The sequence below is a fragment of the Cydia amplana genome, chromosome 9 (genome assembly GCF_948474715.1).
Source record: "Cydia amplana chromosome 9, ilCydAmpl1.1, whole genome shotgun sequence".
Taxonomy (NCBI): domain Eukaryota; kingdom Metazoa; phylum Arthropoda; class Insecta; order Lepidoptera; family Tortricidae; genus Cydia; species Cydia amplana.
In genome coordinates this window covers 958,304-1,016,285 of record NC_086077.1, presented here as the reverse complement: position 1 = coordinate 1,016,285, position 57,982 = coordinate 958,304, and the positions used below count along the sequence as shown (strand labels likewise).

General features: G+C 41.7%; 3 protein-coding genes across 3 annotated transcripts; 2 read left to right on the top strand and 1 right to left on the bottom strand.

Annotated features, from left to right (window-relative positions):
* Nucleotides 1–2,860: 2,860 nt before the first annotated feature.
* LOC134650797 (uncharacterized) lies at nt 2,861–7,975 on the bottom strand. The gene is made up of 4 exons (XM_063505730.1): nt 7,699–7,975; nt 6,767–6,946; nt 3,299–3,466; nt 2,861–2,868 (listed from the first exon to the last, which is right to left on the bottom strand). The coding sequence occupies exons 1-4, from the start codon at nt 7,973–7,975 to the stop codon at nt 2,861–2,863; spliced, it is 633 nt and encodes a 210-aa protein (XP_063361800.1).
* A 7,446-nt stretch (nt 7,976–15,421) lies between these two features.
* LOC134650931 (WD repeat-containing protein 81) lies at nt 15,422–45,104 on the top strand. Its single transcript, XM_063505886.1, has 20 exons — nt 15,422–15,709; nt 15,787–16,666; nt 17,414–17,570; nt 18,937–19,096; nt 19,593–19,717; nt 20,513–20,679; nt 22,080–22,254; nt 22,719–24,934; nt 25,957–26,132; nt 26,925–27,112; nt 28,558–28,633; nt 29,829–29,984; nt 32,770–32,936; nt 34,961–35,101; nt 36,498–36,590; nt 37,055–37,262; nt 40,464–40,754; nt 41,897–42,040; nt 43,662–43,768; nt 44,873–45,104. Exons 1-20 carry the CDS (start codon nt 15,503–15,505, stop codon nt 45,102–45,104), a joined length of 6,066 nt encoding a protein of 2,021 aa, XP_063361956.1. The 5' UTR covers nt 15,422–15,502.
* A 6,417-nt stretch (nt 45,105–51,521) lies between these two features.
* LOC134650641 (sodium/potassium-transporting ATPase subunit alpha-4-like) lies at nt 51,522–55,392 on the top strand. Its single transcript, XM_063505574.1, has 2 exons — nt 51,522–51,688; nt 52,494–55,392. The coding sequence occupies exons 1-2, from the start codon at nt 51,542–51,544 to the stop codon at nt 55,383–55,385; spliced, it is 3,039 nt and encodes a 1,012-aa protein (XP_063361644.1). The 5' UTR covers nt 51,522–51,541; the 3' UTR covers nt 55,386–55,392.
* The last annotated feature ends 2,590 nt before the right edge of the window (nt 55,393–57,982 follow it).

The window sequence follows — 57,982 nt, the reverse complement described above, 5'->3', positions numbered from 1 at the left end:
ACCAAGGCCACGCGGTCTGAGAGGCTTGTCGGCGACCGTGTAGCAAGGGCTTTACAGGTAAAATCTATGCTGACGCCATCTGTAAAACACTTCAACCGGCCAATCTTTTTAGGTGACAATAATGTTGACCAGACCAGACTACATTGGACCAGATTAACAATCTATACAAAATAATATGTTATAGATAAAAAAATATTTGTTGATCATATTTTAAACATGTTAAATGTTTGCTGTGATAATAGTTCCTTCAGATTTGGTGCTATTTGTTGCCATTAATCAATACATTTCAATGTATACATTCCTACATTTTTAACAGTACATATGTGTACATTGATTCTAAGATTAAGTAAATTTTGGATAGTATGAGTAGTTCTATTATAAAAATAAATAGTGTATCTATTATTTGTGTATTATTGTTTGAAACCATTTAAGAATAGCCTCTCCTATACAGTCAACAACAGAAGTTCCCTCCCTTTTCCACACTTGCCTCCCTGTCACACTTACGTACGAATTTACAAGTGCGACAAAGAGTCCGCGGTAGGCCCTCAGGTCCAATTACAGCAGGGCATAATGCTCTTCAGGTGCTGATTGAGCTACACTTTCGGAGGTTAGGTTAATCATACATATAACATTAAAACAAACTTGAAATAATACTTATTTTAATTGAAAATGCCTTATTTTCTCATTAAATTCGTTCCTCCTTCTCATTTCCTCAATCTCCATTTCTCTAAGCTTTTCATTGTGTATATACTTTTGTTTTGCATCTTCCATCTCCATTACTCTCAGCACATGGTTATGCTCCGCTCTCTCTCGCTCCTCCTGCAGCTGAGTTTTGACCAATTCCTTCTGAAGCTCCAGTAACTCCATTTTGATCTGTTTAGTTTCAGTTTCCGGTTTCCGTTTACCTAAAAGAAATTTAATAAATATTATAGGATAAAATGAAACTATTAAAACGGATTATATTGCGTATAATGAATTTATATTACATCCCGACGTTTCGAACCCTTTACAGCGTTCGTGGTCAACGGTCACCCATTAACCACGACTCCCACGAGTGAAGAGGTGAGTGTCACCCGTTGAGGGGTTCGAAACGTGGGGATGTAGTATAAATTCAATATACACGATATATTTTAGTTAGTTTAGTTTGTTTATTTCATAATGATAAATTACAGTATAAATTATTCTTGCGCTAATCTATATGAATTTACATTATGGTCGTCAATAATGTAGCATGCAAACGTATAATTATAAAATGTCAACAATAATAATCAAAAAACAATACAAATTATTAACACTAACAATTTATAATCCGTTTTAATAGTTTTATTTAATATTTCATGAGTAACTATCAATCTATTATACAATTTTACCTACAATAAGCTTAGGGCTTGTGTTGTGAGTACTAGACAACAATATGTATAATAAATAGGTCAACACTTATACGCATAAAATACATCCATAACTTAGGAACAAATATTTGTCACAAGCACTTAAAAATCCTGCTTTATAGGCAGGCGCAGACTACCAACTAGACTAAGCCGTTAATTTAAATATTAATAATATTACTACTAGAGTGTTATAGTTGTACATGCCATCCATCATACTATCCATAATTTATTACTAAACAATTATTCTTAGTGACATGTTAAGTCTACAGGTACAAGCTATATTATAAAATAATTATATAGACAAACAACACTCACGAATCAATAAATGGTGTAGCCTTTTCTTTGTATTTGCTCTGTTGTTACTGTTATTATAAAAATATGTCTCGTTGTCCTGGCTATGAGCATGATCTTGGCTATCCAGTATTGTAGAATCTGAAATATCATTATAGAAATGGTATGTAAATTCCTTTTAAAACTAAAACCTAGTAATTTTTAGGGTTCCGTACCCAAGGGTAAAAACGGGACCCTATTACTAAGACTCCGCTGTCCGTCCATCTGTCACCAGGCTGTATCTGACGAACCGTGATAGCTAGACAGTTGAAATTTTCACAGATGATGTATTTCTGTTGCCGCTATAACAACAAATACTAAAAACAGAATAAAATAAAGATTTAAGTAGGGCTCCCATACAACAAACGTGATTTTTGACCAAAGTTAAGCAACGTCGGGCGAGGTCAGTACTTGGATGGGTGACCGTTTTTAGGGTTCCGTAGCCAAATGGCAAAAAACGGAACCCTTATAGATTCGTCATGTCTGTCTGTCTGTCCGTCTGTCCGTCTGTCCGTCCGTATGTCACAGCCACTTTTCTCCGAAACTATAAGAACTATACTGTTGAAACTTGGTAAGTAGATGTATTCTGTGAACCGCATTAAGATTTTCACACAAAAATAGAAAAAAAACAATAAATTTTTGGGGTTCCCCATACTTCGAACTGAAACTCAAAAATTTTTTTTTCATCAAACCCATACGTGTGGGGTATCTATGGATAGGTCTTCAAAAATGATATTGAGGTTTCTAATATCATTTTTTTCTAAACTGAATAGTTTGCGCGAGAGACACTTCCAAAGTGGTAAAATGTGTGTCCCCCCCCTGTAACTTCTAAAATAAGAGAATGATAAAACTAAAAAAAATATATGATGTACATTACCATGTAAACTTCCACCGAAAATTGGTTTGAACGAGATCTAGTAAGTAGTTTTTTTTTTATACGTCATAAATCGCCTAAATACGGAACCCTTCATGGGCGAGTCCGACTCGCACTTGGCCGCTTTTTTGCTTGTTTTGCTCTATTTTTTGTTGATGGTGCGGAACCCTCCGTGCGCGAGTCCGACTCGCACTTGGCCGGTTTTTAAGATAATGGTATTACAAAAAAATGGCATAAATTAAATAAATGTGGCAGGTTTATTTGGTGATCACTGTGCTGATAGTTATTTCAGCAAATATCTCATAGACATCTTAAGATACTCTCAGAGGTTGTAGTATGTATGTATATAAATATAAACACTTTATTGTACATAAGACAGATTACAAACACAACAAAAACAAATATATACAATGTACGAAGGCGAACTTATCCCTATAAGGGATCTCTTCCAGTCAACCTTGTAGTTGGGTCAGATGCAGAAAGCGGTACTCATGGACACGGGGCACGCTTAGTCCGGATATTCCTCTCTATGTATTGGTTTTTTTATTTTTTATTTAATAAAAAATGTAAAATACCTAAAGCCCCGTCTCCATATCGCGCGGCAAGCTATCGAACATTGGCTCGTGCGGCTGCCGTGCGAGCCAATGTTCGATAGTTTGCCGCGCGATATGGAGACGGGGCTTTAGAGAAATAAATAAAATTTTACCTGATCCGATATTATGATTACGAAGTTCTAATGGTGGTATATTTTGGGATGCAATGAGACTGCTATCTCCATCATATATTGTGTGAACACCATTCATAACGGGTCCAGTAAGAGCTTTTACTTTCTCCAATACTGGATCTTTGTCAACGTTAGGCGGTGTCACTCCTCCTGGTACAGAATTAATGCGTTATTCATAAATGTCTGCTAAGTTAATCAGCTGATGATCATCGTTTGTCCCTCTCTATGGCATAACGACAGATAGGGACAAACAACGATCATCAACTGATTAAGTTAGCAGCCGATTATGAATAATCCCTTTTATTAACGACTGTATAATAATAGGCACTGGTAAGGAGAAAACAAAATGTATTCTGACAAATAAAAATAGACAAAAAAGTATCAAAACCATAAACATAATAAAAAAGGTAAATTTATACAAAAAGGTTGTGCTATCTTGCACATTCTCCCCTTTTTTTAAGTAGAGACAAGGACTTTCGCGAGCTTCTTTAGGGGTCGACGTAAGATTCCAGCGGCGGTAGCAACATCCGCCACTCTAACGATCCCGTCTCTGCCGGGGTATACGGCGGTCACGCGACCCTTGGGCCACGAGCCTCTAGGAAGGTTGCAATCACAAATGATCACAACATCACCCACTGCAACATTAGGCGGTGACCCTCCTCCTACACGTGGTGACAAGCAGGGCAGGTATTCCTTGACCCAGCGCTGCCAGAAATGGTCAGCTAGCCTGACTGCTCTGCGCCACTGGTTTCGACTAAGAAGATCGGCCTCGGTGAGGGTAGCGGGAAATGGGCGCCCAGATGGAGATGTAAGTATAAAATGGGCCGGTGTTAGAGCCTCATCAGCGTCGGCATCGAGTGACACATGGGTTAGTGGTCTTGTGTTCACTAGGGCTTCAGCCTCCGCCAACAGTGTTCTTAAAACTTCGTCTGAAGGAGCCTGTTCTCTAAGGGTCACTTTTAAAGCTTCTTTAACGCTGCGAACTAACCGCTCCCACGCTCCACCCATAAAAGGTGCTGCGGGAGGAATGAAACGCCAATTGATAGATTCGTTGGCGGCAAAATCTTCAACAGAGTCGCCGTAAAGAGCTCGTAACTCCCTGTTTGCCCCAACAAAGGCTGTTCCGTGGTCTGACCAGATCTCTTGTGGTGTTCCTCGACGAGAAATAAAACGGCGTAGACACATTATGGCCGCATCCGTCGATAAACTGTGTACCACTTCAAGATGTACGGCGCGGATGACGAGGCACGTAAATAGGGCAACGTAGCGCTTCTCCCTTCTTCGACCGACCGAAACAAGTATGGGTCCAAAGTAGTCCAGGCCGACGAAAGAGAACGGCCTCTGATGATGAGCCAAGCGAGACTCCGGTAGATCTCCCATCGGTGGTTGAAACGTTCTGGCACGGTGAAGTTTGCAAAACTGGCAGGCATGGGCCACTACACGGACAGCATTTCTAAGGCCTAAAATCCAAAATCTTTGGTGTAGCTCGTTCAAGACCTTTTCTTTGTTAGCATGGCCAGCTTTTTGATGATATCTGGCTATTAGGAGGCGTACTGCTGGATGTTTTCCGTCTAAAATCAGCGGTCGTCTAACTTCGTCATGGACGCCTGTTGCTGCAACTATACGACTGCACATTCGAAGTTGATCTTTGTCATCTATGAAGGGGGACAGTTTGAAAAGGCGGCTGCTTCGTGGCAACGGGTCTCGGTTCTTTATCCGCAAAATATCCTCTTTGAAGGAATCCAGTTGGCTTTGCCGCAAAATATGGCACTCGGCTAGACGTAAATCAGTCGCGGTTATTCTTGGTGGGATATGAGGGGGGTTAGAGGTACCAGGAGAGGATGTGCAAGTTGGGTGGAAGGTACATAAGAGTCCTTCAAGACGAGGAAGGTCGAAGTTTACGCCTCGTCTGCTCATACTACGCATTCGCAATAATGATATGAATTGATGCGCCTTTGCCGTTGCTCGCACCATTCTCAGCCATGAGCTGAATCGACTTGGATCCGCAGAGATTGGTGCGGGCAGATCAGTCTCGGTGATAAGATGAATGATGTTTTTATACTCTTCGCGGCCCAATCCGCTGACATCAATTTGCGGTTCAGCGGGCCAGTCCGAGGAAAGGAGAAAGGTAGGCCCAGAGATCCAGCGAGATTCTGGAGAGAGCACAAAACGTTTGGCACGTGTAGCATCATCGGCTACATTTAGGTCGCTCGGTATCCAATGCCACTCGCTGATGTTGGTAAGCTCCAGTATCTCGCCAACTCTATGAGATACAAAGGGTTTAAGGGTGCGCGCATCACTACGAAGCCAACCCAGTGCAGTCATTGAGTCGCACCAGAAAACGCGTCTCATTGGCTTCAGTCGATGAGCTTCGCATATCGATGTGGCAAGGCGCGCGGCCATTAGAGCACCCTGAAGTTCTAAACGAGGAATAGAGACAGGTCTAATTGGAGACACGCGGACTTTACTGCAGATAAGGGAGAGCCTTACATCACCATTCACATATAGAAAGCGCCAATAGGCCACAGCAGCAAAGGCGGACTCACTAGCATCCGAAAACACATGTAATTCGCACTCTACTACCTCGAGACCGCTCAAGTTATAGCGGCGTGGTATCTGTAAACTGGAAGTGGAGATCAAGTCTTGAAACCATAACTTCCACGCGGCGCTGTCACATTGAGAGAGCTCTTGGTCCCAGTTCAAACCCTTGCGCCAAGCGTCTTGAAACATAATACGACCACGAACGACGATTGGTGCAAGGATTCCAAGCGGATCATAAATTCTCATTACGTGCACTAGAACCTCTCGCTTTGTTAGCTTCTCCGGCAACACGGTATCATTCCTAATGCCAGTATTAAAACCAATCAGGTCGTTAGCGGGTTGCCAGATAAGACCTAGCGTGCGAGAGGTTCTAGTCCAAAATTAAGTCAACCAATTTTATTAACGACTGTATAATAATAGGCACTGGTAAGGAGAAAACAAAATGTATTCTGACAAATAAAAATAGACAAAAAAGTATCAAAACCATAAACATAATAAAAAAGGTAAATTTATACAAAAAGGTTGTGCTATCTTGCACAATCCCATTAGACATTAATAATATCAACCATAAGAAAATAATATTGTAATAGATGCCGGCCAACTTCTTGAACATGTGACCTTTAAGTTCGTTAAAATTATTTGTGCGACAAAGATGGAAATACAGTACATCAGTGTAAGTCATAACTCATAAACAAATGTCGGAGACCCCCACGACCAGGGAGTTATAGGCCCATGAAATCCAAGACCGCATACAAAGCCATGGTGGATAACTCTATTGACAGCTATTAAAGTACAAATTTCAATATATATTTTTTATTACATGCAGTAACGGGTTAAGCAACATGTGGTGAATGAGAAGTGATCTCACTAGTATTTGCCACTTGCCACGAAACTGTTTTCACAAATTACCTGTATCCATAATAGTTGTTTTCAAAATCGTGTTGCTTGTGTCTGCTTCCTTATTTAACGCTGCAAACATTTCTTTGCATGTTTCCTCTAATGCACCCGTATTTATAGCATCTTCTCCCCAGTCACAGTTCTGGGAAGATGTGCCACACTTTTCTATGTTGAGCACCAAACTAGGATCCACTGTAAAGGCAAATACCAATTATATATAGGTGAACAATATAAAACGTCGTGTAATCGTGATGCGATCCATTTTGAGTTATTTTGTAAGTATATTGTACTAATAATACTTAGCAAATACGTTTAAATATACTGGGTCAACCAAATCTTGTCAGTAAATAGGAACAAAAAAAACTATACCCATCTTTTTCTTTTGGGTGCTAGTACTTGTGTTAGACAAAGATGGTATGATTCTCTCTGTCTATGTTTGAAATCAAACAGACCTTTAACACACTATAGCTGGCATAATTCGATTTTTTTTAATAATTCGATTTTTTTTATACCACATCGGTAGCAAACAAGCATACGGGCCGCCTGATGGTAAGCAGTCACCGTAGCCTATGGACGCTTGCAACTCCAGAGGTGTTACATGCGCGTTGCCGACCTTTTTACCCTCACCCACTCTCGTTGAGCTCTGGCAACCTTATTCACTAGCAGGAACACAACACAAGAGTAGGGTCTAGTGTTATTTGGCTGCGGTTTTCTGTAAGGTGGAGGTACTTCCCCAGTTGGGCTCTGCTCTAGATCTGGAATAACATCCGCTGTGCTGTGCCCTACCACACAAAGCGAGATGACACTCACAGTGCCCATACCTCTCTTTTGGACGTAGTTTAAGGACATACCCGGGTCCAAAGGACATACTCGGGTCCAATACCGGGACATACCGGGATTTTATTAAAGAATGAATTGATTGAAAGAGAAATTAAAGTTCATACCTGGAATATCCATCTTGTCATCAGACGCATTCTTTTTGGCTCTTTTCTTTAGATTTTTGTATGTTTGCTGCAAGCTTTCTGCAGTACGAGAGTAACCTGTGGTGGATGAATTGTATTCCTCCGCCACCTCAAGCCAAGCCTTCTGTTTTTGCAGGAGGTTCGCTCCGTCCGTTTTTTTATTTTCAATTATATGTATGTACTTCCTGACTATGTCACACAAAAGTAAATTATCACTTTGAGTGAAATTTGGAGCACGTAAACGAGGTTTCTTTTCCATTTTTTCGTCGCACAAACAAACTCACTACAAACAAAACACAGCACAGAAGCCACAGACCAGTGTTGCCAGATGGGTTTTACGTTCCGTTACGCGCACCTCTTAAAAATAGTACGCAAATTCAAGTTTGAGTACGCAGTATAAAATTTACTGTAAAATAGTTATTTGTGCAACTGGTGCATATGAGAGGCCTTAAAATTCGAAAGTGGTTTTATGAAACGAGAATTATAGCTGTTCAAGCAAATCTTGTCAGTAAAAAAAGGCGCGAAATTCAAATTCACTATGAGACGATATCCCTTCGCGCCTACATTTTTCAAATTTGCCGCCTTTTTCTACTGACAAGATCTGCTTAACCAGCTATATGTACAGTTGCATACAATTCCTTATATACACACATATTAAAAGTACTTACTCTAGAGCCCCCTCCAGACCATGTGCGTGAATCGCGGCGCGAAGTTCGAAAATCGATTCCACACTCGCGTTCGCGCTTCGCGCCGCGATTCGCGCGCGAGTGTGGAGGGGCTTAAAATAAGTTCAGTAAACTAGCTTTGGTAAATATCGTCTGGACACGGCTTTATCATTTCGTCAGCTGACAACAGTGACAACCAAAACTCACTAGTTATTGTTAAGGCCCCATGGGCCATCGCCGGCCACTCCAAGGGACGCATTTATGCGTTAGAGGGAGCAAGTGATATTGCTATCTCATTCTACCGCATGGCTGAAAAAGGCGGCAAATTTGAAAAATGTAGGCGCGAAGGGATATTATTATCATCCCATACAAAATTTGAATTTCGCGCCTTGTTTTACTGACAAGATTTGCTTGAAGAAATACAGTAAAACTTCGTTTTCTGTAGGGTGAAAAGAGGTATGAAACCAAGTTACAGGTACAATTGGTACAAATGTAAAATGGAGTATTACGCGGAAAATTGTATTATCGTTTTAAACTGTATGTATTATGTCTATAATTCACCTGTTAACATATGGTTAACATCCAATCCAATTAAAGAAAAGAATGTATAGTAATACTAACTCACAATTTGATCCTTTTTTGATCGATATAACAACTATTATAAACAACAAACATGAAAATATTGAATATTAAACCGCCAAAGAAAACTTAGAAAACGACAAACCAAAGCGCCAACACAACAGCAGAGCATAGCGCAAACCAAATTAACCAAAACAAAACATACAGCCAAAACGCGTTTCGAAAAACGATATCACTAACGAATCGATAAAAAATGTATGGGACAGAATGACATGACCCGTTGATGAGTTAAACTAAATCAAACTGTAATGCACAGGTAACATGTTCGATTTTGCCTTGACTATGATGTTGATGGTGCTAATGTCATTAGTTTGACCATTGGCAGTGTCTCTTGCTTGTCGTGCGTGCGACAGACACAGATAATCTATAGAAGTATGTTTGAGAAGTAAAAAATTTTTGGGTGCGTTCCTAAATAATATTAATCGGAAAACCTAACAAATATTTATTCTGTTCAAGTGGAGTAACAGGCTGTCAGGTGATAAAATATAAAAATAGTACGCAAATCGCCGGATGAGTACGCGAGTACGCAGACCATAAAATAGTACGCAAGGCGTACTATGGCGTACCCATCTGGCAACGCTGCCACAGACAGAAAAACGGCGAGCGAACCGAGCGAATCAAGCGAATGACAGCAGAAAATACGCTTAAACCAAATGTCACGTCATGTTGCTTTAGAGGAAGAAAGTCTTATACCCCACATTGCAGTGTAAGAGAGATAGGCATACATTCCATTCATCGTTCGTGCTTTCTTATTTGGCTGGTTTATAGAACGGAATGGAATGTAATAATGTTGCCTGTTTACAATTTAAAACTAGGGCCTACCGCAATTTTTTTTTTTTTTTTTTTTGGATTTTATGGCCTGGTTACGAGACCTTTAAGCCAAGTCTTCATTTTATTACACTGCACTATATATTAAAGTTTTAACACTGTGTTTTTAATGTATTTGTAAATTGGTTGGTACGTTTGAATGTCTTTTAGTAGATTATTAAGCGGCGGCGGGCGGGAGGAAAAATCACTATCATTTTTACACACTTCACTTAATTCACTGGCAAGCACTAATCTGTCAATAAGGAACTTTTGACATTTAAATAAAAGGTGGTTAACGGTTCCTTCTTCAGCTTCACAGAAAGTACAGATATTGTTTTGTATTATTCCTAGTCTGGCAAGGTGTGAGGGTGCAGTATTGTGTCCATAGCGCAACCGGTTTATAGTAGTGATAAAATCTCGACTGGCTTTTTGCAGGTTATTATACCATGGTTTGGTAGGCAGACTTTCCTGAATGCTTCCGTACCATCTTCCTTTTCCTTGGTCTTGATCTTTGCTCCACATTTGTTCCCATAAATTGTTTACAGATATATTTATACATGACAAGTAATCAGACATAGGAATGTACATAGCCTCGCTAACATCAAGGGCGTTTATACCCCTGAAGGCAACACTATCCGCTGTTTCATTGCCTGTGATTCCTTTGTGAGAAGGAACCCACATAAATGAAACATCTACTCCTTTAAGATGATACTTAAATAACAATTCTTTAATAGCATATAAAATGAAATTAGTTTTAAAATGAATTTTCAAATGTTCTAAACCTTGAAGCAAACTTAAAGAATCACTTATTATTAGAAAATATTTACAATTATTTACATTACCAATTCGCAGAAGGGCCTGATAGACTGCATATGCCTCTGCAGTAAATATGGTACATACTTTCTGCAGAAGAAAGCTCTGAGTAAATTTACATTGAGGATCATAAATTGCACTACGCACATAATCCAGACCTTTGCTACCATCAGTATAAATAGTGTAGTAATTATTATCAGAGAGGAATTGTAACATATCTACATTACTATTAACAGAATCAAGTATTTTAATTGGTTGCATAATGCTTTTGTAATAGGAGGAATAACATGGCCAAGGATGCTGCTTTCTAATTTTAGTACAATTATTTTCAATTTCCAGAAAAATGTGAAACAACATTGGAGAGTTGCCAAGAAGGAGACCCTCTCCAGTTGCCAAAGGACCAGACACATTAACTCGGTGAGGTAAAATCTTGTTAATAATGTTTGTGTTATTAGAATATAATAACTTGAGGCAATATCTTTCAGCAAGAATTAGGCGTCTTAAGATAAGTGGCATGATATGTGTCTCAACTTCCATGGCCCTTATAGGAGTTGAGCACATTGCTCCAGATATAATTCTCAGAGCCCTGTTCTGCAGAATATCCAATTTTTTTGCATGTGGACTATTTATATATGCCATAGCACTATAATCAAAATGGCTCCTAACTATAGCTTTATATAAAACAGATAGAATCTTGGGATCAGCACCCCAAGAGACACCAGCTAGACATCTTAATATATTTATACCTTTCAAACTGTTCTTAGAAATATATTTTACATGTTCTTCAAAAGTCAGCTTTTGATCAATGATGACACCCAAGAATTTTTTGGATCTTACTCTATCAATAGACTCCCCACTGTACATAATATTGCAAGTTGGATCATCATCACCAAAAATCATTAAGCTGCTTTTTGTGGCATTTATCTTTAAATTTAGTCTATTGCTATAATACATACCTAATTGATCTAAGGCTCTATTTAGGTTATTTATGGCAATCTGCAAATTATGGTTACTACTGTACAAAACAATGTCATCAGCGAATTGGAGAATATTTACATTACTAGTATCTACATATTTACAAATTTCACAAGTGTACAAGTTGTACAGTAATGGTGAAAGTGTGGCACCTTGCATAGTGCCTTTAGAAGTTGTTCGAGGCCCATGTAAAATATTATTGTATTTAACAAATAAGGTTCTATTGGTTAAAAAATTATATATCCACTGGCATAGTCGGCCAGGTATACCAACATCAGACATAATATTGACTAGGATAGCTGGGTCAACATTATCAAACGCTCCTTGAACATCAAGGAAAACACAAACAGTGTGTGACTTTAAATTATTTGACATTTTCAGGTCGGAGACGAGTGAAATGAAACTATCAGCGCAACTTCGCCCTCGACGAAAGCCGTACTGCAAATATGGAATGATACCATTAGCCTCCACAAACCAATCTAAACGGACTTTGATCATGTTTTCAAATAATTTACCAAGGCAAGACGACAAGGAAATTGGACGATAGGAACTAGCCTGTTCTGGAGATTTATCTGGTTTAAGTATTGGAATAACACACTGTGATTTCCACGATTCAGGAATAATTAAATTAAGCCATAATAGATTAAGAACGTCAAGAAACAACTTCTGGGCAGATACATGAAGCTCTTTGATTACAATATAAGGAAAATTATCTAAACCTGGACTCGTGTTACGTCGGGAGCGTAGACTTGTAATGAATTCGTTCCAAGTGAATGGTTCCATTAAAAACTTTGAATTGCTATTGTTATTATTGCTGTTAAAGTAGCTAGGTAGAGTACTAGAATCTTTTAAATTACTGTCATCTGATAACTTATCTAAAAATGGAGAAATGAATTCGTCCTTGTATGATCTAATATTGGTCTTGACACCTTTAAACATTTTAACCATATTCCAAATCTTGCTTATAGGGGTAGTTCTGTTAAAAGAATGACATAAGTTATTCCAACCAATTTTCTTTTGTTCTGAAATAGTTCTTTTTTTCAGTGCATCTAACTTTTTATAATTTATGTAATTTTCTATGGTTGGATCACTTCTGTACAATTTCAAAGCATTATAGGATGCTATAACATTCTGCTCACAGATCTCATTCCACCAAGGTGTAGGAGGTCTGCTAGCAAAATGAGCAGATTTCGTAAACTTTGGGATACTTTTATGCATAAGGGCATCAAGACGATTGCAAAATTTAGTATAAGTGGCAAGTGGATCATTAACATTTACTGAAAAATCTTCAAACATGCACTTAGAAAGTTCATTATACTTACGCCAATCAGTTCTTTTGTACACAAATTTTTCAACAGGAGCATTAAATTGATACTTTATAGCAATCAAAGATATAACGGTTATGGTGGGGTAGTGGTAACTACCCATACAATCATCATGTACAGACCATTCACACAAAGGTGCCAAGGAATCACTAGTAAGGCTGACGTCAATGGCTGAAGGGTTAGTTCTAGGGCGGTTCACTGTAGTAAAACTACCATCATTTAGGATACACAATTCACACTCATCAATAACGTCGTATAGATCTTTACCCCGACCTTTTGTTGATAAGCAACCAAATGCAATATGGTGAGCGTTAAAATCTCCTCCAATAAAGATAGGTTTAGGGAGGTCTCTGATAATATTGCGCAGCCTCTTTAACCTAATGTGCCCATTAGATGGAGGACAGTAGACGCATAAAACAGTTAAATTACCGCGTTCGGTAGATATAGAAACAGCTATAGTTTGAATGTCCTCATAAAAGGTTGTATTTAAAGTATTATATTTCAAGTATGGTTTAATTAATATTGCTACACCATTGTGAGGATTTTTAGACAATCTGTAATGAAGATTATAACCAGGAATTCTAAAATTGTGATGTTCTTTAAACCATGTTTCATTGAGTAAACATACATCAATGTTTTTTTCTTGCAGAAATTTAATTAATAAAGGCTTTTTACTATTGGCACTTTGAATATTAAACTGCGCAATACTTAACTGAGATTCTCCGGAGGGACTTAAATCCATTATGAGGACAAATTTTTAATTAACCTATCTTTTATGGATGCCGTGGTGATCGGCACAGGATCAGGATTGTTGCCCAGCTCTATCAGTGTCTGTACCAGGGCCATTAGTACATCTTTATCACCGATGATCTGGGCTTTGAGATCCATAGGCTGGACCTGATTTACAACCTGTGGAGCAGGTTGATTATTTACATATTTATTCACAGTATTTACATTTTTATTTACAAGTTTACTATTTACAAATTGTGCAGGTTTTTGCAATGGCTTGTTTTGTTGTTTTGGCGATGGCAAGGAGGGATATTCAGTTTCAGGTATTTTAGTTTGTGCTAGGCTAGCATAAGTAATTTTGTTTTTCTTTTCTAATATTTTTTTAATCTTAATTGGACATTCTTTTGATATAGCCAGATGAGGACCACTGCAATTAATGCAGGAGATCTCATTTGGATTACTACATTCTTTGTAAAAGTGTTCACCTGAACATATAGAACATCTTTGCTTGCCATTGCATACTCGAGCAGAGTGGTTAAACTTGAAACATTTGAAACATTGTTGAAGTGGCGGAATATAATCGAATACTCTATAGGAAAATAGATCATATTGCACATTGTCCGGTAATACATTGGATAAGAACGTTATACTGACTGTTTGCAGTGGAACACGATCTTGTCCTACTTTCTTCGTGAAGCGTCGTACAGCTATAATTTCGTAAATAGAGCTCAATTTACCGTATAGATCCTTGTTTGAAATGTTAGCTGGAACAAACCTTATAATGCCAGTCTTCTCAATTTGCGTTGCACTTATGTATGCCTTCATTTTATTTAGTTCTAAAAACGCAGAGTTGTTTAGAAAGTTATTGGCCGTGTTGTACTGTTTAAAAGATACTGCGATTTTATTAGCATTTACTCTCTGTATTCCCGTCACACCTTTAATGCCATTAGTAAATATATGGTTTAAATAAATAGGGCTTTTATTCCCTAGTCTCTCCTTGGGGTCAATGTGTTCCACAAACACTTTAAAATTAGTTGTGGTCGAGTTTTCAGGAAATTGTCTTTTATAGTTCGGTTTAAAATACGGTAAGTATGCATCAGACCGCTCACCGCCGCCGCCATCGTCCTGGAGTCCATCGCCGCCGCCTTTGGAGCGCTTGTGGGAGGTGGGCGGGTTATCCCCGCCCCCCTCGTTACCAGTCATTGCTAAAAACTACTGGCAGTAACTATGTACAAAATTATCACTAATATATACAAATTTGACTAATTTACACAATTATTTAAGAATTTTAAAAGTTGGAGCGAAAATTTTTCAAGTTCGTTGTATGAGTTCCCGCCGAAAAAAAAAAAAAAAAACGGCCTACCGCAACCCACATTCGAAGTGTTGCCACTCTGTGGCACTTGTAAATTCGTACGTAAGTGTGACAGGGAGGCAACACATCAAACGTGGTTCGCGGTAGACCCTCAGGTTAGCAGGTAACATAAAGGAGGTGAATAAACGGATAATATCGAGTTATCAACTCAACTCAATCAATCATAATTACCTTTACGAGTTTATTATTTCAGGGGTCTACCGCGAAACGCGAAAATCGAAATTTTATTATCTGAGGGTTTACCGCGAATACCGAAGAACGCAAATTGCGGGAATCTTTCTCCTTTACTCCAATGAAGGCCAGAGAAATATTATGGAAATATTCCATTTTGCATTGGAGATATTAGTGTTGCTACATCAATTAATCTGAGAGGGCTAATCGATCTGTCAAAAACAAATGTGAAATGTCAAATTTGTTAACCTCCCTAAAGAAAACAAAACAAAAGATTATAGTATAAAGAGATGGATAATATTGTTAAGGAATTAGGCATAAGCAATAAGAACATATTCACTACTGCCACAGCAAATTTGTTCAGCGTTGTCGTGCACAGCAGTTGGCTTAAGAAATGGCTGAAGAACTTGGAAGTAGATAACACAGTAAATAATGTAGATTTCGCATTACAAGCTGGTGAAAGTGTTCCTTATCCATGGCGGACGATATTCATTAGGGTACGTAACTATTCATAAGTAAAATTAACGCAGTAAACTACAGAATGAGTAATGATTAACGCCTCTTTCTTTTGTAGGTATTAAATAAAAAGGTGTCCAAGGTACTGCCCCTACCTCGTTACAAACTACACGAAACCAACCCCGAAACTCCCCTAACCTTCTCGCAGCTACTCCAATATGTCTCACAGAACAACCACAGAAATTTATGGAAGGAGTCATATAAGAAATATTGTCAGAATAATGAGAATTTAAAAGATAGTGCTATAGTGAACTTACTGGAGCATGACCAGCTGCTGTCGGAGGTGCTGCAGCGGCTGTACGGCTGTAACATAATTAGGATAAAGAGTGACGGCTCCGGCAGGATCACAGAGTACAAAGAAATCATTCCTAACAAACACGTCTCCAAATCTTATGAAACCCATGTCAATTTGCTAGCAGCTATGTTCATATTAGAGACAGACAATAACTACTATATAATATACAGAGGCCACTATGAAAACCACTTGCTAGACTGTTTGAATTTTAGCCCAAATCTTATAGATATGAATTATGGGCGGGGAATGTTCTTAGTGTATCAGCTCCTGAATGTTTTTAAAGCTATGAGCGACCGAGGGCTGAGTCTGGGTACGCTGTCATTGCAAGATATTTATTTGACAGAAAATATGTGGCTACAGATACTGCCGGCTGTTACGAATAACATTCACACTCTGGACGCTTCATTGATCTATGAGCAGAACAGGAAGCAAGTTACACCGGCTACAAGCCAGGGGAAGTGGGGGGAAGAGTGGGGGAGGAACGAGGTGGTGCAGTTTGAGAAGCTGTGCATGCTGTGGGTGCGGGGCCAGATATCCAACCTGGATTACTTGCTGCACTTGAACACCCTGGCTGGGAGATCGGCCAATGACCCGCAGGCACACTTCATGGTGCCCTGGGTTACGGATTTCTCATCTAGATGTGGTAATTAATTACAACCATTAATTAGAAGAGCAGGGAAGGAGATAAACACTGTGAAAATGATGGTGGTGAAGTCTCTTGTATGATTTTTAGGGTTCCAAACCTCAAAAGGAAAAAACGGAACCCTTATAGGATCACTCGTGCGTGTGTCAGTCCGACCATTCCCTCCCCCCCCCCTTTATCTCCGAAACTTCTGGGTCTAAAATTTTGAAAAAAATACACAAAATAGTTCTTTACCGATAGATAACAGGAAAACCTATTAGAAATGTACAGTCAAGCGCAAGTCGAACTTAATGTACGGAACCCTTAGAACGCAAGTCCTACTCGCACTTGGCCGGTTTGTTTTGTGTTTTCCTTACTTTCAAATTAAATAAATGGTTTATTTTTATAATTTTTAACAAGAAGAAACGTCTGCGATCGATGCTATTAAGCTTAGAATAAATTTAAAAGTGGAAAAATTACTGTCTTGGTTGAGACTTAAATACTCTGACTTAGGTACTTGTTGGGTACTTTCAAATTTATTATAAGCTTAATAAATGGTGGTCATCGGCCAGCTGGTAGTTTTTTAGGTCTATAGTTGCCTCTCACTAAGAAATGTTTTCATATTTATTTTCATCATCAATAAAATAACTACCTATATCCTACTTAGCCTAGTTTGTACAAAATAAATGGTCCTCTGCCCTTGAGTGCTAATTCTTAAAAGCTTTATTGCACGATTATAATACTAAAACAATACTTTCATGTTTATAGGCAAAAATTGGCGCGACCTAAGCAAGTCAAAGTACCGGCTAAACAAAGGCGACAGACAGTTAGATCTGACATATGACGTCACCTGCGCCGAGCAGACACCCCACCACGTTACAGATGCCCTTTCAGACATCACTTGCTATGTCTACCTGGCCAGAAGGTAAGGAAAATGTCCTCAGGTAAAACAGACCCCACGTTAACTGGTGTTGGTGCTCAGTGGAACACCGTGCATAGTAACTAAAAAAAAACAAAAATGAACCATCTGATTATGGCTGGAACAGCCGATTGCAGATTTAAGTTGAAAAAAAAAAGGTAAAATAGACCAATTGAAAACTTAAATCTTCAAGACATTTTGAGCAGAACTACTGGTAGGTCTGTTAGATCAAGGCTATAACCGCGAAAACCGAAATTCGCGAATTGCGGGCATGTGTCGCTGACGTCGCTGTCACTCTAATTACACTTTCATTGGAGTAAAAGAGAAAGATCCCCGCAATTTGCGAATTTCGGTTTTCGCGGTAGCCCCCCAGTTATCAGAATTAGAAAGAATATGGTGCAGGTAGCACCTGCGCCCAGCATAGCTTTCTGAGCCGGGATATGGAAGCGACGTCGCTCGGGCCCTGAACAAAATCTCTGCCTCTGGATTTGAGTCTACTGGGGTCTCTTGAAATAATTACATTTATTTTCGTAACTTATATCAAAATGTGTCTATTAAGGTCCAGCAATTTGTTTTATTTAAATTCCTAATTTTAGAAGCAATGTCACTATTACGTCGCTGCATATTGGTGGCGATGAAATTCACGCTCTCCCTATTTCAGCTGGTTGTGCTATAAACGGTCTCCCCTTATCTTATCTTATCTTATTGTTTTCTGGGGTCCTTGCGGATACACTTCGACCCATAGGGATCTTTTGTGCAATTACCCCCTAGAGAAGATCCGTCAGCTACTCAAGAGCTTTTCTCACCATATCCATGTGTCGGATGATGCTCATGGGTAGCGTTTTAAAGTCCTTTGGTTCCAGATATCCTGCTCCAAAGTCCTTCATTCTTTGTCTGGCTAGGGCGTGACATTCACACATTAAGTGTTTCACTGTCTCTTCCTCTCCCCCGGTCCCCCCTTACATTCTATATTTACGTGAATACGTACTTTATTATTACGTGACACGAAAAACGACCGCTCTCGTTATTTTGTACAGCCATAGAGAAAAAAATACATAGATTGCTCACTCCATACATCAGTTTTAGTACCAAAAAGACTATTAGCATCTAGCATCGAGTAGCGGAACTATCAGTACTGCTACTTGACAATAGATGTAGCACCGACCGGAAAGTCTTATGCTGTTGAGATAAGACTTTCCGGTCGGTGCTACATCTATTGTCAAGTAGCAGTACTGATAGTTCCGCTACTCGATGCTAGATGTAGACACTGAAATTAATAGTCTAACTGATGTATGGAGTGAGCACTCTTGTCTTACTATATTTCTCTATGGTACAGCAGAGTAATAACTGCCCTACATTTATTTGTTCACAGAACTCCAAAGGAGATACTCTGCAAGCACGTTCGCAACAAATGGGTTCCAGCAGAGTATCCAGCATCCATCCAGCGCATGCAGGAGTGGACGCCGGATGAGTGCATACCGGAGTACTACACCGACCCCGCAGTGTTTCGGAGCATACATGAGGATTTGCCGGTACTAAGACGGTTGTTTCCTATAGATAAACTTCTTTCACTATGGTTATGAAATAAATTCCAAATTTGTTTAAATATAGTGGCTCTGTGAGAATGTACGGGAATGTACCTACCTACAAGAAAGCATTTTTACCCAAGCGGAAAGAGAAACCTTCGCTTCACTCAATGAAAGAGTTGGCTGGACTTACTTTTTTTCACCGACGTCGTTTCCTTAACTTACTAAACTATGGAAACTAGTTCACTGTGAACGTTTTAGTAATAAAACTTCCATGACTTCCATGAGACTTTGACGTATTAAATATGAGGAGTGTCTTTTCAAAAGGGTTTATTTATTCTGGGAATCTATTTCTAAATTGGACCTTAAGTTTTCTTGAGCAAGGTTCTCTCTAGAACTACCGCTAAGAAAAAAATAAACCCTTTTGAAAAGACACTCCTCATATATTAAGACGGGTCTATGGGGGGTAATATATGTATTTAACAGTGAACGTTCATTGCAGGACCTTGGCATACCCTCGTGGGCCACCTGTGCTGAGGACTTCATCACCAAGCACAGAGAAGCCCTGGAGAGCGCACACGTCTCCGAGAACCTGCATCACTGGATCGACATCACCTTTGGATACAAGTTAGTTATCATTTTGGCCACAGAATAAGGAATATTCATGCTGAATGGACACGCTCTACCCCGCCCCGAAAATTACCTCACCAGGGGCCCGTTTCTCAAAAGCTTATAACTTGTAATACAAGTGGAAGTCCCTTTCTAACAAAAGCTGTCAAAAAGTGACAGTGAAAAACGGGCCCCAGCTCCAAGATTAATACAATACAAATTATCTTTATTGCACAGCCTCAATAAATAAAACATTTACAGAGATACACACATAATACATAAAGACTGAGTTAATATCAGGCGGTATTATCGCTAAAGAGCGATCTCTTCCAGACAACCTTATAATAATTATATTATTTTATTAATCCAAGTGGTCGCCATTTTCTATTTTCAACTTACTGGCCCGATTGCATTTATAGCTGGTCAAGCAGATCTTGTCAGTAGAAAAGGGCAGCAAATTTGAAAAATGTAGGCGCGAAGCGATATCGTCCCATAGAAAATTTGAATCTCGCGCCTTTTTTTACTGACAAGATTTGTATATGGCCGCTGCTCTTTCTATTTTTAATAAAGTAAATGTGACGTCACTGTAAATGTTTAGTTATGTTATCATGCCCTTAATCCCTCGTCTTATCTTTAACGCCTAGTCGTACCAAGTTAACTCTGCATGTCATTTGCTACGATAAAGCGTGGAAATGTCATCATTAGTGTCAAATTTCCAAGAAAGTATCACTTTTAAAATGACATGAATTTGTTCTATTTAATTCGCTGCATAGTTAGCTTAGATGGACTCTAATATTTGATTTTTTTGTGTAGGATGTCCGGACCAGCGTCAGTGAAGGCGAAAAATGTATGGTTATCGCTAGTGGACGGTCATACAACGTTGCGACGGGGCGCCGGGGTGCAGGTGCTGTCCGCGCCGCACCCGCCGCGCGCGCCCCGCCCCGCCCGACCCTCCCCTCCCGCCTTACATTGGACCAGTCGTAAGTATCAGGGATGTTGCGGATGCCGATTTTTTGACATCCGCGGATGCGGATTTTTAAAGGCTCACATCCGCGGATGCGGATGCGGATGCGGATGTCAAGATAATTTTTATTTCAAAAAACCGGCCAAGTGCGAGTCGGACTCGCGTTCCAAGGGTTCCGTACATTAAGTCCCACTCACGCTTGACTGCTCATTTCTAATAGGTTTTTTGGTTAATGACTAAATTACCTAGCAGTCTAGCACTTACGCCGATGCTAAGACGTTCCTGTACCGATCTGTTCCACATCCGCATTAAATCCGCATCGATTTTATGCGGATGCGGATGTTGAAAATAATGCGGAAGTTCCGCGGTTGCGGATGCGGATGCGGATATTCGCAACATCCCTGGTAAGTATTAGCAAACATTCATTGATTGGGGGTCATTCGTAAATTACGTCACACGAATTACTAGATTTTCATTTCATTTCATTTCATTTATTTACTGCAATCCATGGTACATATAGGTGTTATAATCATTTAAATTGTAACAGCATGGACCCTGAATAGGGTATAGCATGATAATCTTAAAAACTAAATACTTAAAATTACCTTAAAACATAACATAACATAATTTTGATTTCTACACTGAATAATCCAAATATACTTCCGATGACATTACAATACATTATCAATTAAAATAATAATAATAGTGTCAATTCATTTATAATAATAATTCATTTAATTCTCAGTCGTATCACTATTGTCAGATGCCATAAATTCTTGATAAGAATAAAATGATTTAGCAATTAACCATGATTTGAGTTTATTTCGAAATATATTATAAGTTTCAACGTCTTTAATAGAATCAGGGATTTTGTTATATATTTTTATCGACTGGTAATGGGGCCCGTTTTTATACATAGTTAATTTAGGTTCAGGAAGAACTAGTTGTTTATTTCGTCGCGCGCTTTTAACATACTGGAAGTTGGATATGTGTTTTCTTACAAATAGTCCAACCTCCAGTATGTAAATACATGGTAAATACATTTTTTGGCCCTTCCCATCTCCTTGTCTCACCTGGCGGTCTAGCATGAGTTGCGTTCTCGCACGCGACTCCATACATCTTGCGATTCTTGCGCGACTTCTAATATGGTGTCGCGCGCGAGAACGCAACTCATGCTAGACCGCCTGGTCACATTTTGCAACCTCTTCCTGACAGATGTGACGTCACATATTTGGTAATTTTATTTTCAACGAAATAGGCAATCTGAATTAGGTATTGTAATTTTAATGATTGGGCATGGTCCTGGACCTATGTAGATCTTAAAACATCAACAACATTTTCACAACTTTAGTTGTATTTAGCGCCGCCCGGTAGCATTACAAAATTGAAAAGTTATTTCCAGAATGTCCTTTCCAGGAAAATCCACAAAGCCCGACAGCTCAGACGAAGGGTCTGATGATGAAGAAGAGTCCCAGCACTTGCCCCAGCACGTGTCGCGCCTGAGCGTGCCCGCGCGCGTCCGGAGACACAAGAGCACGAGCCGGGCGCGCTCACACAGCAAGGGGGAGGAACATTCCAGTAGCATAGACAGGTACCTCATCCTCATTATGACATCCAAAGAATCCAGATTCATGCTTGGACAGTCCAAGTCCAAACACACACACAATAACAACAAAAGCAGCATATAACATTCCAGTTGCAATACAGTTATCTTCAAAACAACATGAAGGAATCTTTAGAAATAACGTTTTATTGTTCGCACCTTTACCCCAGATGAGAGGGCCGTAATGCAGGATTTGGTAAAAATAGCTATAATACAGCTAACATCTTGAAATCATAATTATACAAACACAGGGTCATAATTTCTCGACTCGCTTTTTTTGCGGGAAGAAAACAGTGTGTGTCAGCTTTGCCCCAGATAAGTATGTCATAAGAGATTATACATTGCAAATAACTATAATAAGGCAGGCTATCTCCACTACCCGACAAACAGACTCAATTTAAATTTCCTGCGCACGGCTATTTTAATTTTAACCACACTTATTTCTATTCTAGGTCCGCACATTCCAAGCACTACAGGGTCCAAAGATCAGAGCTAGGCAAAGGCGTCATCTACCTCCCCAAAGAATTCAACCCGGTCGCGTCCATTCAGGCGTTAGAGGCTCTCGACAACTTCAGAACCAACTCCTTCTTCTCAAAAGCTGAAGAAAAAGAGCGTCATAAAAATGTCAACACTTTAAACTTGGTTGACAGAAGTGAAACGGTCACATCTAAAGATGACGACACAGCGTTTACGAACCAGATGTTCTTGTATGACCAGGGTTATATAAAGAAGTTTAACGATGGACACTTGGATGTCTTGAAAGAAAGAAAGAATAGGAGTTTTAACACTCGCTACACCACAGATGCGGCGGTTTACAAGCAGTTTGTGACGGAAAGTAGAAAACAGGACATGCTGGTCTTAGGCTGTCTCATAGTAGAGATATTCATGCATGTCTACATGAGACCTTTAAGGACGAATAGCGGGAATTTTATAGAACGCTATAACAGCTGCCGAACGGTTTTAAAGCATAATTTTGGCGCGTTGCCAAAGTGCGTTAGCTATGTGGCCTCTTTGCTTTTAAACGTCACACCGCCAAGCGTGAGCTTCAAGAACGAAATGAGCGCGAAAAAAGACGAACCTTTAAAGAAGATAATAGTGACAGACAAAGGTTTACCCCCACCGACGGCATCTCAACTGCTGCAACCACTCTTATCGCAACATTTAATCCCCTTCCCACCATCCTTCAACACCCTCTATAAGCTCCTGAGCACTCTTCACGAGTACGAACTGGCGGCCAACGACTTAAACATCCTGTACATGTACGACTGTGACGGCATACAGTGCGAGAAATATCAAAATGTCGACAAAACTAAGATGTATTTCAGCCAGAGGATAGCTGAAGGGAAAGTCCAGGCGTGCGCGACGCATTTAGACGTCCTGCTCAACCAAGTGACTTGTAACAATCAGTTTGATGTGTTGGACATCTTTTTGACACACTACATAGAGTTGCTTCAGAACAAGGATACCTCAGTGCTCGCGGCGTGGTATCTATTTGACACGATGAGCAAAGCTCTAGGCCCGGCAGAGACGAGGAAAAAACTCCTCAAACATATACTAAATCTTTACGAAGACGATGAGTTCGTCGTTGACAAGCCAGACCAACACAAACTGACCGACTCCGACCCAGTTTCCTCATCAGGACTTGCCAGTAAGCAGAAGTTTGTCAAGCTGTACCATCACATATTCCTCCTCCAACTCATGGTGAGACTAGGTCTGCAATGTTTCCTGGACAACTTCACTCAGCATCTAGTAGAAGCTGTAGGTGGTTACAAAGATGTCACGACTGAAGTCGGCTCCCCGGGACATCTGTGCCATCACCGATCCATGGCTAATAAAAAACCTAGGTATTCCGACGATAACCTCAAAAGCGCGCTTTCGAACACGGACATATTCTCCCCGGACACTTCATACGGCTCTGAACACGTTATGACCCCCAGCGTTGATAAGATGGAGACGAATGATTCGAAAGAAAAAGACGCTGATAACAGAAGCGAGAACGATTTGTTCCACTTTGAAACTGATAAGGAAAGATTACCAAGTCGCAGCAGTAGAAGCAAATCTCCCGCGGATTCCATGGATTCATACACTTTAAACGTCAACCATGACGGTAACATGCACACACCATCGCCCTCAGCAGAAGTATTCGCAAAGGACTTCAGCCCGTCCACTAGTCGACCTCAAAAAGAACTTAATGTCCTTATAACTAAAGACGAAACTCCAACGCAAGAAACGCCAACCAGAGGGCCGATGTCGCCGACGATAGACATCCCTAAGAAGATGTTCACCAGCTACTTACACTTCGCCGATGATAAGGGAAACGATGCTCACGGCAGAAGGATAAAGAGTTTAGATTTGAATAGACAAGACGCGTCACCAAAAAGCATAGGCGAGGATTCTCAGGAAGATGAACAGAATGTGTGCAAGATTTCGGATATGAGTTCGGAGAGTTTGATTTGGTTGGCTCATAGGTTAGGTCCAGTGCTGACTTGTAGGTACATAACTCGGAACTTGTTGAAGATGTTGACGCTCTGCTATATCGGGAAGGACAACTTGGCGCCTTGGGAGGGTGATGGTCAGGATGAGTTCGATGAGATCTCGATAGCAAACAGCAAGGTGGTAGGGGACAGGAATGCTGCGAAGGTGATCAAGTGCCTCACTACCATTGTTGGTGAGTATGAACCAGACTATTTTGACCACATTGAAAATTATACAAGGTGTCCCAAGAAGTAGTGATATACTGAAGCTGGGAGGTAGAGGACCTAGAGGGCTATCTGAATCACCCCCATGTATGTTCCGCGATTTTTCGTATTTTCGGAGTTATGATTTTTTTTAATTTTTCACCTATCGCCGAGTACGATGAGATTTTTATTTATAGCTTCAGTATATCACTACTTCTTGGGACACCTTGTATAGTTTTGGATTAAAAAAAAAAATTAATAAAAATATTGGGGCGAATAGCTCTTAACTGAGGTAACGAGACACTAAAATTTTCGGCATCTCCACTAGTTTCACTATATAGTATAAAACAAAGTCGCTTCCGCTGTCTGTCTGTCCCTATGTATGCTTGGATCTTTAAAACTACGCAACGGATTTTGATGCGGTTTTTTTTAAATGGATAGAGAGATTCAAGGGGAAGGTTTATGTATAATTTGTTAACCCGTGCGAAGCCGGGGCGAGTCGCTAGTAAGATATAAATTAAAATTAAACTACTGGCTCTGTGAGTTGTAGACCTTGAGCGGTTCATCTGCCATTTTGAAAAAAATATCCAAAAATTTAATCGACAAAATTAAAATCTATTTATTTATCTGGTCACAAAATTTCACGATAATCAATTGAAAAATGGTACGTGTTGGGGGGAAGAGTTGGACATACGAACGCCATTTTTCTCTAAGTTGAAACGGAGACTTTTGCTTCGCTCGATCGATTAGGCCAGGGGTCACCAATTAGTTTCTTCAGGAGTCCGGTTCTTAAAATGAAATGACCATCGCGGCCAGTTTCTCCTTGAGTTTATAAAAAAAAAATAGGCACAAAATAAAATAGGTTGGTGGTTCGGATGCGGATCGCGGTCCGCCATTTGGTGACCCCTGAATTAGGCAATTAACGTCCGCCGTAGTCATATTGTATTAGTTCTGTAGACTACCGTTTCTAAACAGTCATTTTTTGCATTTCTAACAAAAAAAAATCTTTCAGCAATGTACGGCGAGCAACTAATAATTTTCCAATACCTGCCTCACATGGGGGAGCTAATAGCGTCATGTCGAAGAAGACTGTCCGCGCCGCTAGAGGGCGGTGCTGTGGCCTGCCTACAACTTGTCAAGTATCTGGTGCCTTACATGTGCGATGCTAAAGTTATGGAACAATTACAGGCAAGTGAATTTAGTAACAGGTCTATTGTTGTGTGTATTTTCATAGTTTCATGTCGAAGATGACTGTCCGCGCCGCTAGAGGGGGCTGTAGCCTGTATACAACTCGTCAAGTAGGTTGGTGCCTTACATGTGCGACGCTAAAGTTATGGAACAGGTAAAGCTTTGGATTCCTCCGAAAACGGTGCCGTCATATGACGGCCGTCATATAGCGGCCGCGAAAGACGGCCGTCTTTACGGTGGCGACATGTGGAAAGTACCACGGCGTCATAACACACCGTCAGCCACCAAGGTCAAAGCGGCAAATTTGAAAAATGTAGGCGCGATGGGATAACGTCCCATAGAAAATATGAATTTCGCGCCTTTTCCTACTGACAAGATTTGCTTGATCATCTATAATTTACTTGGAGGATGAAATATCATCAGAAGAGGAAAATAATCGTAGTACGGAATCATTTATTCAAATCTCGTGTCATTTATTCAAAATGGCGTCACCGCTATCTAATAAAACGTTCACGAAACTATCGACACCGTCATGACGGCCGTGATCTTACGTTACGTTGACAATCATCTAATTTTCCAAGAATAAAAAATGCCATACAAATGTCGAAAAAACTTCAAAAATTGACCCAGGGCCAGTTGCACCGACCACATTTGACAGACTGATCAACGTCAGCCGGCGGCCGGCAGCCCCGGCGCTTTACTATGAAACTTTCATACATATAAATTTAGCGAACTCTTTAACGATACGAACAGTTTGGTGCAACCGACCCTTAATGTATAGCGTTATTTCAGGACACGTTCCTGAAGATGATCGTGCAGCCGGCGCTGCGGCTGGCGTCGACGTCGCGCACGGCGTGGCCGCACGGCGCGCGCGCTCGGCGGGCGCTCGCGCGCAAGCTGCTGGACGCGCTGCGCGCGCTGGCGCTGCGCGTCGGGCCCGAGATGACGCGCCGCCATCTCTGCGTGCCCGCGCTGCAGAGGTAACACACACTCCACACCGCTCGTGCTGATACTCGCGCGCAAGCTGCTGGACGCGCTGCGCGCGCTGGCGCTGCGCGTCGGGCCCGAGATGACGCGCCGCCATCTCTGCGTGCCCGCGCTGCAGAGGTAACACACACTCCACACCGCTCGTGCTGATACTCGCGCGCAAGCTGCTGGACGCGCTGCGCGCGCTGGCGCTGCGCGTCGGGCCCGAGATGACGAGGCGCCATCTGTGCGTGCCCGCGCTGCAGAGGTAACACACACTCCACACCGCTCGTGCTGATACTCGCGCGCAAGCTGCTGGACGCGCTGCGCGCGCTGGCGCTGCGCGTCGGGCCCGAGATGACGCGCCGCCATCTCTACGTGCCTGCGCTGCAGAGGTAACACACACTTCACGCCGCTCGTGCTGATACTCGCGCGCAAGCTGCTGGACGCGCTGCGCGCGCTCGCGCTGCGCGTCGGGCCCGAGATGACGCGCCGCCATCTCTGCGTGCCCGCGCTGCAGAGGTAACACACACTCCACACCGCTCGTGCTGCTACTCGCGCGCAAGCTGCTGGACGCGCTGCGCGCGCTGGCGCTGCGCGTCGGGCCCGAGATGACGCGCCGCCATCTCTGCGTGCCCGCGCTGCAGAGGTAACACACACTCCACACCGCTCGTGCTGCTACTCGCGCGCAAGCTGCTGGACGCGCTGCGCGCGCTGGCGCTGCGCGTCGGGCCCGAGATGACGCGCCGCCATCTCTGCGTGCCCGCGCTGCAGAGGTAACACACACTCCACACCGCTCGTGCTGCTACTCGCGCGCAAGCTGCTGGACGCGCTGCGCGCGCTGGCGCTGCGCGTCGGGCCCGAGATGATCAGGCGGCATCTGTGCGTGCCCGCGCTGCAGAGGTAACATCACAAGACATGTCTTTTTTGGTAAAAAAATAAATGGTAAAAAACTTTGCAAAAAAGGTGAGCCATATGTAGAGCGAAATGCACTAATGTTCCACCCGACAAAATACATTTCTTAAGGCGTATCTCATTGGCCACTAATGCTTGCACACAATACATATAATATAACTTACTTATTTATTATTCTTATTTTCGCCTTAGTCCTCATTATGTTACTAAGTTAATTAGTATTTTAGTTACTCCCAAATTATTCTTATTCTTATTAGGTATCATTTGAATTAGCTTTGTCCGCATAAGTATATGTAACCTTAGTAAACTACCTATTAGTTTAGTATTACGTCACTACCTGGGAGTTCCTATTATTGGCTTCCTGTATCTACTATAATCTTTATGTTAATGTCACAACTGTTGGATCTCCAAATAAAATAAATAAATAGGTCAAGTGATTATCCTTTATTAAAAGTAGTATGCTAAATCTATTTTTAAGTGTAGATATAATCCAGTGTGATAACCGCCTAAAACAGCTATCTGGATCAACTCATATTTGTTTCAGGTTTTTCTTGGCTTTTGACAAAGCGACGGGAAAGCTGGACAACTGGCCGAAACAGGACGAGTCCACTGTTGACAAGGTAAGCTACCCACGGCACAATCCCTGATGATGATGGTGATGGTATCCTGTTATCCCTCATCAGGGACATAGGGCTTTCAGAAGGGATTTCCATTGTTCGCGGTCCAGCGCGGCCTCCTCCAGCTCCGCCCAGCCGAGGCCGACTGGTGCAGCCTCCTTGCCCCCTGGGCGACCTTGCCCCCTTTTTCCGGGAATTTTACAAATCAGCCCTTGCTTGGATATGTGGTTGTTTGGCCTTCGTAAAACATGTCCTATCCAGCGCCATTTGCGCAGGAGTATGGACATAGCTAACACCTAGCTAAGGAGTTAGCTAAAGGGTTTTGTCCGGTCAACTCCCATAATTTAATGTTGGAGATGGTCCGTAGCCAGTAGATCCCATAATTTAATGTTGGAGATGGTCCGTGGCCAGTAGACTCCTACGATTCGCCGCAGACACTTGTTTACAAACACCTGGAGTCTGGTTATGTCTTGTTTGCGGGCCATGTCTCGCATTCATACAGGAGGACCGAATTAACCTTTTGGACGCCAACGACCGATATATCCGCACCGTAGGTTCAACGCCAAAGACCGATTAATCGGTCACATATCACAGAGCAACATAGACTTACGTGCATATGCATAAAGTTCAATTTCAGTTTTGACACTTCGGTGACGTGGCGTCAGCGTGACAGCTTTTGTGTTTGACACGGCGTCGAAAAGGTTAATGTTCGAGTTGAAAACCGTTCGCTTGGTGCGGCAAGTGATTACCGTGGAAGTCCATACGGGTTTCAACTGCGCAATCCCTACTAATATTATAAATGCGATAGTCACTCTGTTTATCTGTTTGTGTGTTACCTCTTCTCGCTTTAACCGATGAACCGATTTAGATGGGGATAGATTGAGTCCCAGGAAAGGACATAAGATTTAATTAACGAAAAATAATCCCTCAAGGGGGTGAAAAGCGGGGGAGGAATTTACTATGCAAGAAGGATGGAGTGTGTCATAACCGGTAGGTGATAGATTGTTATTGCTGTCGCTTTCTGTTTTTGTTCCACTAACACTTAGTTTTTAACCCCTCATTTCCCACGATATGACGTCACCCATAAGCGTTCTGACGCAAATTTGAGCCCTTGGGAGCTAACAGGTAACGTTTGCGAACAATACTATTAAGGTTAGAATATTTTTTTCCACTTTTATAAATTTATTTTATTTTTAAGACGGAAGCCGAAGCGCCCGAAGGCAAGGAGGGGTTCCTGGAGATCTGCCGCGACGGCACCACGGCCGAGTGGACCGTGCGCGACGGCCGCGTGCTGCGCGCCGACCTGCCCGACCTGGCCTGCTCTCCCCCCGACCTGGCCGACCGACCCCCCGACGTGAGTACCGATCGCAACGGCTGGGTTGCCCTGTATACTCAACCTAGGGTGACTGCTATAGTGCTTATAGCCGACCTGCCCGACCTCGCCTGCTCTCCCCCCGACCTGGCCGACCGACCCCCCGACGTGAGTACCGATCGCAACGGCTGGGTTGCCCTGTATACTCAACCTAGGGTGACTGCTATAGTGCTTATAGCCGACCTGCCCGACCTGGCCTGCTCTCCCCCCGACCTGGCCGACCGACCCCCCGACGTGAGTACCGATCGCAACGGCTGGGTTGCCCTGTATACTCAACCTAGGGTGACTGCTATAGTGCTTATAGCCGACCTGCCCGACCTCGCCTGCTCTCCCCCCGACCTGGCCGACCGACCCCCCGACGTGAGTACCGATCGCAACGGCTGGGTTGCCCTGTATACTCAACCTAGGGTGACTGCTATAGTGCTTATAGCCGACCTGCCCGACCTGGCCTGCTCTCCCCCCGACCTGGCCGACCGACCCCCCGACGTGAGTACCGATCGCAACGGCTGGGTTGCCCTGTATACTCAACCTAGGGTGACTGCTATAGTGCTTATAGCCGACCTGCCCGACCTCGCCTGCTCTCCCCCCGACCTGGCCGACCGACCCCCCGACGTGAGTACCGATCGCAACGGCTGGGTTGCCCTGTATACTCAACCTAGGGTGACTGCTATAGTGCTTATAGCCGACCTGCCCGACCTCGCCTGCTCTCCCCCCGACCTGGCCGACCGACCCCCCGACGTGAGTACCGATCGCAACGGCTGGGTTGCCCTGTATACTCAACCTAGGGTGACTGCTATAGTGCTTATAGCCGACCTGCCCGACCTCGCCTGCTCTCCCCCCGACCTGGCCGACCGACCCCCCGACGTGAGTACCGATCGCAACGGCTGGGTTGCCCTGTATACTCAACCTAGGGTGACTGCTATAGTGCTTATAGCCGACCTGCCCGACCTCGCCTGCTCTCCCCCCGACCTGGCCGACCGACCCCCCGACGTGAGTACCGATCGCAACGGCTGGGTTGCCCTGTATACTCAACCTAGGGTGACTGCTATAGTGCTTATAGCCGACCTGCCCGACCTCGCCTGCTCTCCCCCCGACCTGGCCGACCGACCCCCCGACGTGAGTACCGATCGCAACGGCTGGGTTGCCCTGTATACTCAACCTAGGGTGACTGCTATAGTGCTTATAGCCGACCTGCCCGACCTCGCCTGCTCTCCCCCCGACCTGGCCGACCGACCCCCCGACGTGAGTACATACCAATCGCAACCACCGTGTTGCCCTGTATACTCCTAGGGTGACTGCTATAGTCGACCTGCCCGACCTGGCCTGCTCTCCCCCCGACCTGGCCGACCGACCCCCCGACGTGAGTACATACCAATCGCAACCACCGTGTTGCCCTGTATACTCCTAGGGTGACTGCTATAGTCGACCTGCCCGACCTCGCCTGCTCTCCCCCCGACCTGGCCGACCGACCCCCCGACGTGAGTACATACCGATCGCAACCACCGTGTTGCCCTGTATACTCCTAGGGTGACTGCTATAGTCGACCTGCCCGACCTCGCCTGCACTCCCCCCGACCTGGCCGACCGACCGCCCGACGTGAGTACATACAGTTTGTAGCTTTCTAATAGACCCCGAAGGCTAATCCTATTGTCTATTGTTCAGTAAAACCGCACGTGCTACTTACCTGCAAAAAAGGGTCCTAATTATTCTATTTGGCACCTGAGCGCGGGCTAGTCCAACGCTCAAAAAACCAGTGTAGGTGCGCTCTCCGATAACGCGCCTTTGTTACGCATCTCGATGACACATTTTAGACTGGTTCTGTAGCGTTCGACTCGCCGGCACTCAGTAACCGAAGTACCGATTTTTTATGCAGGTGGTTGTGGCACGAGCGGTTTTTCTTAACAATAGACAATAGGATTAGCCTTCGGGCTCTATTAGAAAGCTACAAACTATACCGATCGCAACGGCCGGGTTGCCCTGTATACTCAACCTAGGGTGACTGCTATAATTATTGGCCACTGTATAGTAATTGGCCACTACATAGTTATTGGCCACTCCTAACAACTAGACTTATATCGACCGGGATATGCACCGTGATTACCTTTTGTATTGTTTTCGAGCTCCCGATATTTCGACGCAGTTACATGCATCTTGTTCACAAGTAACTGGTTAACGGGTATGCATGTAACTGCGTCGAAATATCGGGAGCTCGAAAACAATATTAAAGGTAATCGCGGTGCATATCCCGGTCGATATAAGTCTAGTGAAACTAATCGTGAATCATTCAAAACGTCACTCCTAACAAATCAGAAAGAAGCAAGCCAATAGAAGTCTTATTTTTAAGATGAAGAGTGGCCAATTATTATGTAGTGGCCAATAAATATATACTCAAGCTAGGGTGATTGCTATAGTTATTAGCCACTACATAGTAAGAGGCCACTCCTAACAAATCAGAAAGAAACAAGCCAATAGAAGTCTTATTGTTAAGATTAATAGTGGCCAATTACTATGTAGTGGCCAATAACTGTAGCAGTCACCCTAGGAGTGTATATAAACTGTAATGAGTTGTGCAATAAAGAAATTTGTATTGCCAGTATTTAAACTGTTTGAAGTGTTTAGACGCCAACGGTTTCACTCACTTAGATTTTTACTTTTAGTCACTACTGGCGACATGTAAAAAAAAAAGTTTAAAATATGTCTCACGAAAGTTTAATCGATTGTTTGAAGTGTGCAATAAATAGTATTGTATAGTACTATTCTGTCTCAGGCCCAAGAAGAGCTCCTAATAGTGTTCAACGAAGAGTTGGCGTACCAGGCGTACAGCACGTTCGCGCGGTTCATAGGGGCCGACACCATCGAGCGCTGTCTCAAGAACAGCGACACCATCCGAGCGCTCTGCAGGAAGTACGAGCGAAGCGCCTCCCTCACAGTCAGGTAACAATGTTATTTTCACCTCAGCAGCTCGAACAAGGGTACTTTGATTCTTAAAAACAGTGAGCAAAATGCGATTTTGCTCACTGAGTGAGACAAAATGAGCAAAATGCGATTCTGCTCACTGTTTTTAAGTAGCAAAGTACCCTTGTTCTAGCTGCTGAGGTGAAACTTAATTGTTGGTATATCTTAAGAAAACATGAGTGAATAGAGGTAAGTGATGAAGAAGGAATACATTTTTCAGGTTCTCTAATATGTTCTCACTGCTGAGGTGAAGTTTTGTGAACTACACGAGATCAAAGTTATTTACATCTCGTGCGCTTTTGAGTCCCTTAGTACGCTCAAGATTCTAAATTAGATTCACTCGCTACGCTCGTGAATCTAGTATAGAATCTTTCGCTTGCACGGGACTCAAAATAAGCACTCGAAGAAATATCAAACTTTGATCTCTTGTTGTACAAATAACTATTATTTATTTTATTGAAAAACGTTTACATAATCTTACAGACACATCCAATGCGCCATGAAACTTAACATTAACATATACCAAACAGGTACATACAACTATTACAAATAACAATCAGGTACAAACAAACAGTCACAAATAATACAATTACAAATCACTCATTATCCTCTTGGTGTTGAATGTTCTAATACTAGTACTAAAGAGTATTTGAAATAGAGGCGGATTTTCAAAGTAAACTATGTAGCCACAGTAAATTTACTGTCATCTTTCGACAGAAGATTAAAACTGTTAGAACGCAATTTGGCTTTGACCCTTATTCTTTCACTGATATGTGTTAATTTGTTAAATATTGAAATTAACGCTATCTACCTTAAAAATGTTTTACTACAGATGGCTTATTACACTATTGACGAATATTTCCATAATATTCATTGACCCACTACTACAAAAACAAATCATGTTTTACAGAATGCATGTACCTACACCACATGAAATCAAAAACTAATGTACCTAACAATTTTAATAATGTACCTACTTGTATTATTGCATGTATAAATTTGTATGAATGTATACTTGTTGTGACATATCTTGTAAATATTTATAACCCCATTTCTGACATGTAAAATGATATTGCTTTTATCAATAAATGTTCTGATTCTGATTCTGATACCCTACAGTAGGCCAAAGGTATGGTGCAATCTTTTTGAGAGATGGTTACATAATTTACCATGATAGTAACTCTCTATACACAATATTCTCTTTGCTAGTACAAATTACCTCCACTGCAATTTAAATCTTAATTAAATGGAACAGAGTTGCTTTTGTTTTGTTTCGTCCGATTTTAAAACAAAACCAATTCAACTCTATTTTCAAATTCGTTTGCCAATTTCCCTTCGCGCGCGCGGCGCGGCGGTTATACAACGTGTTACACCCGCCACTGAAAGTGGGATGGGTACACGTTGTGTACCTAGGTCATACTGAGCAACTTTTACTATGGGAGCATCCCCGTTATCGCGAAAAAAATTGACTCTCCCATACATTTTGGCTGGCTGATGTTGATATCTTGTACGGGAGTGTCAATTTTTGTGGGGCTTGGTCCCAAAATAAAAGTTACTCAGTATGACCTGTACAACGTGTACCCATCCCACTTTCAGTGGCTGAAACACCTTGTATAACCACTTGACCGTCCGACGATAGCATAGTATCCGAAAAAAAAGATGCTCTTAACCGTCCGCGGGAACCATACTATCCAAAGGGGTGGAAGAAAGAATTGATTTCAGAGCCATCTAACGGAATATTTCGGCATTATTTACTAATTCTCTTGATGCAACAACGTAGCCTAACTAAATAGTTAGCTCTAAAAAAATATAGATGGCAGTGTACGCTAGGGTTTTGTAGAAAGTTGTGGATGCGCAGCGCGGGGCGTGCGACGCTAAAAAACCCCGGACGGTTGAGAGGAAAACAGTCTCGCGGGCCGGACGGTCAAGTGGCTAAAGGATTAGCTTATAGTTTTGCAAATTGTAATCCCCATTCCATATAATAATGTGCTATATGATTTCAGCTCGCCACTCCGCGGCCGCGTGCAGTCCTCGTTGAGCGACGACCCCATCAGCCGCAAAATAGACATTCCACCGCGGCCCGATATCGAGCACTTGTCCAGCTCAAACAGTTTTGGCTCAAATGTCACTCTAGTAGGCAACAGGTATTTGTGTATATAATCCATACTAAGTTTATTTTATTTATTTTATTTTATTTTATTTAAATAGGTACAATTACATAATGCAGGCAAACAACATTGTAACATATTTCTCACATAAGCAACTTATACATTACTTACATTACGATTATAATTGTACACAACATTATCATGGAATAATTATTAAGCTAAATACAAATCTTGACTAAGAAAATCTTCTGTTACTAAAGATAATAAAAGAATATAGTATAGTACAATAAATAGTTAACACGATAAAATAATAAGTATAAAATAATAATATTATAAAAGTGTGTCTCTGTCTGTTACCTCTTCGCACTTAAAGCGCTGAACGGATTTAGTTTAAATTTGGCATAGAGATAGTTTGAGTCCCGGGGAAGGACATAGGATAGTTTTTATGTCGGAAATGATACCTGAAGAGAGTGCAAGCGGGGATGGAATTGAAAGAGTTAATGAATTCCCTATTTTTTATTTATTTAATTGAAGTAAGCTATGCGCAAATTGAATGATTGCTATTAGCATTATCCATCTCTAATTCCACGCAGACGAAGTCGCGGGCAAAAGCTTGTAAAACATAAGCATAGAAAGAGCATAAACTCCACTCGCTCACTAAAAATTATATTTATTTATTTAACTCAAATAAAAATGTAATATCTGGGAGACCGAGCTTTGCTCGGAAAACATACAAAAACTCAAAAATTAGCGTTTTCCCAGAGATAAGACCTAGCTAGATCGATTTTTCGCCCCCGGAAACCCCTATATATCAAATTTCATCAAAATCGTTAGAGCCGTTTCCGAGATCCCCGAAATATATATATATAATTAGTTATATATATTTGATTAGTTAAGTGAGCGCTTCATTCGGCAACAAACTGGTTACAGTTTGGCGATATCATAAATTTTGTTTGTGAGCATGTACCTTTTGTGTAAATAAAAAAAAAAAAAAAAAAAAAAATATATATATATATATACAGAGTGCTTCCTGTAACAGGAGCAATAAATTAAACTGTAGGCTATACTCCTCAAACTGACCAACATTTGTTCAGCAACTTTTGAAAATAACTCATGTTTTGATTTTTATTACACTTTAAAGTTTATTCTAAGACGCAATGTATTGCAAATTTTGTTATGTTTAAAGCGTGACAAGCAACGTCAAACACACTGATGTCAGCGTACATTGAAGGCAATATTTATTTTGTATGAAAAAGAGGAAGTCTAAAGGATTCATAATTTTCAAAAGTTGCTGAACAAATGTTGGTCAGTTTGAGGAGTACAGCCTACAGTTTAATTTATTGCTCCTGTTACAGGAAGCACCCTGTATATAAATCAATAAACAAGAATTGCTCGTTTAAAGGTATTAGATTAATTAAACTATTTGTAACAGGATCGACGTCGCGGCTGTAGACGACGCCAGGGCGCAGTTGTCGCAACACGACGTAGTCGCGTACAAGATGGACAACGGCGTCAAGACCAACAGGTCGGTTGATGGTCACCATTACACCATGACATGACCAACCTCTGGCTACCATATACCGTGATGCTACACGATAATGGTCCTAGGAGATATTCCAACTTTTTAATTAATAATAATGAGATCAATTGGCTTTCACCAATTAACACATTCAGTGGCAGCGCGAGCTACGCGCTATGAGCGTAGCCGATAACACGGTAAAAACCGTATGTAGCGAAAAGCGCCTACGAACAGTGAAATTCCCTAGCGAATCGCTGGCAGTTAATGTGTTAAAAGAAAGAAAAAGAAAAAAAAGGTTTATAAGGTGTGCTTTGTATGACGTGCATGGTATAAAAAAAAACATTATCCATATTGAGTAGTTTTACGGTTTAGACTAACTTGTTTTTAGTCACTCGCGCGACATGTTCAATGTTATTCAATGTTAGTATGTCTCACAACAATTTAAATTCGTTTATCCATATTGTCCGCAGGCATCTCCGCGGCGATTGGCTGATATACTGGGAGCACGAAATAGGGCGTCCAGACAAAGAGTCCCGCTTCAACCTGAAGCAAATAAAGCTGCAGACATTCGCCGGCCACACGCACTCCGTCAAGTCCATACACTGTCTGGACAACGAGCATAGCTTCATGAGCGGCAGTAAGGATAAGACAGTGCGGCTGTGGTCTCTGAGGAACCAGGTTAGTTACAGACAGAGTAGATAAAGTTACAGACAGAGTAGATACAGTTGCAGACATTCGCCGGCCACACGCACTCCTTCAAGTCCATCCATACACTGTCTGGTTAACGAGCATAGCTTCATGAGTGGCAGTAAGGATAAGACAGTGCGGCTGTGGTCTCTGAGGAACCAGGTTAGTTACAGACAGAGTAGATATAGTTACAGACAGAGTAGATATAGTTACAGACAGAGTAGATACAGTTACAGACAGAGTAGATACAGTTGCAGACATTCGCCGGCTACACGCGCTCCGTCAAGTCCATACACTGTCTGGTTAACGAGCATAGCTTCATGAGTGGCAGTAAGGATAAGACAGTGCGGCTGTGGTCTCTCAGGAACCAGGTTAGTTACAGACAGAGTAGATAAAGTTACAGACAGAGTAGATACAGTTGCAGACATTCGCCGGCCACACGCGCTCCGTCAAGTCCATACACTGTCTGGACAACGAGCATAGCTTCATGAGTGGCAGTAAGGATAAGACAGTGCGGCTGTGGTCTCTCAGGAACCAGGTTAGTTACAGACGGAGTAGATACAGTTGCAGACATTCGCCGGCCACACGCACTCCGTCAAATCCATACACTGTCTGGACAACGAGCATAGCTTCATGAGCGGCAGTAAGGATAAGACAGTGCGGCTGTGGTCTCACAGGAACCAGGTTAGTTACAGACAGAGTAGATAAAGTTACAGACAGAGTAGATACAGTTGCAGACATTCGCCGGCCACACGCACTCCGTTAAGTCCATACACTGTCTGGTTAACGAGCATAGCTTCATGAGCGGCAGTAAGGATAAGACAGTGCGGCTGTGGTCTCTCAGGAACCAGGTTAGTTACAGACAGAGTAGATAAAGTTACAGACAGAGTAGATACAGTTGCAGACATTCGCCGGCCACACGCACTCCGTTAAGTCCATACACTGTCTGGTTAACGAGCATAGCTTCATGAGCGGCAGTAAGGATAAGACAGTGCGGCTGTGGTCTCTCAGGAACCAGGTTAGTTACAGACAGAGTAGATAAAGTTACAGACAGAGTAGATACAGTTGCAGACATTCGCCGGCCACACGCACTCCGTTAAGTCCATACACTGTCTGGTTAACGAGCATAGCTTCATGAGTGGCAGTAAGGATAAGACAGTGCGGCTGTGGTCTCTCAGGAACCAGGTTAGTTACAGACAGAGTAGATAAAGTTACAGACAGAGTAGATACAGTTGCAGCCATTCGCCGGCCACACGCACTCCGTCAAGTCCATACACTGTCTGGACAACGAGCATAGCTTCATGAGCGGCAGTAAGGATAAGACAGTGCGGCTGTGGTCTCTCAGGAACCAGGTTAGTTACAGACAGAGTAGATAAAGTTACAGACAGAGTAGATACAGTTGCAGCCATTCGCCGGCCACACGCACTCCGTCAAGTCCATACACTGTCTGGACAACGAGCATAGCTTCATGAGCGGCAGTAAGGATAAGACAGTGCGGCTGTGGTCTCTGAGGAACCAGGTTAGTTACAGACAGAGTAGATACAGTTACAGACAGAGTAGATACAGTTGCAGACATTCGCCGGCTACACGCGCTCCGTCAAGTCCATACACTGTCTGGACAACGAGCATAGCTTCATGAGCGGCAGTAAGGATAAGACAGTGCGGCTGTGGTCTCTCAGGAACCAGGTTAGTTACAGACAGAGTAGATAAAGTTACAGACAGAGTAGATACAGTTGCAGACATTCGCCGGCTACACGCGCTCCGTCAAGTCCATACACTGTCTGGACAACGAGCATAGCTTCATGAGCGGCAGTAAGGATAAGACAGTGCGGCTGTGGTCTCTCAGGAACCAGGTTAGTTACAGACAGAGTAGATACAGTTGCAGACATTCGCCGGCCACACGCACTCCGTCAAGTCTATACACTGTCTGGACAACGAGCATAGCTTCATGAGCGGCAGTAAGGATAAGACAGTGCGGCTGTGGTCTCTGAGGAACCAGGTTAGTTACAGACAGAGTAGATAAAGTTACAGAAAAGTAGATACAGTTGCAGCCATTCGCCGGCCACACGCGCTCCGTCAAGTCCATACACTGTCTGGATAACGAGCATACCTTCATGAGCGGCAGTAAGGATAAGACAGTGCGGCTGTGGTCTCTCAGGAACCAGGTTAGTTACAGACAGAGTAGATACAGTTGCAGACATTCGCCGGCCACACGCACTCCGTCAAGCCCATACACTGTCTGGATAATTTCTCTTATTTACCTTAGCGTACGTAAACCATGCGATATAACAAGTTGTTTATTGTTTTCATTTATCTAAACACAGGAGCGAATTGAGATACACACTCTTCTTGAGATTTGTTCAATAATTCCAATCCAACAGCGCTGCATCTCTTTCTTCTGTTTAACCTTTTCGACGCCTACGACGGATATATCCGAACCGCAGGCCCAACGCCAAAGACGGATTAATCCGTCACAGACCACAGAGCAACATAGACCTACGTGCATATGCATAAAGTTTAATTTCGGTTTAGTGACTGCTTCTGTGTTTGACACGATGTCGAAAAGGTTAAGCAAATGAATTTAAGATCTTAATAGGGGGTATTAATGCAATGTTCTGCCGTCAGAGTGCAGCACTAGCACCCATCGTAAACCATAGAGTAACTTATACATACTGTGCCTTAAACTGGTTGACAAGTTTTCACAGACAATATAACATTGATACATCAAGGTGGTTTGTTTACCAAGGGCCTACGAAATCGAAACTCAGCTATCTGCCTCTTTATCGCTTGAATATGCAAGAGTAATAGAGAGGTTAGATAACAAAATTTCGATTCACATTTATAGACGGGTCTAACGCGAAATTTATTCACATACCTTTATTTACCGACGTTTCGACACAGGTTTCACTGGTCATGGTCGCGGCTAAATGATGTCCCAGCAAAATGTCAAAACATAGATTTGACCATGACCAGTGAAACCTGTGTCGGAACGTCGGTAAATAAAGGTATGTGAATAAATTTCGCGTTAGACCCGTCTGTAAATGTGAGTTAATATGTGTTCAAAACGCGAAAGTTTTAAATATTATAAAATTTCGACTCTCTCGTTTGCGGTAGACCCTAGATCGTGACGGATTGTGACAGTGGCGTCGCCTACGCAGAGTTTCGCGTAATATTCCCCATTTTATTTTTCAGGGCGACGGCAACGCCACAAGCCAATGCAACTGGACATACACGGGGCACAAAAAGGGCGTACTATCGCTCACGTTCCTCGAGTCTATGCGCCTGGCCGTGTCTACAGACAGCGTGGTCCATATCTGGGACCCGTTCATGGAGAACGTAGTGTCCCAGTTGGATAATATTAAATCGCCCGTGAGCATCGTGCGGACATTTCCGGGGCCTTCGGCTGTCATCATAGCCGCTACTACGGATGCGACGCTTAAAGTTATCGATGCTAGAGCTTGCAACTACACCAGCGAGTTGAAGGTGAGAAGTCGTTAAAGAAGTTAGAAAGTATGCAATAGTGTCAATATGGCCGTGGTTACAGACAGCGTGGTTCACATCTGGGACCCGTTCATGGAGAATGTGGTATCCCAGCTGGATAATATTAAATCGCCCGTGAGCATCGTGCGGACATTTCCGGGGCCTTCGGCTGTCATCATAGCCGCTACTACGGATGCGACGCTTAAAGTTATCGATGCTAGAGCTTGCAACTACACCAGCGAGCTGAAGGTGAGAGTTGTTGCAAAACTGTTGTTGTGTTGTTGAGAGTTGTTGTTGTTGTTGTTAAAAAAGTTAGAAAGTATGCAAGAGTCAATATACGGGCAAGTTAGTTTTAGACTGAAACAGCTGAAGGTTAAAGCTACAGTTTTTAGCGTCCATTGCATGATAGAATCGGGTTAGTTGTTTTTTTAGGGTTCCGTACCTCAAAAGGAAAAAGGGGACCCTTGGAGGATCACTCGTGCGTCCGTCTGTCACAGCCTATTTTCTCGGAAACTACCGGACCTATTAAGTTGAAATTTGATACACATATGTAAATTAGTGACCCAAAGCTATATTTCGTTTTTTTTTAGCATTAGTTATAAGGTAAACAATCTTGATTTGTCTTTTAATTGAAAAACACATTTTAAAAATAAGTTACGGTAAATATGTAACAATTATGAATCTAATACGATCTTTTATAGTCTTCTGCTTTCATAAGTAATAGACCGGCCAAATGCGAGTCGGACTCGCGCACGGAGGGTTCCGCACCATCAACAAAAAATAGAGCAAAACAAGCAAAAAAACGGTCACCCATCCAAGTACTGACCCCGCCCGACGTTGCTTAACTTCGGTCAAAAATCACGTTTGTTGTATGGGAGCCCCACTTAAATCTTTATTTTATTCTGTTTTTAGTATTTGTTGTTATAGCGGCAACAGAAATACATCATCTGTGAAAATTTCAACTGTCTAGCTATCACGGTTCGTGAGATACAGCCTGGTGACAGACGGACGGACGGACGGACGGACGGACAGAGGAGTCTTAGTAATAGGGTCCCGTTTTTACCCTTTGGGTACGGAACCCTAAAGAACGAACTATAGTTTTATCGTCGGGAGAGTCCAATATGTTTTAACGACGGTCGTTTCAGCTTCCGGCGCCGGGCAGCACGTTCGTGCGCTGCGTGTGCGTGCACGCGACGTGGGTGGCGTGCGGGCTGGCGTCCGGGCACGTGCTGGTGCTGGACACGCGCGCCGGCACGCCCCTCGCGCACTGGCGCGCTCACGACGGGGAGGTATGTGTACTCCTGAGCGTGCACGCGACGTGGGTGGCGTGCGGGCTGGCGTCCGGGCACGTGCTGGTGCTGGACACGCGCGCCGGCACGCCCCTCGCGCACTGGCGCGCTCACGACGGGGAGGTACCCACTAATGTCCGGGGTCGGACAAAAAGTGCGGATGACGTCAAACCACTTATAGGATGATTTCAAATAGTATTTTTGATTTTCATAAACAATTATCACTTATAATTTATCAACCTCTTTATTAAACGATATCGCCACTTGAAATGAGTAAGTACGTTTTTGACTGACACATTGTCAATCAGATGAACAATAAATTGACTTCGTTATTGTTTAGCTATTGTATCTTCACGATTATACTTAGCTAAAATTTAGCTATAAAAGTATAATAACATCAAATTATCCTTTTTTAATCTTACCTACTGTTCCCACTTTTGACTATTAAACCTATTTATCTGAGGATCCCACAGACTTGTTCTAAGTGTTCTAACTAATTTCAAATAATTATACCTTATGGTAACAAGTTTCGTGAAATTTATTTTATTCACTACATCACCCTACCACCTGTATTATTAATTCCATGGATTTATTTACGATTATTTTGTTACTTCATTAATACTACTTTGTTACTACATGTCACACGGAAGTTTAAATACAAACTCAAACATCATCCTGTGTGCAAGATTACGTCATTTTTACGTCATCCGCACTTTTTGTCCGACCCCTGCCTTACTGTTAACCGGCAATTTTTAAACCTCATGGCAAATACATAAGTGTGGAAGATGATCAGTTAAGAGTGTTGCTATTAGTTTTTGTCCTATCGAACCGACTTTTTACCTACCGTGGTGCGACGACCCAAAGTAGATCTGGGTCAGTCGACGGCGCCGACGTTTATGTATTTTTGCACTTCATCCAATTGAACTCGCTCCAAGCTGCGCGATCATCACATTCATCAAATCATCACCTGTCATAGATTTAGGTGTAAATCTAGTCTCTACTTTATTGTAAAGTAACCATCAATTGCAATTTGCATCAATATATTTTTGACCGATTGTGCCATATTTTAGGACCATTCCACTAGACTGTCCCGTAGAAAACTTTTGTAATCTATAAATGGACTAAAACTAGAGATGCCCCGAATAGTGGTTTTGGCCGAATACCGAATATTCGGCCCCCACTCTTGGCATAATACCGAATATTCGGCATGATATGCACACATTTTGAGTCACAATTATTATGAAAACTGATCGCTAACAAAGCTCAACGTTAGTGAAGATATATTTTTATTGAACAGAATGAATAAAGTCAAACAAAACAGAGTAAACACTCATGATGCAAATAAAATAAAATGTTTTTTAATCAACAAATCCTTAAAAAAGTGTCTTTGTATTTAACAACTTTCCAAGAACACATTCTAAATATACCTACATAGTTTTTGGTTATTTTTATTGTCCAATTTTTCTTTTTAAGTAGGTGCAACAGATATTCGGTATTCGGCCGAATAGTAGGCAACATTCGGCCGAATACCGAATATTCGGCAAAGTGGCCGAATAGGCCGAATACCGAATAGTTGCCGAATATTCGTGGCGTCTCTAATTAAAACAATAAAAAATGGCAGGTATTACGGCTGGCGGCCGTGGACAGCCACAGACTGCTGACGTCGGGGCTGGACCAAGTCACCGCGCTGTGGAAGGTTGATGACGGAGAGCTGATCGCGCACCTCAAGTGAGTTTATACCTTGTTGTCTATTCCATAAGTTAACATAAGCCACGTCACGACGGAGACATACAACTTTTGTGATGCATTTAAATACTCCTAGTTAGTTGATCACTACAATAGTATAAAACGTCAATAGTCTTAATAATTTAACTAAATTATATTTAATTTAATTTGTATAGCTGTAGTATTATATTTAATTTAAATTGTATAGCTTATAGTTGCGCTCTCTCGAAAGGGTTTCCACGCAAGACCAGCGTCGGGGACTTCAAAGGTTCCTTGACATGAAGCTGAGTGGAGACCATTTCAGGAACGCTTTATAACCAATCTATGTCAGTGTTTTTATTAGTTAAGTTTAAATTAAGCGTTTTTGAATAAAGCTTTTTCTATTCTATTCTATTCTATAAAACAAAGTCGCTTCCCAATGTCTGCCCCTATGTATGCTTAGATCTTTAAAACTACGCAACGGATTTTGATGCGGTTTTTTTAATAGATAGCATTAGCATTAGATAGAGTGATTCAGGAGCAAGGTTTATGTATATTTTTTTTAACCCGTGCGAAGCCGGGCGGATCGCTAGTTACGTAATAAAGACTAATCCCAATATATAAGGCCTAGTTTACCCTCTGGGTTGGAAGGTCAGATGGCAGTAGCTTTCGTAAAAACTAGTGCCCACGCTAAGGGGACGGACTGAAAATCAGCGCTGCGCAGGCAATTTGTAATGAAATGACTGACGCAGCGTATGCTGAGCCCGTTCCTTTTGCCGCACGATTATTCTTATTTTTTCGATCCTTATGTTTTGTAACCTGTATGCTTTTTGTGTTGCAATAAATGGTTTCTTATTCTTATTCTAATTCCTGGGATTAGTTGCCAAGCAGACCCCAGGCTCCCATGAGTCGTGGCATAATGCCGGGACAACGCGAGGAAGATGATACAGTTAAAAATCGCTAAAGCTCCTTAGCGAACGAAACGCACCTGTCACTGTCACACTAATATGGAAAAGTGATAGAAACAAAGCGATTCGATGGCGATGCGATAGCGATCGTGACCTTGGCTAGGCCGCCTGGTCATCAAGAACATGTACATTAAATAAACATTTGTAAAATTGTCCACAGAGGGACCACGGAGCCTGTCCACTGTCTATCCGTGTTCTACACCGAGCTGGTCTCCGGCACCACCAACAACCGCATCGGCGTGCACACCTCGCTCGACCAGGACGCTAGCTTCTCCAGCACCAAGCTCCGGTCTGACACCTTCCGGGGTGTACTGACATGTATGTCAGTGCTGCCGCTGAATAGGCTCCTTCTACTGGGCAGTGATAATGGTACGATAAGTCTACTGTGCTGATATCGCCTTTAAAAAGGACTATAGATGCACCAAGCTGCGCTCCGAAACCTTACGGGTGCTCACATGTATGTCAGTACTGCCACTGAATAGATTACTTCTGTTGGGCAGTGATAATGGTACCATAAGTCTACTGTGCTGATACATCTTTTTGTAACTTTCTATAGTATCTAACTACATATTGAGGTGTCACAAGCGCGTTTCCAACCCTTTATAAGTTGCTTGACCAGGCCGCTAGGTTCTAGCACCAAGCTCAGGTCTGACACCTTCAGAGGTGTACTGACATGTATGTCAGTGCTGCCACTGAATAGGCTCCTTCTACTGGGCAGTGATAATGGTACCATAAGTCTACTGTGCTGATATCGCCTTTAAAAAGGACGACGGACGGTATAGATGCACCAAACTGCGCTCCGAAACCTTCCGAGGTGTACTGACATGTATGTCAGTGCTGCCACTGAATAGATTGCTTCTGTTGGGCAGTGATAATGGTAATATAAGTCTACTGTGCTGATAATGAACGTAACATAATATGCATACGTAATATATATCAGCATTCCAAAATCATTCCTCAGAGGGAAGTTTATGGTCAACAACGCGCATGCGCTACCTCTGGGCTTGAAAAAATAATGAATAGTCTGAAAACTGATAACTTGCCTACTGTTGTTAATATCCTGAAAATAATGAAAATAAATAGTTCACTCACAGTTGCTCATCACGTGAGAATACAACACCTAAGATTACAAACGTTTTGAATCAAATACTTATTTAGTAACGTATTGAATGATATGGGTGTCGAACGCATTTCTCAACAGTATGGTTTGTTCCTAATTGTCTTTTTCTACGTGTTTTGTTATATGAGTCATACAAGGTAATTTAGTTGTAGTGTAGACCTACCGATGATAAACGCGTTTGTGGCGTCGATATACATTTAGATAAATCTGGTAGGTAGGGTAATTCGACAGTAAGTGGTCACCTGTTAGTAACTGGCCACCCTAAACTAAAAATGAATTCTATTCACCTATAAACAAAATTCATTTTAGTATAAGGTGGCTAGTTATTGAAGGCTGGCCCATGGTATTGAAACCTTATAATAAAATGAATTCTGTTTATAGGTGAATAGAATTCATTTTTAGTTTAGGGTGGCCAGTTATTGGCCGGTGGCCAGTTACTGGCGAATTACCCTACATTTATATAAATCTGGTAGGTAAGACAAGTAAAGATATAAAATTAGATTTATGTTAAATGAAAAGTTTAGCGAAGTATAAATAAGAACGTTACGCCCTTACGTTTTAATTATATAGTGCGATGTGTTTGAAGGAAATGCAGAGCTTTAATATAAACTACAATAGTTATATTTATATAGAAATGTCGATGTAATGACGCTGTACAGTCAAGTAAATATCAAACCTGGAGAATGTGGCAAATTAACAAAATACCTGATACTAATTTTGTAATCTTGTAAAAGGTTAAAAATTTAATGAGAATGATTTGGAATTTTTTCATTTTTTTATCTCGTAAATGATCTCAAAATCTTACAAAAAAAAACATTCCTTTATACGTCTAGTAGAGTAGGTACACATTAATAAGTAGAGAATTATTTTTAATTAAATATAGTAGTATTATAAATATGTTGCAATCGTAATAGTTTAGTGGTGTTCCCTTAAATCGACGATATTTGTATTTACAATAATACTTAAATAATATATTAAGCTCCCCAATAAACTGTAAAAAAAAAATCTAACGAAATGGGTCATAGTTGACATAAACTACTGCAGCTGTAAAATTTGCGGCTAATTAGTAATTAGGGTAATTCGCCAGTAACTGGCCATCGGTCAATAACTGGCCACCGGCAATAACTGGCCACCCTAAACTAAAAATGAATTCTATTCACCTATAAACAGAATTCATTTTAGTATAATGTTTCAATAACTGGCGAGCTTTTCAGTAATTTACTCGTTTTTCTTCGTGTTACATTATACGGGGTGTTTTGGTCCAATAGTAAAAGCTGCTAATTGTGACCTACATATTAATCATTTATCTCGAAAATATTGCCAAAGGTTGGAAAACACCCCGTATTCTAGTTTTCTGTAGAACTACAGATAGAAGTACAAATATCCCGTTACCAAAGTCAAGTTTAATATTTATTGATATTTTATTGTACCTACACTTTCCTAGTTCTTACTGCTTAAAAATGTTTAGATAATTTCTGTTTATACAATTTTCAGCTATTTTTTGGCAAATGTAAAACATTCCCGCACCCAAAAATCCGGGGTATGCATGATACAAAATGCAAAACCCATATCAAAAGCTGATTTTTTTGGAAAACTATTGCAATAGGTGCATTTTACACGGACTGATTCAAGATACACACATCACTGTAGAAATTACCTATTATTAATGTGATATTGTGAACAATTTACTTGTTTATTGTTAAAGATAAGACGCATAGGGTAATTCGCCAGTAACTGGCCACCTGTTAGTAACTGGCCGCCCTAAACTAAAAATGAATTCTATTCACCTATACTTAAACATAATAGGGTATTTGACTGTACCTATTTAAAATAAATTATTTAACGCCATGCATGAAATAAAGCACCAGAAGATTAATAGAGAAAAGTAGACAGCAGTTATCTTTGGACACAGTTTCTATTTTAAAACCCGTATAAAACTTTAAAGAGTAGGTAATTTGATTGTGACGCGTATGAAAATCGTTTTGACAGTTCGAAAAAAGAAACTGATTTGACTTAGGGCCAGTTGCACCAACCACATTTGACAGACATCAACGGCAACCGGCGCGCTCCGGCGCTTTTCTATGAGTCTCCCCATACATAAAAATTTAGCGAACTCTTTAACGATACCAACAGTTTGGTGCAACCGACTCTTAGTAGTCAAATACCCTATTCATTTTAGTATAAGGTGGCTAGTTATTGAAACCTTATACTAAAATGAATTCTGTTTATATGTGAATAGAATTCATTTTTAGTTTAGGGTGGCCAGTTATTGGCCGGTGGCCAGTTACTGGCGAATTACCACACTACAAGGATTTTCTCTATTGCACGCGCGAAAGAGATAGCAACAAGCGGGTCAATGAACGAAAATCCTTGTAGTATGAGTCTTTTATATCCTCTAGCCACCCAGACGTCAAAGCTTGCCAATGAAAATTAAACTTTGACTTGTCAAAAATAAGATTCAAATTAGAATGGAACAGGAGACCTTTTTATAGGTATCTGGGCGGCTAGAGGATATAGCAACTTTTTAAACTGTAATGGCGTTATTCATAAACGGCTGCTGACTTAATCAGTTGATGATCGTCGTTGGTCCCTATTTAGCAGCCGTTTATGAATAACGCCATAGGTATGTATCTAATTCCTTAATTTTAATTTACGATTAAATTAAGTACATTTATGTAAGCAGTTTTAGTTTTAAGATCAACCTGAATGTATTTTATTGTTAATAAATTACCTATAAGTTAACATTAATTAGGCCTAAGATACACTTGTAAGTTTTACTTACGTAAGCAGGGACAAAGCTATTTGTTAGAATGAGATAACGATATTCATCTCTCATTCTGTAGTATAGCCGTGTCCCTACTTACGTAAGTAAAAATTCCAAGTGTATCTCAGGCATTAAATAAATCCTGGAACCTTAAAGGAGTTCTTTTGAAATTAGGAAATGTAATATTAAAATGTTAAAGTCACACTAACACACAGGGATCGGAATCGGTTTTTTGCAAAAACTTAGAAATAACCATATTTTTCGAATTATTTTATACTCGAAATGTAGGACTCAGTTGTGTTTTTTGGTTACGACTTCGTATTATTAGATTGCCCAATTAGAAATGAAGTAATTAGCAAAGAACGAAAAAATACCGTTTTCACCTCAGCAGCTCGAACAAGGGTACTTTGATTCTTAAAAACAGTGAGCAAAATGCGATTTTGCTCACTGAGTGAGACAAAATGACATTCAAGTGACCTTTATAGTCAAATGTCATTTCAACATGCGGGGTCTAATAAAAGTTCGAAATACTTGGGTTCTATTATCTCTGTCCCTTTCACACTGTTAGCAAAAAGAAACACAAAAAAAAGTTAAAACGACATTCAACAGTATATTCACGGTTTATAATAGACCCCCGAAAAACTTCAGACCGCATCGTTCCAAACCACGTACGAGTATGAATTCTTAATAATTAATAAATAAAAATAAAGTTTAAGATTTCATAAAAACTGATAAAATACTATATTTTAGGTATTTTATTGTACAATTAAAATAACGAACTCAAAAACTACACAGATCATCACGCAAAATTAATTATTTTACTTTTAAGAATTTTTACCATAGTTGACAAATAGTATACGTATCCGCAATTCGGACCGTATCTTACAAAGATTTTTTTTGTTGTCAAAGTTGGCGATTGAAGTGTCAGTTAATGTTTGTTATTTCTATATTATTTTACTGGAACTTATTATTACGTTTTGTTTTTGTGTTCCATTGCGGTAATTAAACTTAATTGTTTGTATATCTTAAGAAAACATGAGTGCAGGTATTAAGTGATGAAGAAGGATTACATTTTTCAAGTTGTCTAATAGGTATGTTCTCACTGCGCTGAGGTGAAAAATGTTGTGTACTACACGAGATCAAAGTTATTTACATCTCGTGCGCTTTTGAGTCCCTTACTACGCTCAAGATTCTAAATTAGATTCACTCGCTACGCTCGTGAATCTATTATAGAATCTTTCGCTTGCACGGGACTCAAAATAAGCACTCGAAGAAATATCAAACTTTGATCACTTGTTGTACAAATAACTATTTCGTTCCCATACAAAAAATACCGGTAGCCGATCCCTGCAACACACACCGCGAAAAAACCGCTCCCATGCAATAGAAATTACGCTCTCATTTTAACACTTTACATAACATTTACGTAACATTTGTCCGTGTCTGGTAAGACGATACTAAATTTCGTTGCAAAAAAATGTTGTAAGTAGGTACAAAGCTGGTACAAAGAAAATTCGTTTTAAAATGAGAGTATGACTTCAAAAAAAATCCTGTTTATATGTACGTATGTTTGTAACTATGTAAAAATAACACCCTGTAAAATCACCGTAATCGTAAAAATGGTATTTTTTGGAATAAAAATGTTTTTAGAGATTATTGGTGTTTAATTTATTAGAAAACTTATTTTCACCTCACTCGTAAAGGCTGTCTTTATATCATAATAATAATTAATAATCAATAGCTTTGCTCGGAAAACATATAAAAACTCAAAAATGCGCGTTTTCCCAGAGATAAAACCTAGCTAGATCGATTTTTCGCCCCCGAAAACCCCCACATAGCAAATTTCATCGAAATCGTTAGAGCCGTTCCCGAGATCCCCGAAATATAACATACCTATATATAAATAAATATACAAGAATTGCTTGTTTAAAGTTATAAGATAAGATAATCTCTATTGTTTGTTAGAAAAGGGTTACATGGCCCGTAATTACTATTGTAACAACCTATTTAATTATTTTTGTTGATTTTTATTTTTCAAAAAACGATGAGCTTGTTGCATTTTATCCACAAGAATGGCAAAGTAGTCTAATACAAATTTTGAGTTGTTTCCTCATGTTGGTCAGTACCAGGGTTCTAACCACTCGCTACGCTCATGGTTTAATTATGGAATCTATCATATCAATGTTAGCACAAGGGGTTAATCAACACCTTGGCCCCCTTGTAAAACAATTCGAGTTTCCTCTTTTTCGCACTTGTATCGTAAATAACTATTACATTACAGTAGGTAATATATTATATGGTGCTACTTCACCGAACTAATGCGATAATTAATTAGCACATTACGTGACTATGTCGAAAATTCAAAGGGTTAAGTATATACGATTAATGTGCGAATAGGTAATTCGCAACTCATGTCGATTTAATTTACCTATCGCCACTCGTTGCGAATTTCCTATTTTTCGCACTTGTATCATGTACTAAATATTGCGCTTAAGTTGCGGAAATAGTTATTTTTGATACAAGTGCGAAAAAGAGGAAATTCAAAACGAGTGGCGATAAATTAAAACACGACCGAAGGGAGTGTTTTAAATGGACACGAGTTGCGAATTACCTATTCGCACGTGTATCAAACAACGTTTTACAGTACATATGGCACTTTAAAGTTTCGACATACGCACGAAAAGTGCTATTTTAAGCACTAGTGCGGAAAAGTTGCCCCGTATGTACTGTAATAACTATTTGTTTGCGTTCACTGCAAAGTTCACTGACTCTCACTCATAGAGTCTTTATTAAAACCTCTATAACTATCACACGGTTGACAGAACATTTCTAGAAAACTATAAAATTATAACGTCAGATTTTGTCAAGTTCATTGTCAGTCAGTAGTATAATACTACTGCATTATACTTATTTAATTTTAAATAAGAACAGTGAATTGGTCCATAATGCCGGACAGTAAGCGACCAAAACGCAGCAGCGTGACGTCGGTGCAGCACGGCACTGAGATGGCGCACGCGCTGGAGGAGACTCACCACGGCGACCACTGTCTGTCGCCACAGCAGCTGGAGGCGCTCTACTGTACCAGCATTAAGGTATGATGATGATGACAATCAGCGATCTCAGTCACCCGTGATTACAATGAAGTTGTCGGGAAATCGGGGCGTAAACCACGCGACCTAAAAACGTCGTAAGCGCCGAGAAATTCATGGCGCTTACGCGAAGTCGTGAGATTCACGCTCTGTTTCCATACCTAGTTGTCGGCCGACAACAACTCATGGTGCATAATACTGACACTCTGTGCCGGCATAGAGAAAAAAATACATAGAGTGCTCACTTCATACATCAGCTCAGACTATTAATTTCAGTGTCTACATCTAGCATCGAGTAGCGGAACTATCAGTACTGCTACTTGACAATAGATGTAGCACCGACCGGAAAGTCTTATCTCAACAGCATAAGACTTTCCGGTCGGTGGCTACATCTATTGTCAAGTAGCAGTACTGATAGTTCCGCTACTCGATGCTAGATGCTAATAGTCTTTTTGGTACTAAAAACTGATGTATAGAGTGAGCACTCTATGTATTTTGTGCCGGTTATACGTATAGTAAGTAATACGAGTAGTTCAATGACGATGAGAATTGGCATCACGGCCAAAGATAGTTCGCTAACTTCTCCTTCTGGTCTCGCACATTCTGAAACCATCGACACGAGAAGAAGATAAGTACATATATGTAAGGTCATGTCATGTGGGGCAAAAGAAACATATACCAAAGTATTCTGCTAAGAGCAAGAGAAACAGTACCTATAAGGATTCCCTACAAGTGCATATCTTGTCTCAGTGTTCTATTCACCGACGCCTAAGAAATAAAGGTACCTATTTTACGTTTTTTTTTCAAGGACGGTCTCTCCGAGGGCAAAGCGGCCGAGCTCCTGCAGCTGCACGGCCCCAACGCCCTCAAGGACCTCCACGGCACCAGCTACTGGAAGATCTTCCGCCACAACTTCTTCGGCTGGTTCCAGTGCGTGCTCTGGGCCGGCGCCATTCTCAACTTCATCGCCTTCGGCACCGCCGACCTCATCGACACGGGCCACGGCGGCGGACACAACAAGTACGAATACCTCTACCTCGGCATCGTTATCACGGTCACCATCATAGGCACTGGCACGTTCGGATTTTACGTAGAAGCCCAAAACGTGGCCACCATGAGCGGATTCGAAAACCTCATCCCACCGAACGCTACAGTCGTTAGGGACGGAATCGTAAAGATAATACCTAACAGTCATATTGTGACCGGTGACATCGTCGAGATGAAGGCGGGGGAGACGGTCCCGGCCGACGTGCGCATCCTGTCGTGCTCCACATTCTCGACCGACATGTCGTCGATGACCGGCGAGTCCAAGCCGGTCGTCCACCGCACCGAGTTCACGAACGTCAACCCCCTAGAATCGAAAAACATGGCCTTCTTCACTTGTCCCATTGTCGAAGGTAGCGCGAGGGCCATGGTCGTCGACACCGGAGAAAACACGCAGATTGGAAAAATTGCCGGCCTCGTCACCGGCCTAGAGAAAGTCGAAACTCCCATCGCTAAAGAGATCACTCGTTTCATCAAAATAATTTGCTTAGTCGCGTTCGGTTTTGGAATTATCTTCTTCATCATGGTATATTTGGCGCAGAGGAATTGGCTCAGCGCCCTGCAGTACATGCTCGGCATAATCCTGGCAAACGTACCAGAAGGACTCATCGTCACTCTGACAGTCTGCATGACGTTATCCGCCAAGCAGTTAAAGAAAAAAAATTGCCTCGCCAAGAGTCTGCAAGCTGTAGAAACTTTGGGCTCGACCTCAGTCATATGCTCTGACAAGACGGGAACGTTAACTGAAAACCGAATGAGTGTATCTCATCTGTTCTGCAACTTTCATATATACAAGAATACGGATCACACTCACGTGTCTGACCCTACGTATGCAGAATTATGTTTAGATGCATCCCTTAATCTTAGAGCTCAGTTCGCGCACGAGACCCGCATGTTACCGATTGCAAAGAGAAAGATTATTGGAGACGCTTCGGAATGTGCGATATTGCGATACATGGAGGAGACCCGCTCGGCGACCCAAACGCAGCAGGAAAACCCAAAAGTCGCCGAAATACCGTTCAGCTCGGCTTGGAAATATCAAGTGACAATTCATCGCCTGCACGAACTGCTCGCGAACCCGCGTCAGGGTTACTTTGCTGTGATCATGAAGGGCGCCCCCGAAATAATTCTGGAGCACTGCTCGGAAATAGCGACGGACGACGGAAGGGTGCCGCTAAGCGTGCAGCTCAAGAGAGATCTGAAAGTCAATTTTATAAAACTTGCCAACATGGGCGAACGCGTCATAGGTTACTGCGACATACTACTGCCAATGTCAGAATATCCTGTCGATTATAAATTCGACACGGAGCAGCGTAACTTTCCTCTCGAGAATTTGACATTCATCGGTGCGATATCAATGATAGATCCCCCGAGGGAGGATATCGACCTGTACATAAGTATATGCCGGCAGGCGGGGATCAAGGTGGTGATGGTGACGGGGGACCACCCCGTGACGGCGCTGGCCATATCGCGCAAGTGCGGCACCATCACGCAGCCCACCGCCTACGACTACGCCTTCGACCACCACATCGAGGTGGCGGACGTGCCGCCTCACGTGCGCCGGCAGCTCACTGCCGCCGTCATCACCGGCGACGATCTCAGGAAAATGGGGGAATCGGAACTCAAGAATGCTTTAAAAAGATACGAAGAGATCACTTTCGCTCGCACCAGTCCCCAGCAGAAGCTGATGATAGTTGAAGCCTTCCAATCGCTGAAGTACTGCGTAGCCGTGACCGGAGATGGCGTCAATGACTCGCCGGCGCTGAAAAAGGCCGATATCGGCATAGCGATGGGGATTACCGGCACTGAAGTATCCAAAAAAGCCGCAGACATGATACTCTTGGACGACAATTTCTCGTCCATCGTGCTGGGCGTGCAAGAGGGGAGAAGAATATTCGATAATTTGAAGAAGACTATCGCTTACACGCTCACGTCGAATACGCCAGAAATGCTGCCGTTTGTTCTGTATGCGATCCTGGGGATACCGTTACCGTTAACGCTGATGCTTATCCTGGTCATCAATGTGGGTACGGACCTGCTCCCAGCCATCAGCCTGGCTTACGAGACTTCCGAGGAAGACATTATGTCCATTCCGCCGCGAAAGCTTTCCGATCATCTAGTCAACAAATACTTGATATATATGGCTTATTTTCAGATCGGACTGATACAATTTTTTGCCGGCATATTTAGTTACTTCATAGTGTACGCTGAGAGCGGATTCTTCCCGTCGACCCTTTTCTTCATTCGCAACAATTGGGAGCAGAAGGCCGATACCGTGGAAGATACGCTCGGCCGTATTTGGCATTTTGATGACAGGAAGAGATTAGAGAAACGTGCGCAGACGGCTTACTTCGTGGCTACTTGCTGGGCCCAGATCGCTGACGTGATTATTTGCAAGACTCGCCGGATTACGTTGATCAAGAAGGGTATGAGGAACCACGTGCTGAACGCAAGTATTGTGGTTGATTTGCTGGCGGCGGTGGTAGTGACGTACGTGCCGGGTTGTAACACAGTGTTCGGCACGGAGTCTCTTCCCGCGCACCACTTCTTTCTCTCGCTCCCGTTCTGTGTGCTGATGATACTCGGCGATGAGCTGCGGAGATACATCGTTAGGAACAACATGAGCGACTGGGTTTCCACGGAGCTTTACTATTAGCTTTAGCTCTTTAATGTAGATATTTGAATTCATGATTAAGTTTTAAGTTATGGTGAAAGTTATTGTTTAAGTTTTATTAAATTAATTTTACATATCAATGAGTTCTAGTTTATTAGGTACCTCCAACGCCTAGTTGGTTAGCGCGTTTCCTGCGAGTCGGCTCGTGTCACATTGTAATTGACCTGGCTTTAGATATGGCCTGAGCAAGTTTTTACCAGTATGACATGAACTCAAACCGCTTTTATATAAAGCTTACTGCGTAAACTGTAAACTTTAATTACTTATGAATAAGGTCTAATGTTGAACAAAAAGCAAATGAAAATTCGACCATTTAGAAAATTTGTTTCTCGCTTGAATAAACGCGTTTTTTGCGGATAAAACTTTATCGCGTATTCAGTTGCTGGAAGTACCTAAGGTTCTAGCAACTAATTAAAAGCTAATTGAATATATTCTAGGTTTATTAATGACTTTATTATTGCAACACTGTAGACGCATATGTGTTAATGTCAACAAAAAAAAAACAAATATAGAGTATAGTCTATGATATTTGATTGTCAATATCTATGGTCAATATAAAACAAAATGAGAGTGTTCTTTATATGAGACGCCATTACTGTAGTTTTGCTTGAGATTTAATAAACATTCATTTGGTGTTATAACAAGCTTTTCTTTCCTGCTTGGAGCCCTAATCCTAATAGGTTACGGGCCCAGGCACGGAAAGTGGTAAAGAAGTAATTACGACAAATTTTTACGCACATTGGTGTCGTCGGTTCTAACAAGCCGAACAAGAGGAAGTAAGTCGTAATAATGGAGAAACTGGACAGCAGCAGGGCCGTTATACTCGGCGAAAATAATTGGCCAGCATGGAAGCTACAAACTACTATTGTGTTGAAAGCGAGAAAATTATATAAAGTAGTAACAGAGGTGTGTGCGGAGACAATTACAACAGCGGAGAAAGAAAAATGGGATGATTTAGACAGAAAAGCCCAGGAAGTTATTGTTTTAAGAGTGGAAGAGGCAGTTTTAAACTATTTAGCGACATGCGAGACCGCAAAAGAGATGTGGGACAAGTTGGAGACTGTTTACGATTCTAAGTCGAAGGTGGGCATTCATTTAGTACAGCAGAAGTTCTACAACCTTAAATATGAAGCGCCCATGGCGAAATATCTGACAACGGTTGATGAAATCGTTAACAAACTAAAGATGATGAAGGAAGACATTTCAGAGAAGATGGTTATCACGAAGATTCTCATGAGCCTACCAGAGTGCTACAAGCACTTTATTTCTGCATGGGAGTCAGTTGCAGCAAGTGAGCGGACTTTGAAGAATCTTCAAGCGCGTTTACTGGTGGAGGAGGAACGCAGCGGAGCTAGTAAAGTGGAAGTCGAAGCCACGTCCGCTGCGCTGCTGAGCAAACATAACAACGCAAGATTCATCAAGAAGGGTGATAAAAATGAAAGTTTGAAATGTTTTGAGTGTGGAAAGGCAGGGCATTTTAAGAAAGACTGTAGAAATAGGAAATGTAATTATTGTGGAAAGGTAGGTCACCTTTTTAAAGATTGCAGGGCAAGACAACAGCCACAACACCCAAGAGTGTCGAGGGCTCCTAATGCTTACATCATGGAGAGCTCTTGGACTGGACGTGCATTTGTGATGGACTCGGGAGCCAGCGAGCACATGTGCAAATCCAGGGAGCTCTTCTCCAAATTCACAGAGGTAGAAAATAGATGGGTTACTGTTGGTAACGGCAACCAACTAAAGGTATGTGGTGTTGGCTCTATAGAATTGAAGGCAAACAATGGCTGTGAATATATAGACTCAGTATTGTTAGATGTGTTGTATGTGCCAGAACTTAAAGTCAATTTATTCTCATTAATTTGTGCCTTTGACAATGGGTATAAGTTGATTTCAGGTAGTAAGATATGTAAGTTTGTTAGATGGGGCCAAGTAACATGCACTTCATATCGCAAGGAAAATCTGTTTTTAATGGATTTCGAGTTTAATGAAGCAGTTGCTTTGGCAACTACTAGAAGCGTCAATGAATGGCATAGTATCTTGGCTCACCAGAATCATAACCAGGTAAAAGAAGTATTGAGTAAAAATAATGTAAAACATGAAGGGCTGACTGAGCAATGTGTACCTTGTATTAAAGGAAAGCAGCATAGGTTACCATTCAGCAATAGCACAAATCGGGCAAGTGCCCCTGGGGAGTTGATTCATATGGATTTGTGTGGACCAATGGAGGAGAGGTCCATAGGTGGGTCTCTATATTTTTTGCTGTGTAAGGATGACTATAGTAGTTATCGCTTTGTATATTTTTTGAAACAGAAGTCGGAGACAAAAGAGAGGATCGAAATACTAGTTAACAAGTTTGAAAATGAGACGGGACATAAAATCAAAACTGTTAGGAGTGACCGTGGAACAGAGTTTATGAATAAAGATGTTATGGATTTGTTTAACAGGAAAGGCATCACTCATCAAACATCTGTCAGCTACACACCAGAGCAAAATTCGCGGGCCGAAAGAGAGATGCGAACTTTAGTAGAAGCAGGAAGAACAATGTTACAGGAAGCTGTACTAGGAAAACAACTTTGGGC

Bases quoted from the DNA above. Each gene is read 5' to 3' on its own strand.
- LOC134650797 (XM_063505730.1), bottom strand. From the start codon at position 7,975: ATGGAAAAGAAACCTCGTTTACGTGCTCCAAATTTCACTCAAAGTGAT. The intron at 6,947-7,698 runs GTATGAACTTTA...TTGCCTTTACAG, and splicing joins TGACAAGATGGATATTCCAG to TGGATCCTAGTTTGGTGCTC. The intron at 3,467-6,766 runs GTAATTTGTGAA...ATTCTGTACCAG, and splicing joins AACAACTATTATGGATACAG to GAGGAGTGACACCGCCTAAC.
- LOC134650931 (XM_063505886.1), top strand. From the start codon at position 15,503: ATGGATAATATTGTTAAGGAATTAGGCATAAGCAATAAGAACATATTC. The intron at 32,937-34,960 runs GTAACAATGTTA...ATATGATTTCAG, and splicing joins AGCGCCTCCCTCACAGTCAG to CTCGCCACTCCGCGGCCGCG. The intron at 40,755-41,896 runs GTGAGAAGTCGT...CGGTCGTTTCAG, and splicing joins ACTACACCAGCGAGTTGAAG to CTTCCGGCGCCGGGCAGCAC.
- LOC134650641 (XM_063505574.1), top strand. From the start codon at position 51,542: ATGCCGGACAGTAAGCGACCAAAACGCAGCAGCGTGACGTCGGTGCAG. The intron at 51,689-52,493 runs GTATGATGATGA...TTTTTTTTCAAG, and splicing joins TCTACTGTACCAGCATTAAG to GACGGTCTCTCCGAGGGCAA.